Below are 60,948 nucleotides of genomic sequence, written 5' to 3' on the forward strand. Positions count from 1 at the left end.
GTGCAGTAGGAAGGGCTAGAAAAGGTTCATGCATCCATCAGACTACTTCTGGCTGTGAGAAATGAAACCGTAAATGAAATGATATCCCAAAGAACACTGACCTAAGCAATTAGATATTTACTCTGTGTTACACTTATATACCCACAGTAGGGATGAGTAGAGATGAGTCAGCAGTTCAGTGATATAATCAAGGATCCAAGCTCTTTCCACCTCTCCACTTTCTTTGGTCTTTGCATAGGTATCCTCCTAGGCCTGGTTCAGTCATGACTGCTGAAATCCTAGGTCTCATAATTTTAACATAACTGCATCTAGAGGAAAAAGGGATTTTTGTTTCTTCCCATGGGTCTACCTTAGGTATGGTGAAGCTTGTTCAGAAAAATCTTAAAACACTTCCTCCCACATGTCATAGACCAGAGCTGTACCATGATTCCCGAGTGGCTTATCAATTTAACAAACATTGAGTGAGCCCATACAATGTGCAAAGCATAGCTCTGGGCACTTTTAATACTACAGCATAAAACTAAATAAAACCCTTGCAGTCATGCAGCTTATACTCCAATTGGACAAACTGAAAATACATAAATGAATAAAAACATATAATGTCATATTATGACAAGTTCTATTAACAAAATCAAAGTAGAGTACAAGATAAAAAAGAATAAATGTAACACCAAGAAGGGATTTTAAGTTGGGTGGATAGATACAGAAGTCAGAGAAGGACTCTTTGAGAGAGGGACTTTTAAGTAAAGACCTTAGTGAAATGAGGGAGGGAGCCATGTGAATATTTGAAGAAAGCTGTTTTTATACAAGGAGAATGACAAGTCCAAAGCCTTAGGACAGGAATGAGCTTGGTATGTCCCAGAAACATTGTGGAAGGCCAAGTGGCTAAAAAATAATGAGAAAATAGAGTCTGTAAGGAGCTGAGGTCAGAAAGTCAGCAAGAAGAAGAGATGGTGAAGGGTCTTGGTAAGGACGCTTTATTTTATTCTAAAGGAGATAGGAGGGCATTGCAGAGTAGATAGGCATGATCTGATTTACATTTTGAAAAAAAAATTCATTCTACCTGCTGAGAATAGACTGTAGGAGGAAAGTGCAGAAGCAAAGATAAGAGGCTACAGTAGAAGCACAGGTAAAAGAATACTGTGATCGAAGTAAGATGATACTGATGGAGGTCAGAAGTTCAGGACAGATCTATGGGTGGCCTTGGACCAATATAGTTCTCATCCCTTTCTCCCTGGTAATTGTCAAGAAAAACTGTAGAATGTTCTGGAAATGCAATATCCTGAGGTAAGGGGGAACTAGCAGAATAGCCTAGGCTCTGTTCCGGTCCCTGAAATCCTTTATTATAATGTATCATGCTGCTCCAGGGTATAAAACCAAGAGCAGGATGTTTTCCCAAGTCTCTTAGCTGCATTGCAAGTGGAGCCCATGCAGATGAGATTCCATCTTTTCTATGCAACTTTCCTGAACTTTGGGGAACCAGCTTCTAATGTAACTTGCTGGGGTTTTTTTGTAATTAATAAACTTGTTTCACTTAACTTGCTGTATATGAGTGTTCTGTCTCATCAGACTCATGCAAGTGATAGAAATTGGTACAACTCAACGGGTACTGGATGAGGTGTTTACAATCCCTTTCCCCCTTAGCCCCCAGGATTTATGCCAGTGCGCAGTGAACTGCTTCACAGGAAGTTGTTGGGGCTGGGAATACATTGTGAGAGTAGTGAAAGGACTGATTCCGGCCAAGGGAGTGGACTAACTGATGGTCTAAATGAATCATTGGTATGGGAGGGATACAGAGTGGACTAACTCTGATGGTCTAACTGGATCATTGGTATGGGAGGGATGCATACCGGGAAGTCAGGCATAATGTTTGCTACAGAGTGTATTAGTATCAGATTATGAGAGAACTTTAGCTATGTGCATTTCAACAAACATTGGTTGAGCAGCTAGTATTCGTGTTGTGGGTTGGTGTGTCGAAGAGGCACTGAAATGATGTTTAAGGTTCAGGATGATGATTAAGGCATCCCGTGGAATGTATACCTATGATAGCTGGACCTTCAGCTGTCCCTTTAATAGGAATTTCCAGTGTTCTATCAGGCTGCAGTATCTGGGTGGTTTGATATGTGATACGACTATAGTAGTTCTCATAGTAATGAGCCTACTCCTTCTTCTTCTTTGATATAAAATGCACTGCCCTGATCTCATAAAATGATATGTGGGAACTTGTGCTTGTACATCAAACACTCTATGAGCCTTAAACTGAGGCTCTGCAGGTGAGAAAGGAAAATCCGTATCCCAAATTAGTGCCCATTTCTGTTAGAATAAATTGCTGGGCCTTTCAGAGTAAAGGAGCAAAATGTTATCAATTTGCCACCATGTGGATAGTTGGTCTCCCTGAGAGATGGTTTTACATAAGAGATTTAGCATTAGTCTGTGTTGCTGGCAGGTTGGCATTTGGTGGCAGCATTTGCTAGATTGGAATCAGTGAATGGAAGCCCACGCTACTGGGCCCAGACATAGCTTCCATCACTAACACTACGGCCAGAAGTGGTTGATGGATAGTGTCAAAACTGGGCTGCTTAATGACCAAATCTGAGTAGCATCAGCTGGTTAGGTTATTTTATCTACTTTTTTTATTGTGCCATTTCAATGGAAGATACTGCTCTTACACTCTTTGGAAGGCATCAGCATGTAATAGAAAGACTTGAAAGACTTTTAAACTTTTTGTTCACTATCATATATCCATCCACTCACCTTTAATCCTAGTCCACTTGTTTCTAATATTGCAGTCTTTCATCTTTCAGTTATGTCCAGCCAGCCGAGCCATTCACCATTGCTCATGGGTGTGACTATAACCTCAGTCGGTTCTCTTTCCACACAAAGTAGAGGGCCAGGTGCACCATTCAAAATTTTGCCAATTGGAATGTTTTTCTCATGCTTTTTTCTATCAAAGCCACCCCTGAGTGCCAAACATTTTTAACTTGTAAACACATACTTGAACTATCAATCCATAATCCAAGCTGGATATTTTTCTTTCACCTTCATCTGATAATAAAAGATCCCTCATAAGGCCATATGGGTCACCTAGGGAAGTTCATTATTTCAACAGTAGTGAATAAAATGGTAGTCTGGGCTACCTGCTCATGCAGTTTGCTTATAATCTTTTCTTACTTATACTTTATCTTGGGTGTGTCACTTCCATTCTTCCAAAGTATGGACTATTTCTGGGTCTGCTAAATCTTATGACCTGGTAGATCTGACAAAATGCAGCTCATAATCACTTGTTATCCTATGGTAAGATTTTCCAGCTTTACTAGGGCTCAGTAGCACTTCAGGAATTGATTTTCAAATAGTATTTAATTGTCCACTATAGAAGGCATCACCTTACCCCAGAATCCTAAAGGTCCGTCTTGTGATTTTGTTGTTAGGACTTGCCATAAACTCTACTGAATATTTTTTCCCATGTATAATACTATAAATACTCTGCTGGGTCAGGGTCGTGTGTCAATTCAAAACTGGTGGCCTACCAGACATTGTGCTTTCTTCTTTGTGAAATGCTTCAAACCACTGTACTCCTTAAAAATTTGACTTATTCGGCAGACCTCTGAATTTTCATACATTTTATCTTCCCTTCTCTGGAGTGGGTTTGTCTTATCAAGGCTCCTAATGAACTAGTCACTTTTTGCTCCATAGGTCTAATTAACATGATGTCTGTCATCAATAAAATAAGTTTGATTTTCAGGATAACCAGATGTCAAGTTACCTTCATATCATATTATGACAGAGGATAGGGAGTTAACATAGCCCTGGGGCAGGACTCTAAATGTATCTTATTCTCTGTTTCATGCAAATGCCAACTTTTACTTCTTTACTTATAGAGTCAGAAATGAATGTATTCATTAAATCAATAGTCTCATAGGATGTACCTAATATTCTTCTAATGTGCTCTAACAAAGATACTTTAAGCACAGTACTATATGCAAATGGGACTACTATTAGTTATGTTTGATAAATTAAATGGAGATATGACTGACAACCAATTTTGCATCTTTTAAATTTTTAAGACTAGTATTTATTTCCACCATCTGCCTGGAGACATAGTAATTTTTTATTTGCTATTTTGGAGGGAGAAAATTTTAGAGGCTTCTGCTTGGCCTTCCCTGTTATGATAGCTCTTATCCCAATTATAGGAACCTGTAAATGAAGGTTATCCCAATTACCAAATATATCTATATCAATTACACATTGGGAGAGTTGCTAAATAACCACCATTCACACACTTGGACTCAATGAATCCACTGGATATGTTTATTGGCCAGAACTCCATTTAGTACTTGGCCGACCCTGTATTGTCCATACTCTAACAGTAGGGCCATGATTGGTATGTTTAATAGTTCTTTGAAAGTATTAATATTGCATTTTTTGCAGTGCACATTTATCTGAGTAAATGATTATAGTTACCTTTGGAAACAGTTGGAGAAATTACTACTGTGTTTATTTGTCAAAGCAGTGCAAGATCTTTCCTCTTGGCAATCCTACCTCTTCTTCAGACAATAAGGCTCAGGTACAGAAATCTGGCTCAGGTACAGAAAGTAGGCAATTGCTGTAGGCCACTGTCACACCTGATCTTAAAGAATTGTCACTGAACTTCTGAGAAATGCTGGTGACTTGTTCCTCAGAGGATTCCTTATGATCATCTTAAATTTTAAGTCCCCTGACCACTCATAATCATCTGGAGGGTCTTTTAGCTGGATATAGTATATATATATTCTTGCATGCCCACTTCCTCCAGCATTTTAATCCCATCTCCTATCACCTGCTGTAGCAATTCTAGCATTCAGCTTCACTTAATGTACTCCATCATTTTTTTGTCTAGGAGCCATTCTATTAATGAGTTTGCACCATCTCCTGGGGTTCTCTCCAAAGTAGTAAATCCTGTATCTTGGGCAAATATTCCCAAATCACAAAGTTCCAGCCCCTTTGATTAAACACCCGGAAAATCTAGTCCCACATATACTCTCTGGCTCTTGTTAGGTCCTTAACCTTCTTTAGGATACAGTCTTTTTTATGCCTTATAAGCCCCAATAGGTCCTTGCTTGGTTATTCTGTGACTTAACACTAACAATAGACTTAGCGGCTAAGAAAGGATGTGGAGCCATATGGTGGTTGGTTGGGGGGACAGTGCAAATGTCTTCTGCGGAAGAGGATCTGTATTGCCTCCAGGGGAAGGGAGAGGCCTAGACTTTGATAAGGAGAGGTAACCATTCCTGAGGCTCAGATACTTTTGGGGAAACTATGGATTCAAAATTCAGGCAGAGTGTCAACCCAAGTGTCCCTATGCCATATGTTAGAGCATGCGTTATGGCATCATTCCTCCCCAGCAAGGGCCCTGACCTTTATAGCAGGCCTTTTCTGTTAGGGCACTTAAACTTTTTTCTAGCTCAGTTATAATTAAGATTAAATCTCTAATCCTCAGTTTCTGGTCCTCAGTATTGCTTACCCTCCTTCTACAGGAGATGAGAACTTCCCTGTATGCTACCAAAGAGGCCCTCCAATATTTATATTAGCTTTCAGTTGGTGAATAATTGTTTTCCACTTGTTATTTTCTAAAGTGTCAATTTAGCCTAGCAAGAACCACTCAATTCCATTGACCTTATAATTAACTGTTTTTTTCATGTTTATCAAACCATTGACATAATGCACCAGCCGTTGCATTCTTTTCCACTACTATGCACCATTCCAATACACACTAGTGGAAGTTTTAACAACTAGACTACCATTTTGTACCAGAGTCTCTCTGTACCCATCAAATTAAATATTAAGATCCTATTGCTAGCCGGATGGTGAATAAACATATTTTCCAAATCCCTATGAATCTCCTGCTTCTTTGGATTGCCCCTAGTACCAGTTGTTACTTGTTGAGTCCTTCTGAGATGGAGTGTCTCATGCAGATCAGTAGGCAGTGTTTTGTTATCAACACCTGTACAAGAAAGAGTAAGGAAAAAAGATTAGTCACAGGGAAAATTAAAAAGCATTGCACACCCAGTGACAGCTTCAGATAATACCACAGGAAGCTCTAAAAGCTAAGCCTGCCCTTAGAGTTCCCTCAAGTTGAAGCAAAATGATTAGGGATTTATACCCTTTTATTGACTATTCACTGGATGAGGAACCCATGAAAGGGACATGATCTTGGCCAAGGTGGCTTTCTACACCCAAGTCCATTCCTGAAAGTGCTGACAGGTGAACACTGTCTTTTCCTCTTTCATCAGAACAAGTCCTTCAGTGAGTCACAGTGTTCAGAATAATGTGCAAGGTACTCAACTGGAGATACAAAGATAAATAGGAAATGTTGGGCCCTTTGGGAGGAAGACATATATCATTTTGCCAAGTCATAGTGATGAATAAAGAAAACACACATTGAAAGTAATGGCAAAAACTGCAATTACGTTTGTACCAGCCTAATATAGTGAAGATTTCTAGATGGCCCAGAGATATTTGCTTCTCTAAATTTAATTTCTTTCAAATTACTGGTCTCCTTTTAATTCATCTCTGACTTGAGATTTTACTTATCATGTGAGCTCTTTATCTCGATACACGATACATTTTAGCATGGCACACTCTAGCAGTTAGTTACTCTACGTCTCATACCACCGATGCTACACTGTAAAACTGAAAGAAATAAAAGAAGCCAAATACATAAAATATGGCTATATCCTAGTGTTCAGTGAAAAGAACTCTACAAAGCAAACATAATGTAATCGTGGGTCAATAAGCATAAAATTAAATGGTGAACTGCAATAATATCTTAGTATAAGGCTTCTATGTGAATGAAGAATTGAACTTTATGCACTTGACCTCTAGGACAAAGGATATGGAGGACTCATGACCCATGTCTGGGTACCCTCTGTCTGTAATTTCTCTGTAGTGGACCACAAAGTGGTTTGAAATGCACAAGTGAAAAGTAAAGAGAACGCCTTAGATATTATTAATCCTGGGTTTACACCCTACTCCTGCAAGAATGGCCATAAACAAAAAATAAAAAATAAAAATAAGAGATGTTGGCATGGATGCAGTGAAAAGGGAACACTTTTATACTGCTGGTGGGAATGTAAACTAGCATAAACAGTATGGTGATTCCTTAACTAAAAGTAGTTCTACCATTTGATCCAGCAATCCCACTACTAGGTATCTACCCAGAGGAAAAGAAGTCATTCTATGAAAAAGACGTTTGCACATGCATGTTTTTAGCAGAACAATTTGCAATTACAAAAATATGGAACTAGCCTAAATGCTCATCAACCAACAAGCGGATAAAGAAAATGTGGTGTGTGTGAGTGTGTGTGTGTGTGTGTGTGTATATAGTGTGTGTATATATGTATATATACACTATATATATACACACACACTATACATATACACACATACACACACACATACAAACACAAACACCATGGAATACTACTCAGCCATAAAATGGAATGAAATAATGGCATTTGCAGCAACCTGATTGGAGTTGGACACCATTATTCTAAGTGAAGTAAATTAGGAATGGAAAATTAAACATCGTATGTTCTCACTTATAAGTGGGAGCTAAGCTATAAGGATGCAAAGGCATAACAATGATATAATGTACTCTGGGGACTTGGGGGTAAAGGTGGGAGGACAGTGAGGGATAAAGGATGACATATTGGGTGCAGTGTACACTACTCAGTTAATGGATGCACCAAAATCTCAGAAATCACACCTGAAGAATGTATCCATGTAACCAAACACCACCTGTTCCCCAAAAACTATTGAAATATTAATAGTAATAATAACAAAAATCCTGGGTTTAGCTAATGTATTCAAAGTTAAGGATGTAGGGAATGTGGTGTTAATCTTGAGCCTGCAGGAACCAGTGGCTAATTTCTCTTCCTGTGGAAAGAAGTGAAGTAAAATGTCTATAGTTCTTGGCAAGCTAATGAAAGACCTGCGAAGCAAGCATTAGATTGCTGATGAACTCCTCAGAGCAAACCAACCTTAAAGAGAAGACCATTGTAGGAGCCAGGAGCAGAGAACTCAGAAATTCCCAGCTAGGGAATAACCAGTTCAAGAGATCCTCTTAGGATAGGCCAATCTAATCCTTTAATTTCTGTGGTGTAAAGAAGTCATTCTAACTTCTGCAAAGAGGCCATTTGACAAAGGCCATCAGCAGAGTGTTGGGAAGGTGGTGCCATCACCAGCAACACAAGAAAGGTGTCTTCAAAATACGTCAATTCTAATCATTGAGGAAAAGCATTCGGCAGAATAAGAACATTGATAAATCTCCAAACACTGGAAGGAAAAAGAGGAAAGAGAAAACTTGTAAAGAATGTTCCAAGAAGGATTAAATAGTTCTTTAAAATATATTTTTTAAAACTTGAGGGTTTTTAAAAATCAAAATTGATTGAGAATGCATATGCTGCTGCATAAAGATCTGTACGTATTATAAGTGAAAAATTATAAATAGCTCATGGGGATCACTTGTTCTCTCCTCCCTCAGGTCGTGCCTGCTTTTCTCTGCACATCAGCTTTCTCATTATTTTCTCCTCTGTCATAATTTCAGTTTTTCTATGGCTTCTTTAGGCCTTTTCTCTAAGTCGTATCTTTTCACTGTAAACTCCCGATGTTAAGTAGAAGACATTTAATGTTTTTCTTATTCCAAATGCAATCTCATAGAAGCAAGAATCTGACAGGCCTGAGTCATTTTTTCAAGTCAGTTCACAGAGGTCTCTGTTGCCTGGTCAGCCCATAGTGAAGGAACCATTTGTTACATAATTACAGTTTAGGCAGCCAGGGCTGTCACAGACTCACTTACTTTTAGAAGTGAGTGTGGTCAGAGATGGTGTTTCAGCCCATATCTATGTAGCACACTGGCCAAAATTTTATATAATGTTCTCAGAACCCTTTGATAGTATATATACACAGATAGTTAGATAGATACATATATACACTATCTATATGATATATATAGTTTATTATATATAATCTATATATATAGAATATATATTTATATAAGATATATAATATAAATATATATATATATATATACACACACACACACACTCAGGCCTTCCATACCTTTATTTATTCATACACAGGACATTGCAGGTAGAAAAATCCATTGACTGTATCTTACAAATAAATTATTTCTCCAAATTGAGGAAGATTTATACTGCATCTGCTCCCTACTCCCTACCAGCCTCCACACCTTTTCTGAACCCCTTTCTAGAATAAGCCTCTGATTAAAGCGGCCTCAACGTTCCATGGCTATCCACATGGATACCAAGCAATTTTCTTTAGGAAGATTCAGGTCTCACTGCCCTCTAGTGGGAGTGGAAGATGCAGCAGTTTTGCTGCTAATAATTGGGGTTGAAGTTTGGATAAATGGGATCTACTTTATTGCTCACAAAGAACCACGTGAGAAAAAAGAAGAGGGCTTTCACATGGAAGCATAAAAAGGCAATGTGTATACAAAATCCACAACACTCTGGGAAGAAAGGAAGAACAAGGAGAAAAGCCCACACTCCAGGCAGGAGCCACAAGCTTAGAGAACAAACTTGAGTGAAGATGAGGTACAGAAGGTATCAGACAATGAAGAGTTATCTGGATGCCCAGGAGCTGTGTGGGAGCAAAGTTCTCATTAGATGACTGCCTTATCATCACGTGAATAGGGATATCAAACTCAGCAGTCACTCATTTTCAGTATTTTCAGACTTCAAACCACCTGCATTCGGGTATGAGTCAGATATAATGTCAAATCCATGCCACCTTTGATTTTCCCTTGGGATACTTCCCTGCAGTATCGCCTCAGGTCTACCAATACCTGGGACATAATTAAATGCTTCTCAAAACCTGGCTTCATGAGCTGTAAGATCAACAGGGACCTCTAGACCTTAAGTAGATTGTTAAAAGGAACTTCCATACCAGTATTTAAGGGATGAAATAAAAGTACTATAACATCTTACCTAAGACAATTGAAAATGGATACTTAGACTTAACAACAAACATTTTTCTTTGAGTAACTCAACTAAGTATTATTTGTAGCCTGATATGGTTTGGCTGTGTCCCCACCCAAATCTCACCTTGAATTGGAATAAACTCCGTATGTCAAGGGTGGGGCGAAGTGGAGATAATTGAATCATGGGGGTGGATTCCCCATACTTTTCTTGTAGTAGTGAATAAATCTCATGAGACCTGATGGTTTTATAAATGGGAGTTCCCCTCTACAAATTACTTGCCTGCCGCCATGTAAGACATGACTTTGCCCCTCATTCACCTTCCACCATGATTGTGGGACCTCCCCAGCCATGTGGAACTGTGAGTCAATTAAACCTCTTTCCTGTATAAATTACTCAGGCTCAGGTATGTCTTTATTAACAGTGTGAAAACAGACTAACACGCAGCCCAGACAGCTGAATGTAGGTAGATCTACAGGGACCCAACACAAACTTTTGGCTTATGCCTGTCATATTTACACCAGAAATGTATAGAATGTTGAACAGCTTACAAGAGTAAATGCATGGTGAGGCATCACTTCAACTGTTATAAACAAGCTAACCCTACCTAAATAAAGCCTATCTGCCTACCATGGGGCTTTGTGATATATTGATTCTAAGCAGAAAAAATTGTGTCAGTGGAAGAGTGTAAGCATATTATTATGGGTGATGATCTGGCTGGTTGGTGCAAACATATGACAGACCACATTATATCATCTACTAGGAGATTTCTATCCTGGGAGTTAATCAAACATTTATGAATAATATGCTGGAAACAGATTGTCAGAGAAAAGTGATAAGTAGTATCTTCATAGAGCATTCCTAAGAGTTTCCCTGAGGATTCAACAAAAATGATTCTTAATAATACATTTCAATATTTTGGTGTTCATATTTCACGTGAGTAGTAGGAGGAGGGACTGTGGGAGCTTCACCCAGTGAGAAATCAAACTGTAAAAAGAATCCTAGTGAATTTACAGACAAGCCACTGAAGCAGACCACAGTATTCCCCAAAGGGATGAACACCTTATACCATGAACAAAACATGGGGGAAATATCACTGATGTCAAATTAGAATGTCATTGGAAAAGACAAAATAGCTAAGTCATGAAATACTTTTCCATCTCTTTGTTGAAGACTCGGGGATACATTCTATGTTTAGGAAGAGAATCATATGGGATGGATTATGTTAAATAACTCCCATAAATTTCTGTCTAGAAACTAATTAGTAAAAAATGCAATCCTTTATTTCCTAGGCCATGTTAGGAGGTCCTACAAAAGATAGTGAGAAAGTCCTTATGCCAGTGGTTTTTAATGTCAGCGTGCATCAGCATCATGAGGAGGGCTTGTTAAAACACAGATGGCTGGACCCCACCTCTCATGTTTCAGATTCAGTAAGTCTGAGTTTGAGATCCAGAATTTGCATTTCCAAATTCACAGGTAATGCTGATGATGCTGATTTGGGAAAACACATTTTGCTAACCACTGCCTTATACATCATACACCATGTTGGACTTACTATTTTTTTAAACTTATGAGAATGAGGAAGTGATGTTCATATATATCAAGTTGGAAAATGAATAGAAAAGAAATGCTGATGTTGATACTTTAAAAAAAATTTTTTTTTGACATGGAGTTTCTCTTTTTCACCCAGGCTGGAGTGAAGTGGCCCAATCTTGGCTCACTGCAATCTCCAACCCATGGGTTCAAGTGATTCTCCTGCCTCAGCCTCCTGAGTAGCTGGGATTATAGGCGCCCGCCACGACGCCCAGCTAAATTTTGTATTTTTAGTAGAGATGGGGTTTATAGCCATCTCTAATCTTATAGAAAAGGAAAAGGACCCATATTGATTTTTATGTTCTTGATTCTTTGCATACATTATCTCATTTAATAGCCATACGATTTCTGAGCAAACATAATTTAGTAAACTGTACGGTATATCAATAATATGCATAAAGCCAAACTGTTTTGTGGTCCTGTCTTTTTTATCAATTCTCATCTAAAGAAACATTTGTTTTAGAGAAAAAAATGTAACTCTTTACTAGACTTTTTTTTCAAAACACCAAAAGGTGAAAATACTTCATAAGACCTACTAATAATCTTTCTTTCCCATCTCTCTCCCCTTCAATATCTTTAAGGGCGTGAACATCCTACTAAGATTTTTCCTTGAGATTTGAAAGATTGGAGGCCATAAGAACTGCTGGAACCAGACCTAAAGAGTTTGTGTCAGCTCAGTTAACTGAGAACCTAAGGGGCCTGGCTAAGTTTTCCTTCAGTTCTCAGATTTTGGGTTTGAATTACATTTATCAAGAAAAAAAATAAAAAGCCTAGTGACCTGGGCTTAGTTTGTTTCTCAAAGGCCTCAATTCTCATTTAGCCCAATCCAGATTATACTTCAAAGATTGCTATATTTAAAATTTGGCAATATCCTAATATTGATCATAAAATAGTTTTAGTGGGATCAATCATGGCTAAAGAATTGCCACATCACTGAAACCCAGCCAATCACAATATCACTTTTTCCTTGACCACAGTAACCAAGCTGTACTGACTATATTCCCTCCTGAACCTCTTCACTGGGAGGTGAGAGGAAAGTCTGTCTTTCTGTGGGAATGCTGGTGGTTATCTTGTTAAAGTGAGGAGAGAGATAGTGTGTGAATCAAATGAAGAAGGGATACGCCAACCTGTGAGATGGGTAGAGGCTGAAGATTCTGATGAAAGGTGGAAGAGAGCAATGTTAAAAGCTAAAACATGGGCCGCACTGCTCAGATTCAAATGCCAAATTTTCTGCAAACCTTGGGCAATTTACTTAACCTCTGTGAGCCTCAAGTTATTCATTTCTAATATAGGTGTCTCATAGGGTTGTTGTGAAGATCAAATACATTGATTTATATTAAGTGATTTGGACAGTGTCTGACATACAATAAGTGCTATATACATGTTGGGTATTTTTATGACATTTTTTGGTCCCCTGTTCTACCTAGGAAAGTGATAAATAAGTTAAAATAGTTTATACCTGCTACCATAATATCCACGATATGCATCCATATTTCTCAGCTTAAACTTCAATATAACAATTAATAGTGTATTAAATGTCAGGTATATTGAACAAAAATATAATATTGATAGAATGGTATTACACCATATATACTTACACAACTATACTTAATTTTCTTGATAGTATCAGGTAATGATCCCTATTTGGTAATATACCTATTATATATTAATGTTATGGTTTGGAAAATTATAAATAACTGAGAAAAAACTATATTATTGCAGCACATAATAATATTTAAACATTAAGTAAATATTTAAACAATAATTAATTTATTCTTTGTAAAATGGAGTTTAACCAAGCTATTATCGCTTATGTAATTTTCAGTTCTGAAAATTACCTACAATTATAACTCTGCAAAAAGTTTTATTTTAGAATTATAGAAATGTATTATAAGGTAGAACTTAGAGATTGTTAGCATAACTTTTTTATATTAAAAAGGGAGGACCAAATGTCATTATGCCTTCTTCAGGGTCATTCTGATGATGGCAGGTACTTGACTTAAAAACTACTAGGGAAACTCAAAGAAAGTAAAAAGGGAAACAGAGTCAAGTAAAAAAAATAGTTTAATTTTATAGAATGACAGAGAAAGAGGCAATTGAAGGCAGAAGAACAGAAACCCATTTGAGACTGCTCTAAAGATCACTGTGAGACCAAGTTTCTAGAAGAGAGTGTAAAGATGTTGCCTGTGGGTTTGTTGTATATTGCCTTTATTATATTGAGGTATTTTCCTTTTATGCCTACTTAGTTAAGGGTTTTTTATCATAAAGAGATGCTGGGTTTTTATCAAATGCTTTTCTTGCATCATTTGAGATGATCATTGCCTTTTGTTCTTCATTCTGTGTATGTGATGAATCACGTTTATTGATGTGAATATGTTGAACCATTCTTGCATCCCTAGGATAAATCTCCTTTGCTCATGAAGTATTGTCTTTCTGATGTGTTGTTGGATTTGGTTTGCTAGTATTTTGCTGAGGATTTTTGTGCTACAGCCAATATCCTGAACAGGTAAAGGTTGAAACCATTTCCTCTATGAACTAGAATAAGACAAGGATACCTACATTCACCATTCCTATTCAACATGATACTGGAAGTCCTAGCCACAGCAATCAACCAAGAAAAAACATTAAAGACATACAAATTGGAAAACAGGAAGTCCAATCATCTCTTTTTGTTGATTATATGATCTTAAATCTAGAAAACCCTAAAGACTCCACCAAAAAACTCTTAGATTTGATAAATTAATAAAGTTTAAAGATACAAAATCATTGTATTAAAATCAATATATTGGTGTTCCTATAAACCAATAATGATTAAGCTGAGAACTGAATCAAGAAGGTCACCCCATTTACAACAGCTATGAAAAAAAAAATACCTAGGGACATATCTAAGCAAGAACGGGAAAGATCTCTACAAGGAAAACTACTAAACACTAATGAAATAATTGTGGATGACATAAACACTTGAAGAAATATCCTATGCTAATGAATTAGAAGAATTCATGTTAGTAAGATGGCCGGGCACAATGGCTCATGCCTGTAATCCTATCACTTTGGGAGGCTGAGACAGGCAGATCACTTGAGGTCAGGGGCTCGTGACCAGCCTAGCTAACATGGTGAAACCCCGTCTCTACTAAAAGTACAAAAACTAACCAGGCATGGTGGCACATACGCCTGTAATCCCAGCTATTTGGGAGGCTGAGACAAGAGAATCGCTTGAACCCAGGAGGCAGAGGTTGCAGTGAGCCACGATCGTGCTGCTGCACTCCAGCCTGGGTGACAGAGACTCCATCTCAAAAAAAATTAAAAAGAAGAAAAAATAACATATATATACATATATATACACATATATATATTTAAGATGACCATACTGCCCAAAGCAATCTATAAATTCAATACAATCATTATCAAAGTACCAATTTTATTTATCACAGAACTAGAAAAAGCTATTTTCAAATTAACATGGAACCAAAAAAGAGCCCAAATAGCCAAAGCAATTCTTAGGAAAAAGAACAAAGCTGGAGACATCACATTATCTGAATTCAAATTATGCCACAAAGTTCTAGTAATCAAAACAACATAGTACTGATATAAAAATAGACACATAGATCAGTGGAACAGAATAGAGAACCCAGAAATAAAACCACATATGTGTTACCCACTGATCTTTGACAGAGTTGACAAAAACATGCACTGAAGAATGAACACCCTATTCAATTGGGAAAATTGGATTGACATATGCAGAGGAATAAAACTGGGCTTTTCTCACACACACCATATACAAAAATTAACCCAAGATGGATTAAAAACTTAAATGTAAGACTAAAACCTGTATAAGTACTAGAAGAAACTCTAGTTTCTATGAGAAACTCTTCTGCACATTGGTCTAGGCAAATAATTCACGACTAAGACCTCAAAAACACAAGCAACAAAAATAGACAAAAGGGACTTAATTAAACTAAAAAGCTTCTGCACAGCAAACAAAATAACAGAGGGAACAAACAACCTTCAGAAAGGGAGAAAATATTTGCAAACTATGCATTCAACAGAACACGAATATCCATAATTTATAAGGCAATCTACCCAATGACAACAAAAAACAACCGATAAAAAGCAGGCAAAGAACACGAGCAGACATTCAAAAGAAAACATACAAAGGTCCAACAAGCATATACAAAAAAATTCTCAACATTATTAATCATCAGATAAATGCAAATTAAAACCATAAGGAGATATCACATTATGGCAGTCAAAATGAAAAAAAAAAACAACATATACTGGTGAGGATGCAGAGAAAAAGAAAATTGACTTACTGTTCATGAGAATGTAATTACTACAGCCTCCATGGAAAACAGTATGGAGATTTCACAAATAACTAAAAATAGAACTATCATTGGATCCAGCAATCTCACTACTCAATATCTTCCAGAGGAAAAAAACAAGTCAGCATATGAAAAAGATGTGTGTATGTTTATCATTTATTGTGGCACTATTCACAATCTGGCACTATTCACAATAGCAAAGATATGTAATCAACAAATCTAAGTGTCCATCGATAGATTAGATAAAGATTAGATAAAGAAAATGTGGCCTATGTACACAATAGAATACTACTCAACCACAAGAAAGAATGAAATCATGTCTTTTGAGCAACATGGATGGAACTGGAGGCCATTATCTAGTGGAACAACTCAGAAACAGATAAAGACTGCATGTTTCACCTATGACTGGGAGCTAAATAATGTGTACACCAGACAGAGTGTGTAATAATAGACATTGGAGACTTGGAAGATTGTGGGAGTGAGAGGGGAGTGGATGATGAGAAACTTCTTAATGGATACAATATACATTATCTGAGTGGCTGATACACTAAAAGCACAGACTTCACCACTATTCGGTATATCCATGTAACAAAGCTGCATGTGTACCCCTAAAATGTAGATAAAATTTTTAAAAAGTTTAAAGAAGTTTGTTTGGTTCACAATCTGGGTGGAATGGCTATCTATATTTTTCTTAATAGAATATTGTGGGTCATACAAATGAAGGTTACTTATGTACTAGATGTTAAGCCTCAGTTGCTAGAGATGAAACATCACCTTACAATTTTGATCTTATTTTACTATTAATTATTTTCCAAAAATCCTCTTAATTTCCTAAGTGGTTTTGAAATTCTAACCCAAGTGAATGGTGTGCAATATTGAAAATGAAACAAAACATGAAGATTATATAAAATCGCAGCAGTTCTCAGGATAAAAGCTATTAATGAATCTAAATTGAGACCATCCTCACTCATCCTAAGTCACTAACAACGACGATTTTATGAAGGCATGTTCTGCAAAATTGTGGTGGTCTTCTTCTTTGGAATCTGACACTTAAAATACCATATGTGGATAATTGAGATCATAATGAGTTTGTGCCAGTGTAAGACACAGCTCTTAAGCAGAGAAAATAAAAATATTTTTAAAAAACCTCCATGGACTCTTGAAGATCAAAGTTTGTGCTTGTATATAAAAGATAACATTAAACTGTTATCTCTAGAGAATATTTCTCTTGAGAATCTGAAGAAAATTTTGAAGAAGATACAAATATATGTTGGTGTGAAGACAAGCGGAAAAGAGGATAAAAGAATCCATGCCCAGATGCCATTTGGCTTCATGTTCTTTATTGCTCCACTCTTACCATCTCTCCTACTAGCTCCCATCACAGGATTATTTCTATTCTTATAGTGGATCTAATTCGCCCCCTATCTCCTGGACTGGTTTAGCGCCAAGATTGTGTTCCCAAAAAACTTTATTTGGCATCAAGACTATTCTTGCTTCTGAGCCTTATATTTTGTTCAGTCTGTGCTTAATAATGCAGTCACTTTCTCCGGATATCAGTAATGAAACTTCCTTTCCTTGGTCCCCATCCCATGTTGTCAAGTCCCCATGCTATGGCTTTTGAGATTCTCATCAAGTCCCTGAAGGTGGATCTATTTTACACTCCAAACCCATTTCACTGAACTGATGGCCTAGAATACTTTTACTGTCTTGGAGCCTGAGCTGAAAGCTCTCAAGGCCTTTATGAACTGCACTGGAGTCATGATCCTTGTTTCCCACACTATGATCACCAGTTAGAATCTTATAGTGAGACATGCATTCTAGTCCCACACTCCTTTATTTTATAAAGTACCATCAAAAGTCTCAGTGTTGACTGCATGTGCCAAATAACCCCATCTCTATAAAACAGATCTAAATGTCAACTCTAAAGATCCAAGGAGTCATGAAAATGAGAACTTCCAATGGTGCTTTCGAAGACATGGAATGGAACGTATGGAAAGTTCACTGGGGAATGAAGAAAACATGAATAGAAGAGAATCAGGCAGTGGCAATGACCAGTTGAAAATAGAGGGCACAAATATCTGATTGTTTAGATCTTCATTATTTTTTATTTTCCCTAAGGATTAGTGTGTGGGTTTGTATTGTGGACTGTATGTGTCTCTCCAAAATTCATATGTTGAAACCGTGTATTAGTCTATTTTTATACTGCTATAAAGAACTACCTGAGACTGGGTAATTTATAAAGGAAAGAGGTAATTGATTCACAGGTCAGCATGGCTTGGGAGCCCTCGGGAAACTTATGATCATGGTGGAAGGTGAAGAGGAAGCAAGGCAATTTCTTCACAAGGTGGCAGGAAGGAGAAGTGCTGAGTGAAAGGGGAAGAACCCCTTATAAAACCATCAGATCTTATAATAACTCACTCACCATTATGAAAACATCATGGTGTAAACAGCTCCCATGATTCAAGTACCTCCAACTGGTCTCTCACTTGACATGTGGAGATTTTGGGGGTTACAATTCAAGATGAGATTGAGGTTGGGACACAAAACTTAACCATATCATTCTATCCCTGGCTCCTCCTAAATTTCATGTCCCTTTCACATTTCAAAACGAATCATGCTTTGCCAGCAGTTCCTCAAAGTATTAATTCATTCCAGCATTAACCCAAAAGTCTAAATCCATAGTTTTATCTGAAAAACAGGCAAGCTTCTTCTGTCTATGAGCCCATAAAATCAAAAGCAAGTTAGTTACTTCCTAGATACAATGGGGGTTTAGGCAATGGGCAAATACACCTGTTCCAAATGGGAGAAATTGGACAAAACCAAGGGATTACAGGCCTTATGCAAGTCCAAAATTTTAAAGTTCTAAAATGATCTCCTTGATTCCATGTCTCACATCCAGGACACACTGATGCTAGAGATGGGTTCCCATGGTCTTGGGCAGCTCTGCTGCTGTGACTTTGAAGGGTACAGCCACCCCTCCTGGCTTCTTTCATGGGCTGGCATTGAGTTTCTGCAGCTTTTCCAGGTGCATGGTGCAAGCTGTCACTAAATCTACCATTCAGAGGTCTGGAGGATGGTGGCCTTTTTCTCACAGCTCCACTAGTCAGTGCTCCAGTGTGGATTCTGTGTGAAGGCTCCACTCTAATTGTACATTTCCCTTCCACATTGCCCTAGCAGAAGTTCTTGATGAGGACTCCACCCCTGCAGCAAACTTCTTCTTGACATCAAGGTGTTTCCACACATCCTCCGAAATCTAGGAGGAGATTCCCAAACTTCAATTCTTGACTTCTGGGTACCACAGTCCCAACACCACATGGAGGCCACCAAGGCTTGGGGATTGCACCCTCTGAAGCAATATCTTGTGCTGTACCTTGGCCCCTCAGGACCAGAGTTGGAGCAGCTGGGACACACAGCACCAAATCCTGAGACCACATAAAGCAACAAAGCCCTGGTCCACGTCCATGAAACCATTTTTTCCTCTAGGTCTCTGGGCCTGTGATGGGAGAGGCTGCCATGAAGACCTCTGACATGCCCTGAAGACATTTTCCCTATTGTCTTGGTGATTAACATTTGGCTGCTTGTTATTTATGCAAATTTCTGCAGTTGGCTTGAATTTCTCCTCAGAAAATGGATTTTGTTTTTCTATCACATTGTCAGCCTGCAAATTTTCCAAACTTTTATGCTCAGCTTCATTTTTAAACCTGTTTCAATTCCAAACCATCTCTTTGTGAATGCATAAAACTGAATGCTTTTAAGAGCACGCAAGTCACCTCTTGAATGCTTTGCTGCTTAGAAATTTATTCTGCCAGATACCCTACATCATTTCTCTCAAGTTCAAAGTTCTGCAGATTTCTAAGGCAGGGGCAAAATGCCACCAGTCTCTTTGCTAAAGCATAGCAAGAGTCACTTTTATTCCAGTTCCCAATGAGTTCCTCATCTCCATCTGAGACCATCTCAGCCTGGACTTCATTGTCCATATCACTGTCAGCATTATAGTCAAACTCATTCAACAAATCTCTAGGAAGTTCCAAACTTTCCCACATTTTCCTGTCTTCTTCTGAGCCCTCCAAACTGTTCTACCTCTGCCTGTTACCCAGTTCCAAAGTTGCTTCCGCATTTTTGGGTATCTTTATAGCAGCACTCCTCTCTATGTGGTACCAATTTACTGTATTAGTTCACTTTCATACTGCTATTAAGAACTTCCTGAGACTGGGTAATTTCTAAAGGAAAGAGATTTAATTGACTCACAGTTCAGCATGGCTGGGGAGGCTTCAGGAAACTTACAATCATGGCAGAAGGTAAAGCAGAAGCAAGGCACCTTCTTTACAAGGCGGAAGGAAGGAGAAGTGCTAAGCGAAATGGGGAAGAGCCCCTTATAAAACTATTAAATCTCATGAGAACTCACTTGCTATCATGATAACAGCATGGGGGAAACTGTCCCCATGATTCAATTACCTCCAGCCGGTCTCTCCTTTGACATGTGGGAACTGTAGGGATTACAATTCAAGATGAGATTTTGATGGGGGACACAAAGCCTAACCATATCATACCCTAGCTCCAAATGGCATGATATTAAGTGGTGGCATCGTTGAGAGGTAATTTGCTTACGGGAGTGGAAACTTCATGATGCAATAAGTGCCCTTATAAGAAGAGACAGGACATAATTTGCTTTCTCTCTTGGTTCTCTTTCATGTGAAAATAAAGCAAGAAGACAGCTATCTCCAAACCAGAAAGAGGAACCTCAGCAGACAAAGAATCTTTTGGCACCTTGCTGTTCCACCTCCTGGCCTCCAGATCTGAGTAACAAATGTTTTTTGTTTAAGCCACCAAGTCTATGATAATTTGCTACAGCTACCCTGACTAAGATAGCTTGTTAGGAGAGCTGAGGCAGTGGTTAGAAGGAAGGAATTCTGGTTTGAAATTGAAATAGATGGCTTAGAAAGGTTCAGGAAGGTAAGGATATTGACTGTGCAAGTCCTAAAGTAACTGAGCCAAAAGGTAGAAAAGTTAAGAGGTTACTGCTGCAGAGATCTCTAACTGCTATCTATGATTCAATATGTTTTCATTATATATTTTTTCTTATTTAATTATAAAACAGCTGAGTGGGAGTATTAAATTGAAAGTAATCTGTGGTTGAACGGACAAGATGCTGAGCTGGAGATCTCAGAGAAGACACAACACCTCGATTGGCTACTTCTAGCATCATGTGCCATGAGAACGAAGTCCTGTGAGGGTTAAGCAGGCTTATCAAAATTGGAGGCTAGAATATATAAAACTGATGCAATGAACAGGCTGAGGAGAAACATGTGAGGAGGTAGTGCCAATAGTGGTTCTAAAGGAATGATTCAAAAGAAAACATAGGCTTTATCATATATAGACAAACATATATCTATATATGGCATTTCTAATGTCCTGAAAAACAGTAATAGGAATTGAAGGGAAAGTTGAGAATAGATTTGAGAGGTTTTTTTTTTTCAACCTGCAATGGAACAGAGACAGTAGAAATAAGGTGAGGTGAATCAATGCAGATGTTATTTAAGTAGCAAAGTTATAATTGGGGTTGCTTATTTTCATAATAGAAATGACAAAAGAATTGAGGTGGACACACAATGTGAGACAAAAGCAATAGTTATTTTGGGGCTTACTGGAAATGCTTTTATACAGAGCCAACGGGTGGGGATGTTTGAATATTGGAAGAACAAAAGATAGAGTAGATTCTATTAATGTCTGAAGTTGTGACCTTTTTCTAATGCAGAACTTGTGCTTATAAAAATTTCTTCAGTGTTCACCAATGTTTTAATTGTTTCTGGAAAGTGTATTTCCCCAAATCATCAATTCTATTTAATTTTGCCCAGTTCTGTAACAACAACAACAACAACAATCTACTTCATCTTTTGTTCTTGCCTATCTTGGAAAAATTCCTAGAAAGTGCAACATACAAATTGTCTTCAGTAGTTTAACTATTTTTATACAATTTTGCATTAGAATCTGTCTATATCATAAAATTATTGCTTTGTAGGAGAGCCTGGAAAGTCATTTTTACTCTGATTGAGATAGTATATGCTGGATCTCATATAAATACTTTAAAAGGACAAAAATTAAATGCAATTGAACAGCTGGTAACTCTAACAATTTTTGTGGCATGTATTGTGTTTTCATTAATATAGAATTCTTTTCATCAATTTAGATAATTCAATTGGTAGGCAGTTAACCAACTTGCTCAGGGTTCATACTTATTGAGTAATAATAAAAAGTTCAATCAATGAAACTGAAATTGCATATTAAGTCTTGTCACAAAAGAATCAAACAACACTACTATTATTCTAAAACATAATATTGATACAGTTGCTTCAATTAAGAAATAACCTTATGGACTGTATTCGTAATCTGACTGTGTGAATAAGCAACAAAGAGGATCTAATTAAATGACCATACTTTACAATCTTTTCCATAACAAATTGAGATTAAAGCAGACTTTTGTTTGCAGGAAATTTGTGCTGATGCTAACATTCTTCATGATTTTCTTCATGTCTGAACAGGTTTATGTTGTGCAGAATGCAAAAATAGTGGTTGCATTTTGATAGGTTTCATATATATCTGAGCAATTTTCAATAAAATCTACTCTGATGGTATTAACATAGACACGACTTCAAATTTCAAATATCCTAATGTTACTGGGAAGTATGGAAATCCTGGGTCCTTTGTCTTTCTTGGGAGAAAGAATTTGGCCAAGAGACAATTTAGCCACTAAAGAGAATTTATTGAAGGAAAATAGAGAGCAGAGTTTATTTAAACATACAGTACACTTTGAAGGATGAGGCACAGCTGGCTGCTGAAAGAGAGTGAGCCAGCAGCCCTCCAGAGAGTTCTGCATTGGGGTTTTTATGACGTCAGAATCTTTTTTTAAGTTCTTACCCCTGTCTGGGCTTCTTTTGTCTAGTTTTTTTCCATTTCTGCCTTTCTCCACATAGTTCCCATCCCAGGTTTGTGGGACTCTCCCTTACTGTTGGTTAATGAGCATGCTTCGGCTTGTGTTGACTACAAATTTTAGGTAATGATTGCCTTGCTAATTACTGCTACCCAAGGAAGGTTATATAGCTGTTAAATCTATACTTGCTGCACATGTGCATTTCTTAGGGAATTCTCCTTTGCCCTTTCTCCTCCATATCAGTATGTAGCTAGCTACAGTTTGACGGTTTGACTGCAGAGTGAGCTGTTACTGGGCATCTTAAGAGGCGTTCCTTTTTGCATAGGTTTTTCTCTTTTCCTTGCTTACACTTGACTAATTGCCCGCCCACTTCATCATTAGAGATACTATCAACATGCAGATTTTGGGTGGTCCCTGGGCGTGAGTGAGGCTTCCCAGACCTTCTTTTCTCAGGGCTTCCTCTCCTGCCCATGTATATGTATCTGCCTACTCTAACACTAATACTTTAGCTAAAAACAAACAAATGGAAACAGTTATCTCACTCATGTTATGCAATACCCTCAAAAGAATCACACTTGATAGGCTCCCATGAACACCAATATTCAACTATATTTTTAATCCAACATCTTCCTGGGCTGGCTACTTGGGCAACACAGGACTGAACATCTACTTAGAGGATGGAGATAAGCAAAGGGTCTCAGGAAGTAGCATTTGATCTGGAAGTTGTAGATTTCAGTAAGATTTTGTTAGGAGTGTTTGGTAGGAGGTAGGCTCTTGGACAGACAGCAGAAAATTTCCACAGGTCTAAACATACTGTGGTAAGCATGGGAAATGCCAAGTGCTCTGAAGTGAGTTTGGAGTCCAAGTTGGTGAGAATGAAATTAGATGAGAATTTAAATATTTTTATAAGAAAGGATGGACCAATGGAGGTGTTTAAACAGAAGGGAAAAAGGTTATATCTAAAGTTATAAAAGATCAGACTGGCCTCTGAATGGAGCATCAGTGAGCTGGAAAACAGGAAAGCCAGTTAGAATCCTATACTATCAATCCAGGTAAAAATTAATAGACACCTGAATTTAGGCAAAAGTCAGGAAAATATTCTTTCGAATTTAATAGCCATTTCCACCACCCTCCAGGCCCATTTTCATCCTTCACACTCATATATTTTAGAGGGAGAGTATATACTTCATTATTATTCTTTCCTTTCCAACTTCTAAGTAAAATAGTTATTGTCTTCTTTTAAATTCTATGGCTCCTGACCCACAGTATCGCACTGAGAATCCAATGAAAGAGCACATTTGAACATATATACTAACATGTATAAACTCTCTATTTTATATATGTATATCTACATATATAACATACAGTTCAGTTGCTTTCATTTTTTAGGATTTAGTATTATTTTTAAGAAGATGTCTTCAAAATAATCCCATTCCAACCACTCTCATGATACATATTTACCAACTGTCCATTTAAATGTTTTCACTTTAATGTCTCTTGGCCCTTGAAACTTAAGTTGTATAACATGAAACTCAGTCAGTTGCTTCTGAATTTCCTATGACCATGAATGGTGCATCCATTCTTCTAGGAACTCAGACTGGAAGGTCTAGCTGACTATGTATGCAACCTCTGCAAAGCTTCACGCCTGTCCTCTTTTTCATTTTTAAATCCACCGCAATTACATAGGCCACAAAATCTCTCTTAGGAACTACATCCAGAACCATTTACCTGTTCAATATGCTTCCTCCTGCACTCTACCTAATAAGATGAAACTTCCTAAAGTAAAGTTCTCCTCATAATTAGTCCCCTGCTCAAGAACCTCCAATTGCATTTAAAAGTGCAACCTGCTTTTCTAGTCACAATTCCTGCTTCTTGCCTTTAAAAAGTTTGTAATAAAGCCAAACTGGGTGCTTTCTTCACTGAATTTAATGCGTTGGGTTTTCCTGACTTTGGATATGTTCTTTCTAAAGTATGGTGGAATATCATCTCCATATGAAGATTTTTTTGCGATATTCTTCTTCCCACTACCAAATAGGGTTTCAGTCACCATTAAAAGTTCATAGTGCTTTAATTCATTCTCTTTAAGTTTTCTACTTCAATTTACATCTTGATAAGTAATTGTCTTAACATAAAAAATTCACTATATTGTAAACTCTGTGTGGGAAGAGATTGTTGTCCATAATTAATACTAGCACAGAGACATGCATGCAGAAGCAGTTCAATAAACATCATATTTATATTTACTTAATTTTACTGGACATGCCCTCAAAGCACATATTTTCCCAGCCTAGCTGCATTTGCTCTATTTCGGTTGAACATGCAACATTCGCTCATGCACCTTTTTGTCTTTCATTGTCAACATCACCACCATTATGTTCATCATCAATAAAAATTCATTGAATTAATACAAATGCAAGACATTCCTATTTTAGTAGAGTTGTATGTAGTCAGCAGAGATTCAATGCAAATAATAACTTGCACTCCAGAACTTCATTGATTGTAATGGTCAAAGTTAAGTATGGTTTGGTAATACTGTCAATGTATTTAAATCATGAAATATCTTCAGGTACCCCTCATATTGATGGAATTTAGAAGTTTAGGCACTGCAATGCTTTTGTTTGGAGATGCAGCTCAGTTCTTGTTAGTTTAGCCTTTCTACTTGTTTTGTTGTTGTTGTTGTTACCAGCTGGTATATTGCACAATATGCAGTTGATTCTCCTTATTCGTGGTAGTTATATTCTATCACATTGCTGAAAACACTGAATTAGCAAATGCTGAACTATTGCTCCTAGGGGAAATATAAAATTATGTTTCTGCAAACTCTGGTCACAATATTTTTGGCAACCGATCAGTACATAACTTTGTTTTACATATGTTTCTGTTCAAAGGCAACTAAATTTAATGTATATTGTTGATTTATTAAAATTAAAGTCACACCCAACAGTGTTTTAACCCAGGCCCAAAGGAAGCTTGTCTAACATACACATTTTCTCCATAAAGCACATTGCTACCTTCTTGTGCTTATGAATGCTAAACAGCACTTCCGCACTATACTTTGGGGCCATTTTGAGCAAATAAATACATACATAAATAAATAACCAAAAAAAGTACAAAAATGCAAAATGTATGGCACAAAAAAGGCCTTGAAAAGGATACTTGTTTACAGTCTGAGAGCTGGAATAAGAAGATGGAGCATTGCCTTGTCTAACGTCCAATGGGAACGTGTAAGTTGGGCAATAAGATTTTTCACCACTATGTGCCATGTACACTAATTCCCACAGAAGTGCTGGCAGTATTGATTGGGGAATTACAAATAAATTTTAGTATGTAGGTGAACTTACAAATACGGAATGTATGATAATGAGGATTGACTGCACTAAAGACAATTCAACCATAAGACGCCAAAGATTACATGTTATTAGGTTGGTGCAAAAGTAATTGTAGTCTCTGCTAGTACTGGTTTTTGTTTTCTTCTGTTTTGTTTTTATGCGTATCCTCTGAGGCCTCTCTCCTTTACTTGTATGAATTTATTTAGAGACAGAGTCTCACTCTATCACTCAGGCTGGGGTGCAGTGGCATGAACTCAGTTCACTGCAACCTTGCATCCCAGGTTCAAGCAATTCTCATGCCTCAGCCTCCCAGTAGCTGGGACTACAGTCACACAGTCACGTGCCACCACTCCCAACTAATTTTTGTATCTTTTTTTAGTAGAAATGGGTTTTTTGCATGTTGACCAGGCTGGTACTGAACTCTTGACCTCAAGTAATCCGCCTGCCTCCACCTCCCAAAGTGCTGGGATTACAGGCGTGAGCCACCATGCCCAGCCCTGCCATTACTTTGAATGGCAAAAATTGCAATTACTTTTGCACCAACCTAATATTAGTTCTTTAGTGAGGTTGAAATAATGTTTTTAACTTTTTCACCATTTTTCAGCTTGCATTTTACACTAGTGGTAAGAAGCTGTTTACAGTTTCCAGATACATTTATTCTTACAAGCCTCTAAATTTTTGATGGCATGGCTCCCTCTGCCTGGAAAGCTGCAGTCCTATTTCCTTTCATTACTTAATTTTCATGCAATCTTTAAAGCTCAATTCAGCATAATCTCCTCCAGGAAGCCTACTTCCAAGCTGCCCAAGGGAACTCTGAATTTTTGCATTCCTCTATTTTCACATTTGGAATTTAACAGATTTTATGTCACCTCTATATTGAGAACTTCTTAATAAGGCCTGTATTTACTATTTTGTAGCCTTAATATCTAGCACAATGCCTGGCTGATAATAGGTGACAAATATTGACTTGAACTGAGCTGAATGAGGAAAAGCATTGGAAAAAAACTGCTAATTTAAAAAAGGATGATAATTCAACTTAAATATGTTTTAAAAAACCCTACGACTGAATTAAATAAATTTAAATTAAAGATTACAGTGAGGAGCAAAGTATAAATTTGATTGATTTAAGAAAGGAAAGATTTTGTGTGCTCAAGTACAGAAGAAAAAAATGACTTACACTCATCGTATAATACAAATCAGATGAGTCAGCTGCATAAAGCAATTATTTATAAAGGAAACATTATGCTGGAATATATTAATAGCAGTATGACTAGCTTATCATGAGTGAGTAGTAATCTTTCTTCCATATTTGGCAATAATCAAGCCTTTCCTAAAGTGTTTATGAAAGTTGTACAGAAATTGGAGCACATTCAAAGAAGATCAACAAAAATGAAAATAAGACTATTAGAAAAGATGAAAGGGACTCCAGGACTCCAAGCAGGGCAGAGTACAGCAAGAAAGATCATGAATTAAAACTTGTCATCAAGCCCAGCCCAATACTTGGCACAAAGCTCAATAAGAAACTATTTGATTAGTTAAAGTACTTAAATTGAGGCTCAAAGGACAAAGATCAGTAGTCCTACATTAGCATAGTGGCCAAAACTGTGTGAAATATATTAAAATTCAAGAAATAGATTAAAAGTTATTTGAAGGATGGTACCTGATGGTACAAAGTAATTAAACACTGGAACAAAAACTTCAGTGGGAATCATGAAATATTTCTGCATCCATAACAATTAGAATCATTTAGATGACAAACTGCTTTGAATGGTGTAAGTTTAGCCTAGAAACAGAGAGCTGGGCTAGTTGCCCTTTTAACCACTCTCTCAGAATGATAAGGTTGATTGGTATACCTAAAAATCTGTTACTATAGTCTTATTTAATCAATTTAACCCGTATGTTAAAGAAAGAAACAAACAAGAAAGAAAGAAATCTTGATTGGGAGAGTAGACTGTATCTCTTGTATAAATAGAAAAAATAATTATTTTTATAGTGTCTATTAAGAACATAATTTCTAGGCCCTATGATTCTGGCTTTATATGCTTCATCTCCTTTAATCCTAAAATAATCTGAGAAAGGTACTATTGTAATCTCTTCCATGGATAATTTTAAGTAAATTAGTCTAAGTCGCAGGAATTAAGAGAAAGAGTGAAGATTGCAATATAGATTTTTTTGACTCCAGAACACAAATTCTTAACATTTTCTATTCTAGGCCATTCTTTTCTATTCTATTTTATTCTCTATTCACCCATTTATTCAAAACGTATTTATTGAAGCATCAACTGCACATCATGCTTTTTACAGGTGCAAGGGTATAGATTGGGTTCCCCAGGAAACAAAGTCTGAGATGGTTTGCCTGCAGGAAGTTTATTGCGGAATTCTCTCAGGAACAACATTTGGAGGGAAATGAAGGAAGCAGATGTTGGCAGAGGGAGAGTTGAATCATAGCACAGTTGGAAAAAAGACCTCCACCTTTGAGCTCAGCTCATGAGCTCAAGCTCCATGCACCTTGAACGTTGTCCTTAAATGTGGCAAGGAGCCTTGGCCTTCATACTCTCATCTACCAGTCATGGAATGGTGGCTTCTCCCAGGGGAAGCACTTACCTTGCTGAGGTATATCCTATTTGGCCAAGGGCATTTACAGGGAAGAGATTCAACTGTGGGTCCACTCCCAAGTGGACACCACAATGCACCAAAACAGAAGAGTACCTACCCTCATGATGCTTACTTACCAGTGGGGAATGGGATAAACTATCAACTAATCAGTGTGTTGTTTTGTATTTTTCCTATGGCAGATTATGATATGTTGTAAGGAGAAAAAGATGAGAAGAGGTAGTTTAAAGGGAGAGGGCTGAGTGTGATAATATTTAAGTAAAGTTTCATTGAAAAGGTGACATTTGAGCAGATTTGAAAGAGATGAAGAGGAGATACACGAGTACATATGGGGGAAGATCATCGTTGGTGGGGAGAAGAGCTCCATACACACACTCCAAGAGGGAGCATGCCTAGAATGGTTGAAGCACTGCAAGGAGGTCAGCTGGCCATTGTGGATAACAGCCTGTAAATAACAGAATTATAAGAGATAAAAGTCAAAGAAATAATAAGAGACAGAAGCCTAAATAATTCAGGGACTCTATGACACATTAAGGACTTTGCTATTTATTCTGAATGAAGGAAGTCCTTTGAGAGTTTCGAGGAGGGGTGTGAATGATCTGACAAATTTTAGAGGGCTCCCTCTTATGTGTTAAGAACAGACTCCAGGGAGATGGCAAAAATAAAGTATGAGTTGAACTGCTGCAATAGTTGAGGCAATAATTGGTGGTAGCTTATGCCAAAGTGGTAATCGTGAAGATGGTGAGAAGTAGTTAGATTCTGGACACATTTAGAAGATGGAATCAGCAGAATTTGCTAATCACTGCTGCACAATTTACTGTTTAGCCTTAAGCAAACTAGTTAATTTCTTAGAGCCTTAAAATCTTCTCCTTTAAATAGGGATAATATGTCCATACTACAGAGCAGATTGTGAGGCTTAAATGGAAACTATATGTGATGTGCTTGGCATTGTGCCTGAAATACAGCAGATGTCCAATAAGCACAACTTTCTCTCCTATCTTGTGGCTCCTATATTTTTCACTGTGCTTTTTCTTTCATCACTACATGTGGTCTTAAAAAAATACTCTAAGGTACCAGAGTACCTCAATAATACCTTAAAAATAAAATACTCTAAAGTGCAATACTCTAAAATACCAAATCAACCTTGATTTATAAATAAGGCAATCAATACAATTAATTTAAATGATTTATATAAAATTGCATCAAAAGTTAATGAAAACATCTCCGGACTTAACTCCCCATGCAGTGTACATTCGAGTGTGGAGTGAGATTTCTTACATGTTGATGTTTGAATCTTTTCAGATATCTCAGAAGAAATTAAACTCACCCTGGTGGATTTTAAAAGAGTGCTCTCCAAATTTTAAATTTTAAAGGTTTCTTTTAAAGAAACATATGCTATCCCAGCTGTCTACATCTAATAAAGCAACCACTGACGTAAGGGGGAGAAAAATGGAATATAACATTTCAGAGGTTTTTCAGATACACTGGGGACTTTTGAATAATATGAATGCCATTAAATCAAGTTAAAATGTATGTATAGGAATTATGGAAGGGTGAAATTCTCTGCAAGGCAAGTAGTATCTAAGATTTTCAAAGGCAATACTGTCTACAGTGCATATATTATTAATGAACTAGAAATATCACAGGTTATTAAAAACAAAATCTCAGTTGTTTCGGCTATTGACATATTTAAAATAATGTGTTTTTTAAAAAGATTCTTATATAAGATTTTATTATAACAAGATTTATAATCTTGTTCATCTAACTTTTATTCACTATGTGAATAATTATGCAGAGTACCAGTGCATATCTCTGTGTGTTATACTTGCTCCTGGTTAGAACTAGAAGTATTGCAGCATTCTGTTGGTAATATTGCTCACCAAAAAAAATTTTATTGAAGGTCACAATAGTCAAAATCTGTGGTAGCACTCCTCACACCAGGCACCAGCTGTGGTAGCACTCTTATGTAGGCCTAAGACTAACCTTTTTCCTACCACAGATGCTTAACTGCCCCCTACTGGGGGGTCGGCAGAAGTTTATTACCCACAAATGGTGTTTGCTTTAGGCCTTGGGACCTGGCCTTTAATCTTTACCCTCTAGTGGTATTTACTCACGACCTTTTAATCTTTACTAAATAAACGCAAGTCTCACCGATGGAGGCTGAGTCGCAACTGTTTACAGGACTCTGCTGGAGTCTGTAAGTGGCTCAGACACACTCAGTTGGACTGGTAAAGCAGAATATCTGTGTGTCTGTGTACTTGATTCATCGGTCTCTGGGTCAAGGGTCTACAAGGGACAGAATCCCCGCAGCTGTTGCCCCCGTGAGAGAAGCGCTACCAGAAAAGTCAGTTAAAAAAAAAATTAACAGTATTATTAGACTTGCTAATAACTAATGGTATGCTTTCAAGTTGAGTCAATAACTTAAGTAAAACAATTTTTCATATAACTGATTGATCATGAGAGCTAATATTTTCTGTTATTCATTGTATGACTTAGTTTTCAAAGTCAACTTAGTTTCGGGCACAAATAATTCTAATCTTAATTTGCTCATAAAGGGCAAAATTAATGAGCCAGGGCCAAAAAGAAAGAACAAGGGCTCCCCAAGCTGTCTACTCCCTCTTGATAGTCTTTCTTCTGCTGGGCAAGTCCAAATAAAGACCTAATAAAAGGAGAGTTATGAAAGGCCCAAGTGAGCCTCACTATCAGAATCATCTGGAGGTTTATTAAACATACAAATTCTTATACCACACCCACCCCTCCAAAATCAGAATCTCTAGGGTGGGACCTAGAAATCTTACTTAAGATTTTAGATGGTGTTGGCCTACAGAACTCTCCACCCCAAATCAACAGAATATACATTCTTCTCAGCACCACATTGCACTTATTCTAAAATTGACCACATAATTGGAAGTAAAACACTCCTCAGCAAATGAAAGAGAACAGAAATCATAACAGTCTCTCAGACCACAGTGCAATCAAGTTAGAACTCGGGATTAAGAACTCACTCAAAGGTGCACAACTACATGGAAACTGAACAACCTGCTCCTGAATGACAACTGGGTAAATAACGAAATTAAGGCAGAAATAAAGAAGTTCTTTGAAACCAATGAGAACAAAGACACAATGTAACAGAATCTCTGGGACACAGATATAACAGTGTTTAGAGGAAAATTTATAGCACTAAATGCCCACAGGAGAAAGTAGAAAAGCTCTAAAATCGACACCCTAACATCACAATTTAAATAGCTAGAGAAGGAAGTGCAAACAAATTCAAGAGCTAGAAGAACACAAAAAATAACTAAGATTAGAGCAGAAGTGAAGGAGATAGAGACACGAAAAGGCCGTCAAAAAATCAATGAACCCAGGAGCTGTTTCTCTGAAAAGATTAACAAAATAGATAGACTGCTAGCCAGACTAATAAAGAAGAGAGAAGAATCAAATAGATAGAATAAAAAATGATAAAGGGAAAATAACCACTTATTCCACAGAAATACAAACCACCATCAGAGAATACTTCTATGCAAATAAACTAGAAAATCTAGAAGAAGTGGATAAATTCCTAGACAGATACACCCTCCCAAGGCTAAACCAGGAAGAAGTTGAATCCCCGAATAAACGAATAATAAGTTCTGAAACTGAGGCAGTAATTAGTAGCCTCCCAACCAAAAAAGGCCCAGGACCAGACAGATTCATGGCCCAATTCTACCAGAATTACAAGGAGGAGCTAATAACATTCCTTCTGTAACTATTCCAAACAACAGAAAAAGATGGAATCCTCCGTAACTCATTTTATGAGGCCAGCATCATCCTGATACCAAAACCTGGCAGAGACACAAGAACAAAAACAAAAATTTCAGGCCAACATCCCTGATGAACATCGATGCGAAAATCCTCAATAAACACTGGCAAACTGAATCTAGCAGCACATCAAAAAGCTTATCCACACAGCCAAGTTGGCTTCATCCCTGGGATGGAAGGCTGGTTTGACATATGCAAATCAATAAACGTAATCCATCACATAATCAGAACCAATCACAAAAACTACATGATTATCTCAATAGATGCATAAAAGGCCTTCCAACATCCCTTCATGCTAAAAACTCTCAATAAACTAGGTATTGATGGAACGTATCTCAAAACATTAACAGCTATTTATGACAGACTCACAGCCAATATCATACTGTATGGGCAAAAGCTGGAAGCATTCTGTTTGAAAACTGTCACAAGACAAGGATGCCCTTTCTCACCACTCCTATTCAACACAGTATTGGAAGTTCTGGCCAGGGCAATCAGGTCAGAAATAAAGGGTATTCAAATAGGAAGAGAGAAAGTCAAATTGACTCTGTTTGCAGATGACATGATTGTATAATTAGAAAACCCAGTTGTCTCAGCACAAAATCTCCTTAAGCTGATAAGCAACTTCAGCAATGTCTCAGCATACAAAATCGATGTGCAAAAATCACAAGCATTCCTATACACTAATAACAGACAAAGAGCCAAATCATGAGTGAACTCCCATTCACAATTGTTGCAAAGAGAATAAAATACCTAGGAATACAACTTACAAGGGAAGTGTAGGACCTCTTCAAGGAGAACTGCATACCACTCCTCAAGGAAATAAGAGAGGACACATACAAATGGACAAACATTCCATGCTCATGGATAGGAAGAATCAATATGTGAAAATGGGCATACTGCCTTAAGTAATTTATAGATTCAGTGCTACCCCCATCAAGCTACCATTGACTTTCTTCACAGAATTAGAAAAAACTACTTTAAATATGGTACCAAAACTACTTTCATATGGTACCAAAAAAATCACATGCATAGCCAAGACAATCCTAAGAAAAAAACAAAGCTGGAGGCATCACATTACCTGATTTCAAGCTATACTGCAAGGCTACAGTAACAAAAACAACATGGTACTGGTACCAAAATAGATATATAGACCAATGGAGCAGAACAGAGGCTTCATCCCTGGGATGCAGGGCTCGTTCAACATATGCAAATCAATAAATATAATCCATCACATAAAGAGAACCAATCACAAAAAACACATGATTATCTCAATAGATGCATAAAAGGCCTTCAAACGGAATGCTTCCAGCTTTTGCCATTCATATTGGCTGTGAGTTTGTCATAAATAGCTCTTATTGTTTTGAGATACATTCCATCAATACCTAGTTTATTGAGAGTTTTATCACATGAAGGGATGTTGAATTAACACCACACATTACAACCATCTGATCTTTGACAAAGCTGACAAAAACAAGCAATGGAGAAAGGATTCCCTATTTAATAAATGGTGTTGGGAAAAATGGGTAGCAATATGCAGAAAACTAAAACTGGACCCCTTCCTTACACCTTATACAAAAATTAACTCAGGATGGATTAAAGATTTAAACATAAGACCTAAAACCATAAAAGCCCTAGAAGAAAACCTAGGCAATAATACCATTTAGGACATGGGCATAGGCAAAGACTACATGACTAAAACACCAAAAGCAATGGCAACAAAAGCCAAAATTGACAAATGGGATCTAATTAAACTAAAGAGCTTATGCACAGCAAAACAAACTATCATCAGAGTGGATATCCAGAATCTACAAGGAACTTAAACAAATTTACAAGAAAAAACAAATGACCCCATCAAAAAGTGGGTGAAGGATATTATTGGAAGAACCTGCCCCTGATATTTCAATGTAAGTTCTTTCTATTTTCCATAAGTGTTGGCCAGCTGAGAAATAAAGAGAGACAGTACAAAGAGAGGAATTTTACAGCTGGGCAGCCAGGGGTGACATCACATATCGATAGGACTGTGATGCCCACCTGAGTCTCAGACTGGCAAGTTTTTATTAAAGGTTTCAAAAGGGGAGGAGGTGTAAGAACAGAGAGTAGGTACAAAGATCACATGCTTCAAAGAGCAAAAAGCAGAACCACTAATAAGGGTCTAACAAAGATCACGTGCTTCTGAGGGAACAGGACAAAGGGCAAAAGCAGAACCACTGATAAGGGTCTATGTTCAGCGGTGCACGTATTGCCTTGATAAACATCTGAGACAACAGAAAGCAGAGTTTGAGAGCAGAGAACCAGTCTTGACCAAATTTACCAGGGCAGAGTTTTTCCCCACCCTAGTAAGCCTGAGGGTTAGGCAGGAGACCAGGGCATATCTCAGTCCTTATCTCAACTGCATAAGACAGACATTCCCAGAGTGGCCGTTTATAGACCTCCCCCTAGGAACGCATTCCTTTCCCAGCATATTAATCTTAATATTTCTTGCTAGGAAAAGAATTTAGTGATATCTTTCCTACTTGCACGTCGATTTATAAGCTCTCTGCAAGAATCAAAATATGGCTCTTTTTGCCCAACTCTGCAGGCAAACAGACGTTATGATTGTCTTCCCTTGTTCCATAAAAATCTCTATTATTCTGTTCTTTTTCAAGGTGCACTGATTTCACATTGTTCAAACACACATGTTTTACAATCAATTTGTACAATTAACACAATTATCACAGTGGTCCTGAGGTGACGTACATCCTCAGCTTATGAAGATAACAGGATTAAGATATTAAAGACAGGCATAAGTAATTATAAAAGTATTATTTGGGGACTGATAAATATCCATATTAATATGATATCTTCACAATTTATGTTCCTTTGCTTTGCCGTGGCTCCAGCTGGTCCCTCCGTTCAGGGTCCCTGACTTCCCACAACAGGATATGAACAGACACTTCTCAAAAGAAGACATTTATGCAACCAACAAACATATGAAAAAAGACACATTATCACTGGTCATTAGAGAAATGCAAACCAAAACCGCAATGAGATTCCATCTCACGCCAGTTAGAATGGCGATCATTAAAAAGTTAGGAAACAACAGATGCTGGAGAGGATGTGGAGAAATAGAAAACTTTTACACTGTTGGTGGGAGTATAAATTAATTCAACCATTGTGGAAGACAGTGTAGTGATTCCTCAAGGATCTAGAACCAGAAATACCATTTAACCCAGCAATCCAACTACTGAGTATATATCCAAAGGATTATAAATCATTCTACTATAAAGACACATGCACACGTATGTTTATTGCAGCATTATCCACAATAGCAAAGACTTGGAACCAACCCAAATGCCCATCAATGATAGACTGGATAAAGAAAATGTGGCCCATATACACCATGGAATACTATGCAGCCATAAAAAAGGGTGAATTCCTGTCCTTTGCAGGGACATGGATGAAGCTGGAAACCATCATTCTCAGCAAACTAACACAGGAACAGAAAACCAAACATCACATGTTCTCACTCATAAGTAGGAGTTGAACAATTAGAATGCATGGACCCAGGGAGGGGAACATCACACACTGGGGCCTGTTGGGGGGTATGGGGCTAGGGGAGGGATAGCATTAGGAGAAATACTTAATGTAGATGATGGGTTGATGGGTGCAGCAAACCACCATGGCACTTGTATACCTATGTAACAAACCTGCATGTTTTGCACATGTATCCCAGAACTTAAGTATTAAAAAAAAATTCAGATGGTATTTTCTTTTTATAATATAATATATTTATTATTTTTCCATAAGTTATTGGGGTACAGGTGGAATTTAGTTACATGACTAAGTTATTTAATGGTTATTTGTGAGGTTTTGGTGCACTCATTACCGGAGCAGTATACAATGAACCATATTTGTAGTGTCTTATCCCTGAATTGTGCCCCTATAAACATGCATGTCCAAGCATTCTTTTTGAATAATGACTTATTTTCCTCTGGGTAGATACACAGTAGTGGGGTTGCTGGATCAAATGGTAGTTCTAATTTTAGTTCTTTAAGGAATCTCCACTGTTTTGCACAGTGGCTGTACTAGTTTACATTCCCATCAGCAGTGTAGAAGTGTTCCCTGTTCACCACATCCATGCCAACATCTACTGTTTTTTTATTTTTTTATTATGGCCATTCTTGCAGGGGTAAGATGGTATCTCATTATGATTTTGATTTGAATTTCCCTGATCATTAGTGATGTTGAGCATTTTTTCATATGTTTGCCATTTGTATAACTTCTTTTGAGAATTGTCTGTTCATGTCTTTAGACCACTTTTTGATGCAATTGTTTGTTTTTTTCTTACTGATTTGTCTGAGTTCACTGTAGATTCTGGACATTAGTCCTTTGTCAGATGTATAGATTGTGAAGATTTTCTCCCTCTCTGTGGGTTGTCTGTTTACTCTGCTGACTGTTCATTTTGCCATGCAAAAGCTCTTTAGTTTAATTAGGTCCCAGCTACTTATCTTTGTTTTTATTGCATTTGCTTTTGGGTTCTTGGTCATGAATTCCTTGCCTAAGTCAATGTCTAAAAGGTTTTTTCCAATGTTATCTTTCAAAATTTTTATAGTTTCAGGTCTTAGGTATAACACCTTAATCCATCTTGAGTTGATTTTTGTATAAGGTGAGAGATGAGGATCCAGTTTAATTCTCCTACATGTGGCTAGCCTACTATCCCAGCACCATTTGTTGAAAAGGGTGTCCTTTCCCCACTCTATGTTTTTGTTTGCTTTGTCAAAGATCAGTTGGCTGTAAGTATGTGGGTTTCTTTCTGGGTACTCTATTCTGTTCCATTGGTCTGTATGCCTATTTTTATACCAGTACCATGCTGATTTGATTACTATGGCCTTACAGTATATTTTGAAATCAAGTAGTGTGATGCCTCCAGATTTGTTCTGTTTCCTTACTCTTACTTTGGCTATATAGGTTCTTTTTTGGTTCCATATGAATTTTAGAATTGTTTTTTTCTAGTTCTATGAAGAATAATGGTGATATTTTGATGCGGATTGCATTGAATTTGTAGATTGCTTTTGGCAGTATGGTCATTTTCACAGTATTGATTCTATCCATCCATGAGCATGGGATGTGTTTACATTTGTTTGTGTTGTCTATGATTTCTTTCAGCAGTGTTTTGTAGTTTTCCTTGTAGAGGTCTTTCAACTCCTTCATTAGGCATATTCCTAAATATTTTATTTTTTCTGCAGCTATTGTAAAAAGGGTTGGGTTCTTGATTTGATTCTCTTTTTCGTCACTGTTGGTGTATAGAAGAGCTACTGGTTTCTTTACATTAATCTTGTATCCAGAAATTTTGCTGAGTTCTTTTTTCAGTTCTAGGAGATTTCTGGAGAAGTCCTTAGGGTTTTCTAGGTAAATGATCATATCATCACCAAACAATGATAGTTTGACTTCCTCGTTGCTGATTTGGATGCCCTTTATTTCTTTCTCTTGTCTGATTGCTCTGGCTAGGACTTCCAGTAGTATGTTGAAGAGGACTAGTGAGAGTGGGCACCCTTGACTTGTTCCAGTTCTCAGAGGGAATGCTTTCAAGTTTTCCCCATTCAGTATTATGTTGACTGTGGGTTTGTCATAGATGGTTTTTATTACATTAAGGTATGTCCCTTGTTTGTTGATTTTGCTAACAGTTTTAATCATAAAGGGATGCTGGGCTTTTAGAATGCTTTTTCTGCATCTATTGAGATGATTATGTGATTTTTGTTTTTAATTCTCTTTATGTGGTATATCACATTTATTGACTTGCATATGTTAAACCATCCCTGCATCACTGGTATGAAACCCATTTGATTATGGTGGATTATATTTTTGACATATTGTTGGATTTGGTTAGCTAGTATTTTGTTAAGGATTTTAGCATCAATGTTCATCAAGGATATCGGTCTGTAGTTTTATTTTTTAGTTATGTCCTTTCCTGGTTTTAGTATTAGGGTGATGCTGGCTTCATACAATGAATTAAGGCAGGTTCCTTCTTTCTCTATCCTGTGGAATACTGTCAAAAGGATTGGTACAAATTCTTCTTTGAATGTCTGCTAGAATTCTGCTGTGAATCCATCTGGTCCTGGACTTTATTTTGTTGGTAATTTTAAAAATTACCATTTCAATCTCGCTGCTTATTATTGACGTCTTGAGGGTATCTAATTCTTTCTGATTTAAGCTAGGAGGGTTATATTTTTCCAGGAATCTATTCATCCCTTCTAGATTTTCTAGTTTATGTGCATAAAGATGTTTATGGTAACACTGAGTGATCTTTTATATTTCAGTGGTGTCACTTGCAATATCTCCTGTTTTGTTTCTTAGTGAGGTTATTTGGATTTTCTCTCCTCTTTTCTCAGTTAATCTTACAATGGTCTATCAATTTTATTTATCTTTTCATTTATATTTTTGTATTTTCATTGTCATTGCTGTTTCAATTTCATTGAATTCTGCTCTGATCTTGGTAATTTCCTTTCTTCTGCTGGGTTTGAGATTGGTTTGTTCTTGTTTCTCTAATTCCTTGAGGTGTGACCTTAGAATGTCAGTTTACGCCCTTTAAGTCTTTTTGATGTGGGCACTTAGGACTATGAAACTTTCCTCTTAGCAGTGCCTTTGCTGTATCCCAGAGGTTTTGATAGGTTGTGTCACTATTGTCATTCAGTTTGAAGAATTTTTTAATTGTTATCTTGATTTCGTTTTTGACCTAATGTTCATTTGGGAACAGGTTATTTAATTTCCATGTGTTCGCGTGTTTCCGAAGGTTCCTTTTTGAGTTGATTTCCAGCTTTATTCCACTGTGGTATGAGAGAGTGCTTGATATAATTTCAATTTTATTAAATTTATTGAGGCTCGTTTTATGGCCTATCATATGGGCTATCTTGGAGAAAGTTCCATGTGCTGTTGAACAGAATGTGTACTCTGCAGTTGTTGGGTGAAATGTTCTGTATATATCTGTTAAGTCCATTTCTTCCAAGGTGTATTTTAAATCCATTGTTTCTTTGTTGACTTTGTCTTGATGACCTGTCTAGTGTTGTCATTGGAGTACTGAAGTCCCCCACTATTATTGTGTTGCTGCCTATCTCATTTCTTAGGTTTACTAGTAATTGTTTTATAAATTTGGGAACTCCAGTGTTAGGTGTGCATATGTTTAGGATTGTGATATTTTTCTATTGGACAAGGGCTTTTACCATTATATACTGTCCCTCTGTCTCTTTTAATTGTTGTTGCTTTAAAATTTGTTTTGTCTGATATAAGAATAGCTACCCCTGCTAACTTTTGGCACCCATTTGCATGAAATGGCTTTTCCCTCCCGTTTACTTTATGTGAGTCCTTATGTGTTAGGTGAGTCTCCTGAAGGCAACAGATAGTGGGTGGGTGAGTTCTTATCCATTCTGCAGTTCTGTGTCTTTTAACTGAAGCATTTAGACCATTTACATTCAATATTAGTATTGAAACATGAGGTACCATTGCATTCATTGTGCTTTTTGTTGCCTGTATACTTTGGGATTTTTGTTTTATGTTTTTGCTTTTTAATATTTATTTTTGTTTTATATGTCCTGTGTAACTTATGCTTTAAAGAGGTTCTGTTTTGATGTGTTTCCAGGATTTGTTGCAAGATTTAGAGCTCCTTTTGGCAGTTCTCGTAGTGGTGGCTTGGTAACGGCAAATTCTCTCAGCATTTGTTTGTCTGAAAGCAACTGCATGTTTCTTTCTTATATGATGCTTAGTTTTGCAGGATACAAAATTCTTGGCTAACTGTTTGGAGGCTGAAGATAGGGCTCCAAATCTCTTCTAGCTTGTGGAGTTTCTCCTGAGAAATCTGCTATTAATCTAATAGGTTTTTTTTTTTTATAAGTTACCTGGTGCTTGTGTCTGACAGCTCTTAAGATTCTTTCCTTCGTTTTAACTTTGAATAATCTGATGACAATGTGCCTAGGCAAAGATCTTTCTGCAATGAATTTTTCAGGTGTTCTTTGTGCTTCTTGTATTTGGATGTCTAGGCCACTAGCAAGGCCACGGAAGTTTTCCTCGATTATTCCCCTGAATATATTTCCCAAGCTTTTAGAATTATCTTCTTCCTCAGGAACACTGATTATTCTTAAGTTGTTTGTTTAACATAATCCGAGACTTATTGGAGACTTTGTTCATATTTTCTCATTATTGTTTCTTTTTCTTTGTTGGATTGGGTTGATTTGAAGACTTTGTCTTTGAGCTCTGAATTTCTTTCTTCTACTTGTTCAATTCTATTGCTGAGACTTTCCAGAGCATTTCACATTTCTAAGAGTGTGTCCAAAGTTTCCTGAGTTTTTAATTGTTTTTTCTTTAAGCTATCTATTTCCTTGAATATCTCTCCCTTCACTTCTTGTATCATTTTTTTTTTATTTCCTTGCATTGGGCTGTATCTTTCTCTCATCCCTCCCTGATGAGGTTAATAACTAACCTCCTAAATTCTTTTTCAGGTAAATCAGGGATTTCTTCTTGGTTTGGATCCATTGCTGGTGAACTAGTGTGATTTTTGGGGGTTATTAAGAAGCTTTGTTTTGTCATATTACCAGGGTTGGTTTTCTGGTTCCTTTTCATTTGGGTAGGCTCTGTTGGAGAGAAGGTCTAGGGCTGAAGGCTGTTGTTCAGATTCTTTTGTCCCATGGGGTGTCCTTGATGTAGTACTCTCCCCTTTATCCTGTGGATGTGGCCTCCTGTGAGCCAAACTGCAGTGATTGTTGTGTCTTTTCTGGGTCTAGCCACCCAGAGAGTTCTGGCTCTGGGCTGGTACTGGGGGCTCTCTGCACAGAGTCCTGTGATGTGAACCATCTATGGGTCTCTCAGCTGTGGATACCAGTGCCGGCTCCAGTGGAGGTGGTGGTGGGGTGCAATGAACTCTGAGTGTTCTTAGCTTTGGTGGTTGAATTCTCTTTTTTTGTGTTCGTTGGCCTCCTGCCAGGGGGTGGCGCTTTCCAGAAAGCATCAGCTATAGTAGTGTGCAGAGGTACCAGCAGTGGGTGGGTCCCTATAACTCCTAAGATTATATGCTCTTTTTCTTCTGCTACCAAGATGGATAGGGAAGGACCATCAGGTGGGGGCAGGGCTAGATGTGTCTGAGCTCAGACTCTCCTTGGGCAGGTCATGCTGCAGCTGCTGTTGGGGAAGGGGGTGAGATTCCCAGGTCACTGAAGTTGTGTACCTAGAAGGATTATGGCAGCCTCTGCTGAGTCATGCAGGTTGTCAGGGAAGTGGGGAAAAGCCAGCAGTTGCAGGCCTCACCCAGCTCCCACACAAACCAAAGGGCCTGTCTCACTCCCACTGTGCCCCCACACAACGGCCCCAAGTCTGTTTCCAGGCGGAGAGCAAGTTGGGCTTGAAAACTTGCCTGATGCTACCTGCCTCCCAGCTGGGAAAGAAAAGGGCTTGGTTCTTCCCATGTCTGTGGAGTCTGCACACCACATATGTGCCCTCCTCCAAGTTCTGGCCAGGAGGCTTCTCACTCTGTTCAAATTGTTACAAATTTCAGCTAGAGAATTCTTTCTCTCTGTGGAGTTTTACCCCCTGCTCCTCTGGTCACCCTCCCTGTGGATCCCTGTGGTGCCAGGCAGGAATGGCCTGCTAGGGGATGCAGCAAGCTCCCAGGGCCTTTCTGCTGCTTCCTGTACCCCTGTATTTCACTCAGCTCTCTAAATTGACTCAGCTGCAGGTAAAGTCAGAAACTTGTCTTGCAAATAGACCTTCAGCTTCTCCAGTGGGGGTGTGTGTTTGGGAGAGAAGGGTCTCCCTTTCTCACTTCTGCAGTTGAGGCCCTCACAATATTTGGGGTGTTTCACAGGTCCTGCAGTAGCAATCTGCTTCATTCAGAGGGTCTGTGGGTCCTCTCGGGATTGCTGGTTTGTTCTCGCAGTCGATCTGGAGCCAAAATTCATAAAGTGAGTTTCCGCAAGCTGCTCTGTACTGAGCTATAATCTAGTCCTTCCTCCTGTCTGCCATGATCACTTCTAGATCACTTTTAATTTCTTAGATGGTATTTTCACATACTAAAGTTTGAGAGTCACAAATCCTAACTTCAAAAATAATACAAACAAGTCACTGAAATTTGTTAATGCACAATTCTCTTATATGTAAATTGGGGATAATTGTGTTCACCTCATAAGATCACTGTGAAGATTAAATCAGATAAAACCAAGTTAAAACATATGAAACATGCAATGTTTGGTACTATTTTTTGTCATTTTTATTGACTCCAAGTTGATGGTTTCCTGGACCGGTTCAATGGAAAGAGAAGAGATAAGATATTTTGAAAGACAAGAGATAATATATTTTTAAGAAAGCAATTCAAGTAAGATTGTGAAATGTATACATTACTGATTACAGTGAAGCCAGAAAAATTTGGCAGAGTGAAATAAAAATGAGTTCTGGAGGGTCTGAGACTCTTAACAATTTCAAAGAAAATTTGTAATGAACTTATCTGGAGAGTTAGCAGGATGGAGAATGGAAGGAAAGCCTGTGCTCCTTCACCTTAAATTTCCAGAATCGAAGTGCGTGTGCAAGTGTGTGTGTGAGTAGTATGCATATAAAATTGTTGGAAATGTGATAATACTATCAAACATACATGAAATCTACTACAAAGATACAAAACATATGACATTGGGCATTTGATATATGATGATTTAAAATCTTTGAGAGAAAATAAAATCCTATCTCTATTGCATCCAAATAATCTTTTTCTCTCCCCTAAAAAGTTGGATCAGTCTTTACGAGAGTAAAGGGTTAGAGAACACAACAGGGGAAAATTGTCAAAGAACAGGAGGTTAAAATGTAAGATTTCCTAGTTCTAGTGCCTCTTGGCTATGTCAAGGTGCAAGATATGACCTCAAAATTATTAAAGTGGAGTTGAAGAGCAATGGGGCTGAGATCAAACGCCCGTGACAGAGATTGTTGCATGGATTTTCAACATAGCTGGAGGATGGCAAGGTTTGAGGGTGAGAAGAAGATTGTACTCTAGAGGCAAAGAAATAATCAGTGAAAGAGGGAATAGAATACAGGAGGCTGACTGATGAAAAGTTGTAGAGTGTAGTGGAACCACAGTCAGGATATGCACCTCGTTGACATTAGGTTGAAAGAGTAATCCTTTATAAGTGAGTCAGCATTGTGAAGTTGAAAATTCCTCCTGCTTCCCTTTCCTCCAGGTCCCATAAGCATGAGAGAATAAGTAATGCATGCTCAGGCAGATTCCAAGGAACCAAATACCTCTGAGGAGCACCAGATTTCAGTAAGACAGAGATCTGATCTGTAAAAAGGTTGAGAATGTGGGGAAAGCCATTTATTTTGGAGGGGGAAGGCACAATTTCGTGACTGCTCTCAGTGCCCTCAAATAGAGCCTCACTCTAAAAAAGGAACCCTGCTCTTGGGGCTTAATGCTCTGTGGACATATCTTGAAATTCTTAACAAGATTATCTTGGAATTTGTGTTCTGTAAATGGAATCTGATGGAATATTAGTAGATGTGCCAGAGCTGGGAATCTTGTCCCACCTGTGATACTGCCTTTCCACTGCTTTCCCGCCTCCTCACCTTCTCAGAACAGAATCACAGCTATCTGCTCCCCCTGACCTGCCCAATGACCACTGCTACCCATAGTGGAGGCCTAAGCATGGGTCTGGGAAGGGACAAGGTCAGGTGTATGAGCCCCACAGTTTGAGTTGTGGGCAGGACCCAGGTACCTGTGAGGGTTTGCACTTGCCTCGCATGTATTTCCATGCCCCAAAGAGCATGAGATTAAATAACAAAACAAAAGAACAAAAATGCCACATAACTGGTTTAGAGATAAATCACAGGAGGAATGTGATTTTTTTTTTTTTTTTGCCTACTTTTTGTACAAAGAGCCTTGCATTGACATTTTGCGCTGGGCTCCACAAATTTTACAGCTGGTTCTGATTGGAGGTTTCCAAAGGTCACAGTGGAAAGAGTAGAGAAGGAAGGCAATGGTGAGGAGTTGGGAAAAAGGAACATCAACAAGACTTTATGGGAGGATGGATTCATACATTGAGATAATGGAGCTGATGAACTTAACATTTTGAAAAGTGGCCAAGGGTAAGTTTGCAAGATACAGAAAGTTAGTCTGTCAAAGATCCAAATGGAACTCGGGCCAAAATTTTAGTAAGTACACGGAACTCCAGTGCTTAATTTTATTGCCCATGGCCTCCGCTCAGGGTACCAAACATAGAGTTGAGAGGTTCTTATAAGTTACTTCAATAAATCCTTTCCCAGGGGCTATTTAGACACCTCACTTCAAATTTGAAACCACTCTTCATAGTGAATACAGGAGTAAACTCATGTTATTTGTGAGCAGGACGAAGCCAAGGGAAGGCAGTGGAGACATAGTATGAGTCTCATTATGAAGAGCTGGTTACAGCTGAAACATTAGTGAACTTACAAAGGAATCAGAAAATTCTTTGAATCTTGGGTTTCCGGTGGCGAACTTTTTAACTCTAATGAAAGACCTTAATTCTTCTCAGGTTTATCTGTAAAATGGGGATGATGATGATTCCTGCTTTTTGACTTCTCAGGGCAGTTGCAAATGTCAAACTACATAATTAATATAAAGTTTCTTTGCAAATAGCAAATATCTTTATTTTAATTCTATACCCCCCCCCCCTTTTTTTTTTTGAAGGCTTATGGGATGCTTTGATTGCTCTGTGGCTGCATTTAGGAGAAGGAAGCTGCAGTCATGCGTCATCACTGCCAGCCTCACATCTCTTGATGGTTAAAGCCTTAGGGTGCAGCAAGGGAAAATTTAAAATAACAAACAAAGCAAAAGCAGGAGGTGATGTTCCAAAGCAGAGGAAGGCTAAGTTTATATATACAAATGTCAAGTGTGTATGGGTGAGTGTCTCAGAAGCTTTATATGTTCTATATAAATATAGAAGTAAGGAGACTGTCTGAATAGGAAGAAAGGTCTTTTTCTTCTGAATTTTAGAATATTTTCTGCTCCATATCATTTATCTACATCTAAGTAGTCTGTTTTTCTATTTTAATGTCTCCTCCTGCCTTTCAATATATTACAGAACGGGCTAAGATGTAAGCGAGCTTAGCCTTGCCTAGTCACCTGTTTCATTCACCAGTGGGATATACCACCTAAAGGAGCTGTCACAAAAGAGCAGCTATGAACAGCATGAAAAACAGCAACAACAATTATAACTCTAAAGAGATGGATGAAACCCATTGTTATTTCATTAAACACCAATGTTGGGGTTTTAGGAAAAAAAGCTGTAAGCAATGAGTCCAGAAACTAAAATTTGAGTATGATTTATCATGCTACGTCCACAATTAACCAATATCCCAGAACTAATGTTTTTGAAATATCTTTTCTCCAACAGGTATTTAAGTTCTTAAAGTAGATAATATCTATATTATTTTCAAGGTTTTTGAGAAGAGCCTTTAAATTTATATTGTGTCCCCACCAAAAAATTGTATTTTCCCTTCTGTGTAGACAAAGGTAGTATTATTAATAGCTAGAGTGGGGTATATATACATTTATATTAACTCAATTTTCTTAGATGGAAGTGCCTGTACAGCTTCTTTGAAAAGATCGCCACCTAGGGGAAATTAACACGAGTTAATGCAACATCTGCAATGCACCACATATGCTGCGTAATATCTAATGGCGTATGTATTTAAGGAAAAAAATTATGCAAAACTGTGTCATATTTCAGCAAATGTGGTGGGCCACCTAGGAAAAATAGACTACCTTGTAGACCTAGAAAGTGTGCTTGTGCACAATTTTATTGTTTTTTCTAACACAGAACTGCATGTAGCTTTTGTTTATTCATTAGGGCTTGATTTTAATGACTTTCTCCATATCCAGAGAGATTTTAGAATATAGAATTTTTTACAAAATAGATATCCATTTGATTATGAGTATAAAACTTATATTTTTGGCAATTTTTACAATTAAAAAATAGTTTTAATTAGTACAATTGTTAAGATTCTTACATGTAAAAGAATTTCTATCTGAATTAAGCCTCAGAAATTAACAAAGATGTTTCTCCTTAAACTCATTTATTAGTTTCTGAGAATTTATAACTAGATCTCCAAATGAGAGCAAGTAAAGTGGGAAATAATTTAGTTGGTTCATTCAAGTAAAAATGGGTTATTTTTCTGTACTTGAATTTCTGATGTTTTTGATAAATGTCTTAGAGAATCACTGCATTTTCTGAAAGCACATTTAACATAAAATATGAGCCATGTTGTAATCTTTACATGCCACGTTGCAGATATGGGAACTTGAAAGAATGCAACGTATCTTTAAGTTGAAATGGATGCTTTGGCAACCATGAAAAGTTTGTTTTGTTTCATAAAAACAAGCTACTAATTTCAAAATCAACTTTCTAAAAAGTCAAAATATAATTTTAAATTAAATCACATGCTCTGAAGATAATTTTTGGTTAATTAGATACTTTTGGATCATAAATTTTAATTCATCAAGATTATAAAGTAGGCAAGAGTCTAATAGGGAAAAAACTTAAGGGATTATTTGAAAAAGTTTTATGTATGCTGTGTTTACAATTATTAGAACAGTTGTCAAACTGTCTAGTGACTGCCTGTTAACTCAATCTTCCCCATTAAGTGGAAAACCTCTTGGTAACAGTGAATATTTTTATATACAATTATTCCTGAGGTGCTATTTGAGCAGTGTCTGTTCTGATTACTTGGTGCCCATAGAACCAGTGGTTAAACAATTTGAATATAACTCCTAGATGTATCAATAGCATTTAGAAGAATGCGTGGCATTTAGAAGGAACATGAGACACAATGGGTGAATGAGTGACTAAATAGCCCCTCAAATTAGGCCTGTCCCCTGCTTTAAGTATATGTTTATGGAATCTATAACCCTCTCACAAAAAAATGAGTCTACTGTAGAAGGCATAGTTAATCTTTGTAAGGTAAAGGTAAATATGAATTATTCTATCACTTTTGAGATTATCCCTGCCATAATCATCTTGATAGATAATCAAGAGCTGGCGGTACACCAAAGGAAACTGTTTTGTCATATGAAATTATATGTATGTAATTATTTATTTTGTGTATATATATACACAATATATATACATATTGTGTGTATATCTCTCTATATATAGATATAAAATTTTAGAAATCAGTAGTATATTTGATCATGGGATAGAAAAGATTCTTTGATGAACTAAGATGAATTTATATACCTGGATAAGTAAACTTGATATTTTATCCCTGCTTATTAAAATCATTTACATTATTTGGCAATCCACCTGTAACATTCCTTAGCTATGCTAAATTCAAGAAGCACTAATTATCTCCAGTTTACAAGGTGAATATGTTTTAAGGTATACCAACATTTAAACTCTCTGTCTTTTCCTTTACTTCTGGCTGAATCTGATGGTACTCTTAGTGAAATAGGAGTTATAATATCTTACTTATAAGAGTGTTCTTAGACAAGTTCTTATTTCTTACTAAATCTAATCCATAGTGTCTATTTAGATTTTTGCCTGCCCTGAAATTTCTGATACTTTCATGGCAAATCTTTTCAACCTTTAACTTTCATTCTTCATTATATCCATTTTCTTTCAACTGACCTTCAGATAGTGCTATTACTTTGCTTTTATACTGTATTTTATTTTTTTCCTAATTGTGACTGCCACATAGCAGCTCTTGGGCTCTTCTCCTGCCAGTAGCTAGCAGTTTTCCATTTCTACCTACTTCCATTAGTAAAGGCTGATTCCTAATTTAGAGAATTAAGAATTCTGCAATCAGAGTGAACTTTACACTTTCACCTTAGAAGAAAGGGAAAAGGGGCCAGGGAACCGTTTTAATGATGTGAATATTCTAGCACAGTTTTGCACTCTGCTTCTTCACTCTCTTTAAAATGTCTCATCACATAAATAATTTATCACAGAACTTTTGGACATCAATTACTGAGACTCAGCACTTTTTCCAGGACAGCATTACAATATGCACTATGACTGCAAAAGTTTGGCTTTGGCTATTGACTCAAAGTTATGTCCTTGAATAATGTGAACTGAATCTAAGATTTCATCACACTCCCCTCCATTTCAGAGTGGACTTAATGATATAAGGAAACAGACTATGTGGTTTCCAACCTCTGTCACCTATTAGCTGTGGGATCCTGGATAACTTGGTCAAGAGCTCTTAGCATTGGCTTTCTCACTGCTAAACTAAGCATATGTTCTTAGCACAGGTCCTACACAAGGTAAGCACTCAGCAAAGTGAAACAGAATAAAGTAAGTGTTGGCTATGTTAAGCTTCACCAGGTACTCTAAACTGTAAAATTATAATAATTTAAAAATGTATTTTCATGTGCCTTTTAGAAACAGGAACATTGCCATGAGCATTTTTAAGATGGTTTATACTCATGGTGATTCTGTGGCCCAGCAAGTTGGAACCAAGAGCTTCTTGTTACATTAAAAAATTTTGTGTTCAGTTCCTGTGCAAATCTATGCATGAGGACAGGGCTATTATACCACACAGTTTAGAGTACAAGAGATGTGGTTGAGTCTCTACTTACTCTTTCTTCTGCTTTACTAATGAAGTAGGTTTTAGTACACACATGGATAAGTCATTATGCTTCTCTGTTGGAACTACCTAAGAATCATAGATCATTTCATAGATTTATTTTTATTTTATTCTTTTTTTAAATATTGAAATTACATATTAAGGGCTTCTTATGTGCAAGATTGTGCACTGGAAGTAGAAAGATGATCAATTCCTTGCCCTATAGCCTTTTCTAGACAGAAGAGAACCACAGGTAATTAACGAGAATTTAGAAAGGATAATGGAAATACCAATAAAGTGAAGTGTTAACGAAGTACAAAGCAAGAAGTACAGAGCACCTCTTTCTAGAAGCACTGTGGAGGAACTGATGAATGCATCACTAAGGCAGTTGTAAATGCAGAAACTCTCTCTCAGGCTAAGGCAGAGCCCACTCGTAGCATTGATTTGTGCTCCCACTAGACCTAGACAGCAGCTGGAAAGAGCTGGGAATCAGGCAGCAATAAAAATATTAATTATCTTCTGGGTGCCAGACCAACAAGCAAGCAAGTTTGTTTCTTTCCCTAACAAGATGTACTCTAATTAGTGGCCATGATCATTAACAGATTACACCGTGTTTGAGTCCCAGGAGGTGATTGACTATCACAAGTCCTGCTTTCACTACCAGGCCAATGGATACATACTCTCATTTTTATTTCTCGAGATTAAAGTGTTAAGCATTATTTAGTTTAGCAATTTCAAATTTGATAATTGTCTTGTTTATTATCAGTATTTAAAGGAAAACAAATACACTGTCAGTGCAGATTGTGAATGTTAATTAGTGGTGTTACTGTCAAAGGAATTCGAATAGACAGATAAAATATGATTCATGGAATAAAATTATTATAACTTTATCAAAATAATAATCCACAGGCCTCAAGCACTCTTGTGGGCCAATGTTTTCCCCCTTTCCTTCACACACTTTGGTAGTTTATGTTTATGGCTTAGCCTTATAGGTCAAAAAGATACTAACTTTTAAACACCAAGCCATATAGCAGCATATTCAAATAAATAATTTAAGTATCTATCTTAATACGGTGCTTTGTCACAATACCATTACAGTACTCTTTTTGCATTTGTATTAATGTATTATGTGTTCTAAAAAATGCATCTGTGAATATAGTACAACAGCTCATCTATCATTAGCTTACATTTAAATGTTTTGCCTTTGCCACTAGGTGGCACCTATATATTAATAGTTGTAGAGCATAAGTTCTACGTAAGAAGGCAATATAGACAGTGGAGAGAAAAGTAAGCTATTTTATTAAATTTGTTTTGTATTTAAATATTTCTTCAGGAAATAATGTAGAATTCACAAAACTTTTTAAGACTAAGAGAAAACATTAAATACTCATTATTCTTTTTTTAAAAAAGATGAACATTGATTTTGGAAAAATCCACTGGGGGCTGCCAGGGGAACATATAGAGCCACTTAGTTTTGACCTCAGCTTGCCATCCTATATTATAATCTCCCAGTTCAAGGAAATTCTGCAATCAATAAAAATTAATAAAAAATAAGAACTGTAATTATATATGGCAGCATTAAAATTCTGCTTTTGGTGATACTATTTAATGATAAATGTCATATGAAATGTGCAGTCTAATAGAAATTTTTGTGATAAATGATAAATTAACACCAGTTAAGAGTCTCAAATTACTAGGACTAAAAGTGACATGCTAAAAATCTAAATATATTCATAGGAGAGGATACACAAATAATGCATGATAACAGAACTATCAATCATTATAAAAATTTCAAATGCCCTCTGAAACCACCAGAAGATGCCAATATTAATAGCTTAAATAACAGCTAAAAATGCCAGTTAATGTCAAATCTAAATTTTTAAAGAGAAATGTGGATTTCTAGTCTTAGGTGTTAAAAGTTTACTCAAAATAACCTTCCTGGGATAATAAAATATCACCAATAGAATTTAAAAGAAATCAAAATGTAAGAGAACATGCAGTAATCATTAAAATTTTATTACAACTCTTGGTACTGTCTATGCTTCACTAAATATTGCATTGCATTTATTTATTGAAATCACAGTATTGAATTTAGGCAGCACAAGCTTAATAGCTGAATAGAAAGAGTGTCCAGCTCATGAGAAGAGTGCATGGATAGTATGTGATTAGTGTCTTAAGTTGAGAATAACCATTCTAAAAGCAACATCCAAAATAGAAAAAGAAAAAGATTTAGAATGAAGCAAGCAGCCTAGAAAGAAGGTAAGTCAAAACCTATGTAACATGAACAATGGCATAAATAAGTAGGGGAGCTTCTTCAAAACATAGTCCAAATACAGCCAAGTCCTTTTTGTGTTTGAAATATAATACCTTTGTTTATTTTTCTATAGTGCAAAACTAGGACCAGTTGGTGGAATTGGTGGTCAAAAGCAAAAGCCTTCCTTTTTTTTTTTTTTCAAGGTAAGCGTCTTGCTCTGTCACCCAGGCTGGAGTGCAGTGGCTTCATCTCTGCTCACTGCAACTTCCACCATCTCCTGGGCTCAAGCCATCCTTCCACCTCAGCCTTCCGAGTAGCTGAGACCACAGCCATGGGCCACCATACCTCAGATAACAAACATTACTTTTTTTGATAGGGATGGGGTTTCTCCATGTTGCCCCCGCTGGTCTCGAACTCCTGGGCTCATACAATCTCAAAGTGCTGGGATTACAGGCATGAGCCATTGCACTGGGCAGGACAATTTTTTTTTAAATTAAAACTAGAACTTCTTATTGCGGGAAATAGGACCATGTATTTTAAATTGTAAAAAACAGTTCTGCATGTGATATTCATATAGAAAACATTAATATATTTTCTGTATAAAAAGAAGGGAGGAATAAAAGATTTGAGCTGATGACCTTTCAACATACAAAATCTATAAGCTTTTTATTTAAAGCCATTGTTTGTATGTTAAATTTTACAATAATTGAGATAATTATAGATACTCTAGTAGTTGGAAATCAGTTAGAAATACATGCATGGTCTACATGTTGGAAATAATTTTGTTATACTAAGGTAGACCGACTAGGGTACTATAGCATCTGCAGTGGAGAAATGACCCTAGCAAGCTGTCAAAAGTCACTAGGGGCTCAAAGTTGTAGGGCATTAGGACCTAGTGTTCATAGTTACAGAGAATATTTCAGCTCTATTATGTAGTATCATATAGCTGCCCATTATTCAAGGAGGGCAATTGTCAGTCACTCCCCTTGGGAATCCTTCTGAATATAGGATTTTTCTGTTAGAGAAACTCTGCTATGTATCTCTATTTATACAAGTATTTATATGTAAGCGGATTTCTAAAATGGTTGACATCTAAAAGTTAAATTCTGCACTTGTTATACCCATCTTGACTGGATTTATCTTGAAATGAAAGTATACTTGATTTGAGGCAATGCCAGAGAAGTATTTAAATGTAGTTTGTTCCAGGAATACATTTGTCTCAAACACTCCCTCCCTGCCTCCCACCTGCCCCTTGTAGTAGAACTACTAGATCATATTACCATGCAGCAATATATAGGTAGAGCAGTAAAAGATTCTCCCCAGAGCCTGAAAGCTTAAGGGAATGAATAACTTCCCCCTTCTGAGGCCCAGTCCCAAGACGCAAGACCACTTGCACCAGCAGCGTGCATCAGCAAGACAGCAAAAGCAGTAAGAGAGCTGCCTGGAAGACATCTACCCTGGCCAGAAGACACCTACGCTTGCCGGAAAACACGTACCCCTGAAGATACAGAAAGAGGCCATCCGGGTACTACGCAGCACTCACGTCAGACTGGGACACTTCCTGTTTACCGAGGACTGTAAAACCCCTGTCCTGTCCTCACTTGGGGCTGACGCCATCTTAGGCCTCAGCCCGCCTGAACCCAGGCGTTCATTAAAACAGCATGTTACTCCACACCGCCTTGTATTGTTTGTTGGTCCCACTCTCTGGGCTCCAAGCAATACAAACACCTTTCAAACAGTATATTCTTCAGTGTCTTGATCCTCCAAATAACTCTCTTCTAATTCCTCCTGACCACAAAAAGCACTTAGACTCTAGGATGACTGATTCTAGCCCAGTGGCCTGGCAATGGTGAATTATACCTTGCATATCACATTCTTGACATTTGTGTGTGCTAGCATAAGAATTATAATTGAAACAGGGATTTAAGTATCTCCTCTCTAGGTGCCTACCCTCCTTGGACTCAGGTCAAATTTATTAAAGGAAGTTTTTTTCTAGATAGGTTGTTTGAAATAAAACAACAGCAAGTTCAAGTAACACAGTGTACCTACAGCTTTTAACTAAAATAGAGGACTTGGGTCCTGAAACAATTTCCTTTGATTTTCAGGTATTTTATCTATAAAAAGGGAGATAAAGCATTAGTTCATAGGATAGTTATATGTTTAAATGTGATAATGTATGTTAACCACCTTGCATGTACTCAAATGTGTTTTGAAATCTAACATCTACATTTTGATAGTTTAACTGTTCTACATAAGTGACTTACAACAGGCATTAAATGTTGTTTGGCGTTTTCATATATCTGTATCTGTATCTTAATCTACAATGAGCTTAACTTTAAGTGCAGCATAAAACAGAACCTTCAATAAAGTGGTAATATTAGGAATGATATCCAGTTATACACCTATAAAGTTACCTATAAATTCTTACGAATATTTTTCTAAAGCAAAATTTTGATTTTACTTTAATTATAGATGAGAAGCAACAAAGCAACATTTATAACAATTTATCCCACTCAGGCATTTTTTCCCACCAAATGTGTATATTGATATATATACACATAAAATATTCCTGTGTTAGATTGTCATCACATCACTTATATAAACTATTAACCCACTACAAACAAATTTTTTTCAAGTATTACAGTTGCATTGATTTTGATTTTGAAAACATGCATTCAACTATCCATTACTTCTATGGAAAAGGACAGGTAATTCTTAGCACCAACCATTAGGGCATTAATGTCAACCATAAAAGGAAACATCATTGACCTGGGGCAAGGGTAAGGACAGAGGGGAGATAAAGGACAGAGAATATTATCTTGGGAAGGAGTTCAACTCTAGAGATTTAACTGGTTCTCATATAGTCTGCATAATGGTATCTGCAGCTCAAAGGTAATGTATCTGATTAGAGTTATACTAGGGGAAATAAGACAGAGTTAATGAATCATTTTGTTATTTTGGGAGATTTTACACTTACAGTTGCTCGCATCACTAACAAGTAACTTTTTGACACCACATAATATGTCTATGACCTCATTTGTGTATTTACTGGATACTAGGAAGTATTGAATGCCACTGTTGGGAGCGTTTGGTAACTATTATCTCACTTAGTCTTTACAATCTCATTTCATCCATGAGGTAGGTACTATAGATGAGGAAAATGAGATGTCAAAATTTCAGTAACAACCCTGAGGTCACACAAGTAAAAAAATGATAGTTTTGAATGCATAAACCACAGTCTTAATCATTAAATTCCCATGAGGCTTCTGCAATGGATCTAACACCTGGGTGTCAGTGCTGTTGGTTCATAGACCACACTTTAAATATCATGGCAGTAGACCATGTGAAGTGTCCATTTACACACTATTTTACCAGAAGCCAAAACTACATTTGAAGGACAAGCTGGTTCATACTTAGTTCTGTGGCATTAATAACAACTGAAATATCTGATATGTCAGCCCAATAGAATTGCTATGAGATTTTCTGGGGCTTGCTAATAAATTTAGACTGAACTAATGTTCAGAAATTATGTGAGACGACTTTGTAAAATGTAGTTTAACATTGATCAACAGCGTTTTGCAGTTATAATACAATTCTTCTTAAATATTGAGTATTTTGTCTTCACAATATACCTAAGTGATAAAGTATAATCACTAACACTGAGGAAACAGAAACCCAAGGCCAGTGGCCACCACCACAGGTCACTTAGGCAGCATGAACACACATCCAGGCCTTCCCATGCCACATCCAAATCTTTTCTTCTCTTCCATTAGCCGACCTTGACATTGGACTGTATTCCACTAATTAACTAAAACTAAATAAAGAAAAATCCTACTTAACTACTGAAACAGCTAAGATAGCCACATTCTGATTTCCATTTTAATATATAGATAATCAAGGCCAAAGTGATTTGACAACATTGAGTAATTTTCAGTTGTTTTACATTAACATAAACCTTATTGAATACAAAACATGGCTGCATGTATCATTTTATTATGCTGCTAAAAAAAAATATAATTTAAGGACTTTTTTTTAGTCTTATCGACTCCCTTAACCCAAGGTCACCTATGGGAGATGTATCATTTATTTCCCAGATCTGTAGGTTTGGTGTTAGCTGGAGGAGATTGGTCATTTCACCTCTTACATTTATTTTAATGGAACTAAATATGTTACAAATACTGTCTTCCTCATATATGGATGTTCTAAAACTTCATAAAATCATGCTCAGAATTCAGAGTTGATCTCTAGATGTAAAGTGTATTTACCATCTTTAGAGGGCTAATATTTTCACGGAAAATAAAATTCCTCTAAGTTACTGTGGAGACAAAGTAATGAAGACAAATCAAGAAATGCTGTCAGTCTCTAGAGGATGAAAATGCCAGACTCTCTACGTGAGAAGAAAAACCTCAGAATAGACAGCAACGATGCTTATCAAGTCCAGGCCCTATAATCATGTTTTATGATTTATAATGTTCTTTTTCTGACAACTGGCAAAATAGCTCCATTCTTGAAAGAAATGCCTAACTAGCACCTCATCCTCACTGTGTTCACCCAATAAAGTTTGAAATGATTTTAATAATAATGAATTTATTTTGGAAAATTGTATTTTCCCTTCAAGTGTACACATACCTCTAAAACTAAAGACTGGGTTATTCAGAGCCATACTAACACTGTAAAGGGCACGGGATCATCAAGTTGTACTGAATAAACTGTGCAAGAGGCTCTCCATGGGAGTTGAGAACTATGGTGCTCCAATCATGCTGAGCAGGAAACCCTAAGATCCCCCTCATTACATGATAGTGGGTGGTTAGAATGGTGGGTATCCTGGGATGACCAATCCCTTCAACCCCTGACATGGGTTGATTATTTCATATTAGCCGTCAGGATTAGTAAAGCAAGCATCACAATATCTGGCTAGTTAAAAAAAAAAGAAAAAAGGTCAGCTATTATTTTGAATGATGTATTCTCTATAGGTAATTGCTGTTTAGACATCAGAAACTAGCTCACAGAGACTCACACTTACACATCTTTGTTTTACTCTTTATAACAGAGACAAATTCAAAAACAAAATAAGATATTCCACCCCCAAAAGGTAGATAATCTTTTTATCTAAAAAAAAATCCATTCTGGAAAACTATTTTTATGGCTGCTCAGAACTTAGGATAAAGACTATATCCAATAACAAGGCTTCAAAACCTAAGCTATGTTCCATTGTTTGCAGTTACCTTGGACTTTAACTAGATGTGCAAGTTGACTTCTGACCATGGGGAATCCTCTCCATGACTGGATTATGGATTGTTGAGGCCATGGCTGATAACCAGTTCCACAGAAGCAACTTCATGTTCTTCTAAGGAAGATCCATAGCACTGTGGAACAAGGAATATCAATAAGCGATGCCACAAGAGACTGCAAATGGGGTTAACAAAATACAACCCTCAAAAATGAACTCTGATGGTGGAAAAATCTATGAGGAAAAATATTGTTGAAAAAATACAGGGATTGAAAATTGCTTCAGTTATGTTAAGAGCATTGGTGAACATTTAGTAGCGTTAGAATGTGCTTCTTACACATGTAACAAACTATCTCTTGATTCCAAACTCATTAAGTGGCCAAGTTGTATAAATTTGTTTCAAAAACAAACGCTTTTTCAGCATCGCCAGATTTAAAAAAACAACAGAAACTCTGTTTCCTAGAGGGGAAAACACCAAATGAAAATATTCAGATGATAGTAATAAAATATTTGGCCTTTAATAAGTTCCAGTAAAATTATATTTGAAAGCTCCCCCACCACCCACCCACAGTCATACACATACGCATCAAATTTTAAACATTTTATAATGGCCAAAGAAGGTGTTTACATAGATCTGTTTATTAAATGGAACTCACTTTTTAATCAGTTTTTAATAAATTGCTAATCCAGTTTAGCCTCAAATCAGTTCCATCCCTTTTCTCAATCCCTTTTCTGATGTCTAACAGTTAAAGTCCTGTGCCATGAACAGGGATTCCTGTGGCACTTTGGGAATTATCTGCTCTGGGTTTAAAAAAGTGCAGCTTATAAAGTTCTCTCTCTTTTCTTGAGCCCCTACGAAGATTGATAAAGGCATTTCCAGAGGCAAGTGAAATTCTTCCCCTCTCTGCTCGTTCTCCTCCAGGACCTCCTCTTCCTCTTCCAGCTCCTCCTCTTCCTCCTCCTCCGCCTCCTCCACATATTCAGCCTCTTCAACCTCTTCCTCCTCATCTTCGACCTCTTCTTCCTCATCTTCGACCTCTTCTTCTTCCTCCTCGCTCGCCTCCTTTGCATCACACACCTCCTGGTCATACTCCTCCTCATCATCATTTTTCTTCTCCTCCTCTTCCTCCACCAGCAGCGGGGCAAGAGACTGGTTTTCCTCTGGGTTGGGACTGAATGCTAGAGAGGGATTCTGCACAAAGCCATACAGAGTTTCCTGCAGTCCCCAGGCTTCCTCGCCGCCGCCAGGGGGCGCGTCGTTTCCGGAGGATCTAGCCGGGGAGGCCTCGCCGCTCACCGTGGCCTTCTGCGACCGCAGCGCCTCCTGCTGCCGCTTCAGCTCCTGCTGCCGCATGTCCTCGTAGATCTGGTTCATGATGAATTGGGTGGTGTTGGGCGGCGCTCGCATGCCAGGCTCTCTCCACTCACACAGCTTGACCGGCTGCGGCAGCGTGCTCACATCCGCTGGCGGGCTCCGCGGGGAAGAGCGGCGAGGGTGGTGGCGCAGGCCGCGGCCTCTGCGGCCCCAGCGCTTCTTCCTGCCTGGGGGCCTCACCCAGCCAGGGTTCCAGGACCTGCTCCAGCAGGAGCAGCAGCAAAAGCAGAGAGGGTGCAGGCCATACACCCGAAACACTTGCACCGGGCAGGGGAAATTCCGGAATCTTGGAGGAGGTGGGCGCCAGGGCCCTCCCCAGCACCCCCAGTTAGAGCACACGGGTGGTTGGAACCAAAAGCCCGGGCCGTGCTGTTGCTTCGGCTGCCTCCTTGGCGGCCCATACTCGGTCTTGGGGCTATAGCGGTGCGGCCTATTGTACACTGGAGCACCCGGGCGCCTTCGATGGCAGGACGACCAGGAGCTCAAGGAGGCCGAGTGTGCCCAGCCACAGCCTCCGCTGCCGCCGCCGCTGCTGCCGCCGCCGCCGCCGCCGCCCAAGTTCAGAGGGTCTTCCCTTGTGTCGAGGGTCTGAGTCATGGTTCAGGGAGCTCCGAGAGGTCTAGATGGTAGCGACCTGAAGCTGCCGTCAAGTTTTGCCAGATGGGACGGTCAGAAGAGCCTCGTCTCGTCAACCTGTCTCTCCACGCAGCGCCACGTGTCTACCCCTGGGATCACGTTTTCCTCTCCGGTAGGCCGCTCTCTTCCTGGTTTGCACGCTCTTCGGTAATAATCGCTTGTCCTTCGCACCTGGGTTGTCTCGCCCAGATGTGCTGGGTGGGACTGGGGCTGGGTAAGGATGGTGGGGGAGGAAGGTGTTGGCAGGCGACACGCGCAGTGAGACCCACTCCCGGGTCCTCCCCAACACCCGGCTCTGCTGAGGCACGGGCTGGGGCCGGGGGAGGCAGGGGTTGCGCAGTTACCTGCTGCTCCCTCTCAACCCAGGTGCTTCACTGTCGCCGTCCTGGCAGGACTGTGGTGGCGAGGGCAGCGGCAGCCCTTAAATACTGGCTGTGGTGTCCCTCGTGCCCACCGCGTTCTTGGGCACCCAGGGCAACAGCCAATTGGGGTCGAAATCGTCCTCCCTGTGTGCAAGGCCGGGTTCTGTCTAGAACCAGGCTTCAGGTGAACATTCGCAGGGGGCTTGTGACGCAGCGTTTGGGGGAGGTGAAGAGGGACCCAGATTGGGTTTCTGCTGCTCAGTTCAAGCAAGTCTGGAGGCAGTTTATCCGAAAGCTTTTTATCACCTTGAGGCGGGGGTTTAGAAGATGGGCCTTCATCTGAACCCGGTGGGGGCGGGAGAACTTGAGTTTTGAAAACCCCACATTCTACACCTTTGGAGGGCCGAAGGGATAATGGAAAATTACTGGAGAAAGAAAACTTGGCCCAACCTCTTACCTTCTGACCGGTGCCAACTCTTCTTACTCCTGAAAATTGGGATTCATAATACATAAAACAAGACCACAAACATTTATTATTGCATGTGCTCACTGACAAATAATCCTGTCATCTACCCTGAGAGGTAGGAGTATCTTATCACCTGTCACAGATGAGGGAACTGAGAGGTTAATTTCCCCATGGTTGTGGGGCTAATAAATTTCTGGGCTACGATTTAAGCCTAAACCTGTTTGACCCAAAAGTTAGGTTCTTAATGACATCGCTTTATGTTCTGTCAAACCACCAGCAGGACCCTTGTGATAACTAAATGACATACATTTGGGAAGGTACTTTGCTATTGGTAATATACCATACATATGTACCTCAGTTAAACAAATATTATTATTACCAGGATGAATACCACAGGGTTGTCCTTGGAAAGAGGAATATTCTGATTGTCTTTCCTTTTGTCCTTTCACTGACCATACAGCATATACACGGGAAGCCTTTAAAGCATTGTGGTTAAGCATATGGGTTTTAATTTAAATAAATGGGATTCAACTTCAACTCACCAATTATTAATCTCTGTAAGCCTCAATTTCCTTACCCATCCCATGACTATACTACATTTTCCATACAGTTGTGTAAATAATTAAATGCGTATAGTAGGTCCTCTAATATGAACGCCTTGCTCAATGTCATTTCCTTATAACGTTGCTGAGGCAAAGCAACAACAATAACAAAACCACGTTTCATTATATATCTTCTCATTTAAAAGTAGCAGTTTCCAACAACCTATGATGCTAAGTGAGGATTTACTGTAATTTCTTAAAGTACTTAGTGCAGGTACCCTGTAAGTACTCAGTAACTGTTAACTATCATCCTTATATTTAAATACTTCATGACTTCTAAAAGAGGTGATATAGTACATGTAAAGGCACTTGCGCTTGATGCAAAAATAGGCATCCCCACCCTGGCTTCTGTCCTTTTCTTGTCCTTCTTTGTAAAACGTCAAGGAAGGTGCTACCATACTTGGTCCTGGAGAAAACTGTCTCAGTGTATATCCCTTTATTACTTTTCTGCGCTGAGTGGAATTGCACAAAATGGAAAACTGCCTGCTGGGAACTTCAGTCTATATAAGGCTCCATTAAATGCCAGAAAAGCAAAATGTGTGAAAGCCCTGAAGCTGGCAAAGGTCATTTATGCATTCCTGGCTGAAAATTGAGAACATTAGAGGGGATCTTGAATCAGGACTCCAACATTTGCCCTGAGACCTGTAGAATCCACAGGCTTCATTTAATTTCATTTCCTCTGTGGTTTGCTGAGGACATGCCTGCTTGACTCAAAGTACAGAATGCTGACATGTTTAGCCTGCAATATCCCTTTCTAGATATGGACTCACCTTTGGCAGTTGTTCTGACCCTGCTCTGCTTACTCAAAATGGAATGGTGAGAGCCCAGATTTATTTTTTCTAAGGACATGTGTGTTATGCAAAAATGGGTTTTAATTGAGAGCATTACAGATGGACCATGTTGCTGTATTGGAATTCCAATCAGTTT

General features: G+C 37.9%; 2 protein-coding genes and 1 long non-coding RNA gene across 3 annotated transcripts; 1 reads left to right on the forward strand and 2 right to left on the reverse strand.

Annotated features, from left to right (window-relative positions):
- Window positions 1–29,000: 29,000 nt before the first annotated feature.
- Window positions 29,001–56,713, reverse strand: LOC129459958 (uncharacterized). The gene is made up of 3 exons (XR_008650108.2): window positions 56,576–56,713; window positions 30,911–31,092; window positions 29,001–29,204 (listed from the first exon to the last, which is right to left on the reverse strand). It is a non-coding gene; the product is annotated as an uncharacterized lncRNA (long non-coding RNA).
- Window positions 43,739–53,732, forward strand: LOC129459957 (putative uncharacterized protein encoded by LINC00615). Its single transcript, XM_055237369.1, has 4 exons — window positions 43,739–43,823; window positions 45,222–45,433; window positions 51,484–51,553; window positions 52,716–53,732. Exons 2-4 carry the CDS (start codon window positions 45,378–45,380, stop codon window positions 52,929–52,931), a joined length of 342 nt encoding a protein of 113 aa, XP_055093344.1. The 5' UTR covers window positions 43,739–43,823; window positions 45,222–45,377; the 3' UTR covers window positions 52,932–53,732.
- Window positions 56,714–57,166: 453 nt separating the features above from the next.
- CCER1 (coiled-coil glutamate rich protein 1) lies at window positions 57,167–59,096 on the reverse strand. Its single transcript, XM_055237368.2, has 2 exons — window positions 58,936–59,096; window positions 57,167–58,801 (listed from the first exon to the last, which is right to left on the reverse strand). Exon 2 carries the CDS (start codon window positions 58,550–58,552, stop codon window positions 57,320–57,322), a length of 1,233 nt encoding a protein of 410 aa, XP_055093343.1. The 5' UTR covers window positions 58,553–58,801; window positions 58,936–59,096; the 3' UTR covers window positions 57,167–57,319.
- Between the last annotated feature and the right edge of the window lie 1,852 nt (window positions 59,097–60,948).

This window comes from Symphalangus syndactylus, chromosome 13 (assembly GCF_028878055.3).
Source record: "Symphalangus syndactylus isolate Jambi chromosome 13, NHGRI_mSymSyn1-v2.1_pri, whole genome shotgun sequence".
NCBI classification, from domain to species: Eukaryota; Metazoa; Chordata; class Mammalia; order Primates; family Hylobatidae; genus Symphalangus; species Symphalangus syndactylus.

Coding starts and splice junctions, on each gene's coding strand:
- LOC129459957 (XM_055237369.1), top strand. CDS start 45,378: ATGTTCCAAAGCAGAGGAAGGCTAAGTTTATATATACAAATGTCAAGT. Junction 45,434..51,483: donor CAAATGTCAAGTGTGTATGG/GTGAGTGTCTCA, acceptor ATTTTTCTATAG/TGCAAAACTAGGACCAGTTG. Junction 51,554..52,715: donor CCTTTTTTTTTTTTTTCAAG/GTAAGCGTCTTG, acceptor CCCCCTTCTGAG/GCCCAGTCCCAAGACGCAAG.
- CCER1 (XM_055237368.2), bottom strand. CDS start 58,552: ATGACTCAGACCCTCGACACAAGGGAAGACCCTCTGAACTTGGGCGGC.